The 72,089-nt window shown below is 37.5% G+C and overlaps 1 long non-coding RNA gene across 1 annotated transcript; it reads right to left on the bottom strand.

Annotated features, from left to right (window-relative positions):
* Positions 1-13,845: 13,845 nt before the first annotated feature.
* Positions 13,846-65,999, bottom strand: LOC130457078 (uncharacterized). Its single transcript, XR_008916074.1, has 4 exons — positions 65,912-65,999; positions 56,624-56,691; positions 14,664-14,804; positions 13,846-14,543 (listed from the first exon to the last, which is right to left on the bottom strand). It is a non-coding gene; the product is annotated as an uncharacterized LOC130457078 (long non-coding RNA).
* Positions 66,000-72,089: the final 6,090 nt, after the last annotated feature.

The raw sequence follows: 72,089 nt of genomic DNA, 5'->3' as shown, positions 1-72,089 counted from the left end.
AGGATTTTTAAAGCCGGTGTTTTTATTTCAAGCATCTATCATAATATGATGGTTTTCTTTTCTACCATTTTGAATGAGGCAAAGGAACAGTGCCTCACCATCTCGAGATGTAATGCAAGATAAAGCAAAGAAGATGAATCCAAATATCACAGAATTATTAAGGAAAGCTTTATCCATGATCATCTGACAATGTTTATCATCACACAAACTGGTAGAGTTTCCAGGTTGACTTCAGTGGACAGATCCAACAGCAGAGCTTGTACCAAGGTATGATAAATTGGGAAATCAGTGCTCTTCTCTCAACCTCCCCCATCCTAGGACTTCTGGCAATTGAGTAGTGAATTACAGACGGAAGAGCTTGCTCCACTATCAGAAGCCTAAAAAATTAATATAAAGAGAGTCAAAAAGCTCCCAAACCAGTGCAAAGACAAAAAATGTGATCTCCCCCTTTCCCTTTCCTCTCTCATTCTTCAAGCTATTTTTTTCTGGTTTCTTTCCCCCCTCCTCTTTTCCCAAATAGGGTCCTTGACCTTGTTTTGAACCTGATTTTTACCCACTATCGCCTAATCATAGCTTTTGGGAATGAATTATGGCTCTTGGACTCACACCCACACTGGGGAGGACCGTGGCTCTGAGACTACATTTTGGAAATATCATTACGATTACCTTCCTCATCATCATCAAAACCAACATTTATATGGCACTTACTTTGTGCTGGGCATTATGCTAAACATTTACAATCATCTCATTTGAGTTTCACAACAATGTTAGGGAGCAGGTGCTATTATTATCCCCATTTTACAGATGAGGAAACTGAGGTAAACAGAAGTTGAGACTTGCCCAAGTTCACACATTAAATTTAATCCATTTTAATACCAGCATCTCCTCCTAAAAAAATATTTTTTTGAATCAGGATCATTCTATTTCTATAAGACTAAGATACAAGATCTCAGAAGCTTTGGCTTACCAGCCACAGATGCGACCCACTAAGAGGATCTTTTCTATCTAATTGTGATTCTACACATAGGTGCTTCCTTGATACTATAATATCTAAGACTTATGTATCCAAAGACTCATACTTCAGAAAATGGGAATGTCAGCTAGAATGTTAAGGAATCAAATCTATGAGGCTGACCTTCACAAAAGATATTACAGCTGGGGTTGCTTTAAAAAAAAAAAAGCTGATTATTTTATCCAAAGCATATACTCATCACGGGTCAATTGATGATAAAGTCATCTGGACGGAGGATCTAACTATCCAGGCTCTACTTACAAGTGGGCATGAACATGTAATTCATTTGCATTTTGAATACAGACCACAGTCTCTTCCTGAGAAAATATCTGATTTAGGAATTGGGAATCTGGGCTGTATCTACACAATGCCAGCACAGCTAGTTGAAAAGAGAAAGGGAGAAAAATGTTTTCAAAATAAAACCACACAATAATTCATCTATCTTACTTTTCTTTCTTTTTTCAGTGACTCAGTCTGATTGATAACTAGACTGCTGAATTTGTCCATTCTGGGTCTTGCAAGCAAATTTTTTATTAACTGTCTAAGGAGTATTACTAAAAACACCCTTTAAACATCACATTTGTGTGTGCGTATGTGCCGTTGGAAAGACTTCTATATGGGTAGTCATTTTTAAATCTATGTAAAGCAAGAGAATCATCAGAGATTCATCCAGAATAAAGAGCTTTATTAGTCAACTTATTGGGGTACAAAGAGACCCAATCTTAGCCCCACAGATCTGGCCTTTCCTTTGTCAGAATGTAATCTCTCCAAAGTTGAGCTGTACAGTCCCCTTCACACTAATCTGTCCCTTCAATATTGCCTCTTTTTTCAGATGGTTCTTCTGGAGATCATGCTGGGGATTTTTTTTTTCAGAAAGAGGAAGTAAGCGTTTACAAATATTAATGATCCTTGGCTTGTACATGAAGGGGCTGATCATCCCTTTAGATACTGAGCATGCATCAAAGCTGAGGCAAACGGTTCCTAGTGCTGTTTAATTCCATCAAATGAGAACTTGAAGAAAATGGAATACTGCTTTTAAAAAGTTGTTAACTGGAAAAAATAAGTTTACTTCAGTTTTCCAGATCATTTACAGTCAAAATTCTCTCTCTCTCTCTCTCTCTCTCTCTCTCTCTCTCTCTCTCTCTCTCTCTCTCTCTCTCTCTCTCTCTCTCTCTCTTTCTTTCTCTCTCTCTCTCTCTCTCTCTTGCTCTCTCTCTCTCTCGCTCTCTCTCTCCCTCTTTCATTCTCTCTCTCATTCTCTTTCTCACTCATACACACAAAGAAACAAATAAAAATATTTCCAATTAGGAAAATTATTAACTTCCTACACAGGGAACCATATTTAATGGCTTATCCTTTGTACTTCAGATAGAGAAAGGAATAAAGGACTGATATTTATTTTAAATAAAATAAAGTTTGTTTACTTTCCAATGCAAAAACACTAGGGAGAAAATGATTTGGATATCATGCAGTTCAGATGCTAAGACTGCAATAAGCTTGCCTCCTGGGCCAATGCATCTAACATCCAAGAACTTCTCTGTTCATTTCAGTGTATAATGTATATGCTGATGTCCTAAGACTATGTAGTATATGGCCCCCATTTGCAAAGACTTCAAAAGCATTTTGTTTTTGTGCAAGGGAAAAGGGAGAACATAAGAAAGGATTATTTCTTTTGTCTTAACCTACAGGCTCCTTTGGGCCCTTGAATCTGGGGGTCCATGATTCATTCAATACTATTCAGAGACCAGTGTTAAAAGATGGATGTGAGCACAATTCCTTTACATCTTGAAACCTGGGGATCCCCAACTCAAGTTCTTCTTTCATTTCCCACCACGTTGCCCTTGAGGGCAGTCAACCATGCAGTGGCATGCAAGAGGAGAAAGGACTGAGGGTGAGGGGACAGCTTTTCTCTGTACCTCTCTCAGAGGACCAGCTGGAAATTTTTCTAGTCACCTATGTGAAGTCTATGCTTTTTTAACTTTTCTGGAGGTGGAGGAGGAAATAACATCAAGTTCTGCCATGGCAGGATGCTTTCTGCCCTGGTTCGCTTGTGGAGGGCTGCTCAAAGCCTTTTAGGTTGTGGTTGACCATCTTTGCAAGGAAAATCAAGAATTTGAAAGCAGAATATGATGGCTGACATATTGAATTTGGAGTCTGGAGGTCATGGGTTTAAATTCTAGCTATACCACTTCTTATCTGTGTGACCTTGGGGAAGTCACCTCACCTGACTGGTTCTTCATTTTTAAGGGGTGGATTAGATAATTGTGAGACGCTTCCAGCTCCAATTAGAAGACCTTAAAAGGTGCATAGCTTTATAGCCACATAGCAGTTCCATCCAAACCATTTTTTCTTGCCTTCTCTGCATGTTTATTTTCAAGTCAAAATTCCAAAGGATTCTTGCACCGGGGAAGATATGGTACCCCAGATCCAGCCCCCAAGGGATTGTCTTTGGCATAGCCTCCCAAGAGGAGTTTTGGGAGGAATACAAGACCTCTATCAGTGGTTGAATGGGAATTACATGAAATTCTAGCAAAATACCACCTACATCATGAGGAAGTGGAAACCCAATAGGTCCACCAGAAAACAGTACCCAGAGAAGAATAGGACCAGTGGGAGCAGGGTTATGTCACCACTAGAAGATAATGATATCCCTGCTTTTCTGGAAATAGTGCTTTGTGTACCCTAGTCACACATTTCCCTGTAGGGGTGCCCAGCCCATATGATCCTTGTGTATACTTCCCATTGACACAGGCTTTCAGTAGAAATGACCCTTTGTATTTTTCTTACTATTCTACTTCATTAAATGCTTTTATTTTGAAGTCACTGTGCCCTGGAGTCAAAACCACACCTTACCCTCCCTATAATAACTCCAATTTCCATAAGTCTTAAAGCTCTCCCAAGCATGTTCCTCATAAGTCACTTGACTTCATGGCATCATAGACTTGGAAATGGGAGGTACCTTAGAAATCATGTGCCAACCCTTTCCTTTTATAGATGAGGCAAATCTGTCCCAGAAGGTGCAAGTGATTATCCCAAGGTTACAGAAGTGATAAGGAGCAGAGTCAGGTCTTCCAACCAATATTCTCTTACTCTAGATGCAATCTTCTTTCCATACACCAGACTACATAAAATGAGAGCACTAGACAAGATGGTAGCTCTTACCCCCAGCTGTAGATCAATGAGCTATGTCTGCAATAATTTCTCTATAATGCTTTCTTTTAAAAACTAAAAGTAGTCCTAGAAAATCAGGGCAATTTACTCTTCCCCCTTTTAAATGTTCAGGGTATGTTCAAGCTATTATAAGACTATTCTATCCTTGATTTTAAGATCACAAAGAAGTGGAAATCTTAGCAGAATAAAACGTGCCCCCTAGATTCTGGTTGAAAAGACTCCAAAAGTTTCCGAGAAATGATAGGTAGTATCTCATGGTGTAAATTGCTTCAGGGGAAGTAAACCCAGTTGGGGTAGAGGATGCTCAGGAATGAAACTGTGAAGACACAAGGGGAAAAGATTGTAATGAGGAAGAAAAATGGAAGGTACTGATATGGCCAAACCAAGAACTCACTAACCAAATCAGATTTGGAATGGAAATTTATATACAAAAAGAAGAAAGACCAGGCAACAGAGGACAAATGTGACTAGGCTCAGGCATATAAAAAATAATGGCACAAATGTTAAAGCATGAAATCAATCAATATTTATTAAGCACCTACTATGTACCAGGCAGCATGCTAAGAGCTGGAGATAAAAAAGAGAGAAAGAGAAGATAGCTCCTGCCTTCAAGGAGCTCACAATTTAATGTGAGAGACAATAAATATATACAAATAGGCTTTATATAAGATAAGTAAGTAATAAATAACAGTAGAAGGTTCTAGAATTAAGAGGGGCAGGGAAGCCTTCTTGTAAAAGATGGGATTTTAGTTAGGACTTAAAGGAAGCCAGTAATCAGAGATGAGGAGGAAGAGCATTCTGGGTATAGGAGCCAGCCAGAGAAAGTGCCCAGAGTTGAGAGATGGAATGTCTTTTTCATGGAATAAAAAGTAGTTCAGTTTTACTGGATCAAAGAATATATGGTAAAGAATAAGATTTAAGAAAATTGGAAAGGTAAACGAGAGCTAGGCTATGAAGGGTTTAAAATGCCTAAGAGAAATTGTTTCTACATGTAATTGAAAAAATAATAAAAGGAATGAATTGGTCAATCAATAAATAAAATAAAATACCAAACAGAGGATTTTACATTTGATCCTGAAGGCAATAGGGAGCCACTGGAATTTATTGAGTGGGAGTGAAGTGCTGGTGGCTGGAGGGGAGAGGGGGGTAGCACAGTTGAACCTGTGCTTTAGGACAATCCTTTTGGTGACTGAATGGAAGAAGGATTGGAATGGGGAGAGACTTAAAATAGGTAGACCCATCAGCAGCTATTGCAACAGTCCAGTTGTGAAGTAATAAGGGTCTATACCAAGGTGGGGGCAACAACCCCAGGAAGTAGATGTGTAGACTCTCTTCATTTTACAGTTTAAAAATGAGATAAGGGAGAAGATAGGTGACTTAGTAGATTGAGAGCCAGAGCTAGAGATGGGAGGTCCTGGGATCAAATTTGAGCTCAGATACTTCCTAGCTGTGTGAACCTGGGCAAGTCATTTAATCCCCATTGCTTAGCCCTTATTGTCCTTAGAACTAATACATAGAAGTGACACTAAAAGAGAAGATAAGGATAAAAAAAAATAATTGAGACAAACGGAAATTAATGACTCATGTAGGGTTACACAGCTAGTAATTGTCAAAGGTCAAATTTGAACCCAAGTCTTCAATGACTCCAAGCTCAAAACTCCATCCACTGCACCATTCAGCTGCCTCCAAGTCTTGAAAGAATTGATATATACATATGAATATTGAGCCACTGTCAGTGATGTGTTTGTTTTTTAACTTAACCCTTACCTGTTGTCTTAGAATTGATACTAGGCATTGGTTCCAGGGCAGAAGAGTGATTAGGGCTAGGCAGCTGGAGTTAAGTGACTTGCCCAGGGTCACAATATTAGGAAGGGTCACATTTGAACCCAGGACTTCCTATTGCCAAGCTTGGCTCTAACCACTTAACTATCTAGCTGCCCTGGATAATCTTTTAAATGTTGAAGAAAGGTAAACTGTTTTGGCCTCTGGTAATATTACACACAAGAATTTCTCAGAAGAGGGAGTTGTATTCTTTAATTTTGAAAGAGTCTGCACTAATTTTTTGAAGCACAAAAACATCTTTAAAAGCTGTACCTTCACCAAATCCACAGTCATAACTTCATCATCATTAGCCTTATTGGTTAAGCTGGGCAATATATTAGCATATTGCTGAAAGAGGCAGGCAAGGAACTCAGCAAGGCAACAAAAGAATTTTAAATTTAAATTTAAATTTAAATTTTTCTATGAAAAGATTTGGGACTGCAATGTCAGTGCTTCTGCTTCTTGGAAAATACTATTCTGAGTAAAAACACCGATGAAAAGCAACTGCTTGACTACAGGGTTGGAGGGGATAAGACTGAGGAGAGACTCTAAATGAACACTCTAATGCAAATTCCAACAACAGGGAAATGGGTTTGAGTCAAGAACACATGTGATAACCAGTGGAATCGTGCGTCGGCTATGGGAGAGGGAAAGGTGGGGGGGAGGGGAGGAAAAGAAAATGATCTTTGTTTCCAGTGAATAATGTATGGAAACGACCAAATAAAATAATGTCTAAAAATTAAAAAAAAAAAGAAAGAAAAGAAAATACTATTCCATGCTCCTTCTAGTTCTCATAACTGTGCAATAATCTTGGATTGTTCTTTGCTTCATATTTTAAATATGTAAAGCACTTTGCAAACCTTAAAGTACTATAGAAATGCTAGCTGTTATCTAGTTAATTAAATCACTGACTAAATTCTATGATTCACAGGTAAATTAAAGCTTTATAGAAATAGCACAATGAAAAGATATTTGAATTGGAAAAAAAGCTTTGAGATTAGAGATATAAGAAAACCGGAAGTATTCCCTACTCGGTCTATAGGTAAACAGAAATTATAGTAATTTTTCTAATCACTCAACAAAACAGGAACTGTGGCAAACTGGATAAAAGCAACAGAGCATGCAGGTATGGGGATATTTGAATAAATCAAATAGGAACAAAAGGATCATTTTACCCTAGAGGATAGAACTCATTGAAGAACTGTCACATCAGACTGAGGGGAGGAAAGGAGAATTGGATAGCTAGTTGGGGATAAGGAATGTGGTTTGTAAAATGGCAACAGAGTAAGTTGTGTAGTAGGAAAAGTGAGGATGAGGCTACAGAAGTATGCTTGAATAGTTCTACTGTGGACAAACCCATTACTTCCCAAGACTTTGAAATAAAAATTATTAGGAAGTATTTCCTCATATCTAATTTGCTAGATTTGCTTCTTTGCCACTTTTATCCATTGCTCTTTTCATTCATCCACCTCCTCCTCCACCATTTCTACTCTCCAGAACCACCCAAGATGTCTCCTCCTTTTTCCAATTGATACCCTTTGAAATACTTGATTATGGCTTCTACATATCCCCTAAATTCCCCCATCCCAGGCTATACATCTCCAACTCATTTAACCAAATCCTGTATGGCATTGACTCTAGTATCCTCTCCTCATTATCCTCCTCTATACAATCTCCAAAATATCATTATCCTTCCTAAACAATAGTATACAGAAATGAATACAATGCTCTAATTATGATTCAACTATGGCAGGGTACAGTAGGATTATAATCCTTTCTTGCTTAGACACTCTGGCTCTCAGTGGAGCCTATGATTTCATTATACTAATCGCTCATGTTAAACTTAAAATTTGCTGAAAATTCCATATTATTTTAGGTGAGTTGCTATCTAGAAGTTTGTACTTGTTAAATTAATTTTAATCCAAATTTGACTTCATATTCATCTCTATAAAGACTTCATCTTAGATTCTAGCCTGGCAAGGTCTTTTGGAATTCTAAATCTATCAGCAATTATGTTAATTTATCCACCCAGCTTTCTGGACAAAATTTTTTTTTTCCAATTTGATAAAATTCCATCTATGGCTTTTATGAGGCAAAACCTCAATCTCTGGGATACTCCTTTGGAGACTTCCTTCAAAGTTAGAACTATTGATGATTGCTTATTGGGTATATGGTCATTAACCCATTCAAAACGCACTGAATTTTATAACAGTTGTAATAAAGAAGACAGGAATGATGACCATTAATCCATCTGAGTTTCAATCATCCTCAGAAAAAGATGAAGCCATTTTCCTCAGGTAATACAAGCAACCCACACTTTTTTATAAGAACAGCATGAAATTTGTCAAGTGCTTTTCTGAAGTCCAGGTAAAAATATATCAACCATATTACACTGATCCACCAAGTTAGTAACACTACCAAAAAAAGAAAGAAAGAGAAATGAGATCAGTCTGGCATGACTTGTTATTGACAAAGCCATACTATCTCTTTTGTAATTACTGCTTCCTTTTCTCAGTGTCCACTAACTATCTCTTTATAATATTTGCTAGAATTTTACCAGGAATTTAAGTCAAGTATACTGACCTAGAGTTGGCAAACTCCATTCTCTTCCATTTAAAAAATAATCAGGACCACATTTGTCTTCTTTCCACTCTTTAGCTATTCTTTCTGATCTCTCATTCTTCCATCTTGAATTGAATTGAATTGTACAGAAAGAAAATGCCTCATCAAAAATTACTAAACTGACAAATTTCAAAGTATATTTCTCCCAAAAGGCATTTCGTGCCTTTGAAACATTTACAGAACTACTTGAATCTAAGCAAAACTAACACATAATATACCAGTGATTTCAGAAAAATCTTCAAATGTGATTTTATCAGAAAAGAATATATGTAAGTATCATCTATAAAGGAGACACATACATAGCATTGTCCTATTTCCTCAAAGATTTCCATTATCAAGCACCTTTCTACATGTTACATCAAAAGAGTTACCAATAAAGAATCATAAATAATATTTGGAGAATAAAAGCTTTCCAGAAAGACTAAATGATGAATTCAAAGTTTATATCCCGTCTCTGCTTTTAAACCCTTTTCTCACAGATCTTTTTTTTTAATGGTAATTTGAAAGTTCTTGTTCGAAATAGAAAAAATAAACAAACAAATAAAAAAGCCTTTAAGACAACCCGATTTGAAATGGAGTGGAGATGAGTGTGTCACTGAAGAGTCAGTGCAAAGTGGAAAATGCTCAAAACAAAAACCTCCAAGCAAAACAAAAGTATTTGAAAAAGAATTTATTTCCACTTTTGAAAAGCAGCAGGTGGGTTATGGAATTCTGCTAGCTCAAGTAATTTCAGCCACTGTTCAGAAAAGAAATTGCTTAAATCTTAACCACTCCAGTGTTTACTGGCATTCCATGGATGAAATGGGAGAGTCCTGATCTCTTTGCTAAACTTCTTCCAAACTCTCCAGCTTGTCTTCGTTCCCAGCAACCCTTCTGTCCCCTCCCCAGGACTGCTCATTTTTACAAGTCCAAATGTACCCATTATAGCTTTTAAACAGATTTCATCTATTTAAGGCCATCCTCAAAATTTGTATCTGAAGCCAGGCAGGCAAGAAATCTAATACACTGTCAGTGAGCGAGTTTGTGGAAATAGAATGAAAAGGTCAAAAGGAATTTACTGAGTTGCAATCTTCTTTAAAGTAAAGTATATTGGTTGATTTCCACAGCAGCATATGTATTCATGAAAGAGGAGAAGAGATCTGATTCCCTACTATATGGGATTAACTCACTCAGGTTACTGATGCCTTTTATTCATTCCTTCCTTTACTCATTCATCCATTGAGCAAGTGTTTATTAAGTGTTATTATGTTCTAGGCACTGCATCACAAAAATAAAGAAAAAAAGTCTCTCCTCAAGGAGCTGACATTCCAGTGGGGGGAAATGACAATTCTTCAAAGGAAATTCAAAGGGTACCCAGCGTTTCAAAGAGTACCATAAGTCAAGACAGACGTAGAAACAAAGTGAATCTCACTAGACAGTAATGATTCTTGATCTTTTCTAATATCTATTTATATACTATCTAATGTAATCTATATTAGATATTTTATGTACATATAAAATATTTCTAATATAACTTTACACACTACAATACAATATAAGATTAAAGTAAGTTTGATTGGATGATCAGAATAGATCACTAGATTTATCAAACCATTCTATTTTACTGCTGAGGAAGTAGAGGTCAAAAGAGGAAGCAAGTAAGTGACAGAGCTAGGAATTGAACTCAGGTCCTCTCTAAACTGAACCACACTACATCCTGTAAAGTTAGAGTTTGTCTTGCAAATGACAAGTTCTCTAAGATTTCTGTGCCCAGGCTGCCTCAGACTCCCCAGATGCTTCCTCATTCCTAGTTCTTAGAGTGTTTGGCTTCCTTCAAGGCTCAGCTCATGTGTCAGCTCCTAAGGGAAGCCTTTCCTGATCTCTCACCTTGTGAATGCTCCTTCTTTCCTTCCTTCCTTCCTTCCTTCCTTCCTTCCTTCCTTCCTTCCTTCCTTCCTTCCTTCCTTCCTTCCTTCCTTCCTTCCTTCCTTCCTTCCTTCCTTTCTTTCTTTCTTTCTTTCTTTCTTTCTTTCTTTCTTTCTTTCTTTCTTTCAAATAATGCCATATAGCATCACCTATTTATCTAGTCTAACTTCTAGACAAACAGTTGACTCAATGGTCCCCAGGGCAGGGACTTTTATTTCTTTATATCTCTAGCATCTTGCCTATATACTTGTTAGAATGGGTAAGATTGGAACTTGAGATTCAGGAGATCACACTTAAGATCATAAGAGCTTATTTCTAAAACTAGAAGGGTCTGTTAGACACCTCCTAATAGAACTCATATTTTACAGTAGAGGAAACTAAGGGCACAAGTTAGAACCTTGCTCAAGTATCTATGGCAGGATTTGATTCCATGTCCTCCATTCCAGAGCCAATTCAGGAGAGAAGCAGGAATAAACAGAAGTAAGAAAGTGGGAATTGGTTCTTGGTGCTGCAAATCATCACCCAGGCCTATTTACCCTGACCTGACAATCTAATGCTGCCTCCTGCCACTCAGAGTTTATCAGTTCCATGCTCTCTCCAGCAAAATCAACATTTCTGGTATCAAGTTGCCTTAAAACCCTCAGGTCAATTGGCAAATCTGAAATCAGATAGGTTAATTATAGATAAGTGGGAGGGAAACTGAGGAGGAAAAGAATGCTTTTAGGGGGCCCAAGAAATATCGAAGTTTTGCTGTCTAAACTATTATTAGAAGCTCCAATTAGAAGTTCAGATTAATGGGTATTAATGGGATTCTGGGCAGTTTGACTTATTAACAGATAACTCTTCAGAGATTTTGTATCTGAGGATTTTTAAAAAGCTATACAAGTAGAGCGTAGCACCCACAAACACTAGTCCCCACAACTTTTGTAGTAAGACCTTACATAGTAACTCTTCTAGATAAGTCTACTAAGTTCAAGGTACTCTATGGATCTCCATCCACTCCAATCCACATGACCTCCCATCAATGCATTGATTTTTAGTTCATGCCGAGGGTACAACCAGTTGAAAACAAAAACATTGTTGTTATCATTGTTGCTCATCCTTCCTACTGGAAGAGGACCAATGACACCAATATGTTAGGGTCAAGATACAACGTAAATACCTGTGGTTCATCAGTCTATTATGAATGTAGAAGGTTCTACCACAGATTGGGAACAAATAGTTCAATTGAACATTTGGAATGGAAATCCTCACATGCCTTTGTACTACTGGGATGTTGCTTTGCTCATGGAGCACAGTGCAAGACAAATACAACACAATATTTCTCCTATAAACCTGGGACCAACTCTCTCAGAAAGATGCTCCCCATCGATGAGAAGAGTGAACGTAGATAGGGAACACACAGGAACAGTCACATATACAGGGAACACGGGTAGTCACGATGCATAGGTGAAAGGGCACACACCAAGGAGGTGTTGACATACACCTTTAGCAACAAGTATGAAAAAGACATATACATGGAAGAAAATAGACATGTGAAACCCAAGAACCCACTATGGGGGATAACTCAAACCTTCATTACTTCAGGAAGATAGAAGTCTTCTGCTGATGCCATTGTCCTCTTCCCACTAGACTTGATGCTTTCTTAACTTGCACTGCTGAGAGACACTATAGCTGACCTATGATCTGTGCTAAATGGGTAGGCAGGAGATGTACTTTCTGCTGGGTCCTACTTCCTGATTTTCTTAAATGGTCACTATCTGATGATACTGCATAGATCTTGCTATTGATACAATCACCCTATTAAATACAATCAACTCCATTAAACATGAGGCTCTTACTGCTTTGGGCTTCTGGCTTCTGCTAGAGTTTTCAGATGAGGTACCATCTCTTCTTTAGTGGAAAAAAATGAACAGGCTTTGCTATTTTTTTTAAACTTAAAGTACAGCTGTCTTAGATGACGATTAGGTGAGATTTCATGACCCAGCATTGGAACTAGAGAAGGAAAAGAACCCTTAGTGGAATTCTTCTCCTATCAGGAGGGATCTATTTGTTTCTTTGAGTCTTGAATTAGGAGTTACCTCTCCAGAAGATTTTTCTTACCATATACCAAACTCTGCAACCCAGAGCTGTCCTAGATAATTAATGCCTACGGGCTTAAATCAGTCCTTTCACCTCATATTTCTTCATCATAAAGGGCAGAACCCTTGTCAGAGGCCTCACTCTTTTTTAGGGTTAGAAATTCCTTGAGTTTCCTGCTTCATTTCTAATTTTTAGATCACTTTATTTGTGGATTAATTGTATTAATAACTTGTATTGCCTGTTAAATCCTACATCCTAGAAATATAGATATGTAGCATTTCTCAATCTCAATAAAATGTAAGAATTAGTGTTGTATCCATCCAGCCTTTGAGATGAACCACTACAGGCAGGGAAAAGTGTTCACAGCTTGGTCACATATATGTGTATATATAGATATTTCTATGTTTATATATATATATACATATCTATATATACACATTTCTAAAAAGAAATAAGGAAATATGCATTGATTAGGTGCCTGCTATGTGCTGGGCACTGTGTTAAGCAGTCTACTAATATCTCATGTGATCTTCACAACAAACCTAGAGGTAGATATTTTTATTATCTTTATTTTACAGATGGGGAAACTAAGGCATACAGAGGTTAAGTGACTTGTGTAGGTTTGTAATGTCTGAGGCTTGATCTGAACTCAGGTCTTCCTGACTCCAAGCCCAATGCTCTATCCACAGCACTCTTGGGGGCAATGCAAGTATGAAGTAAGACAGACAGAGAGAAGAGACAGGAAGAGAGAAAGTGATCTCTAAATATAGGTTACAGAATAAAGAGGACACACTTGTCTACCTATACATAGCAAAATCACACAGGACTCACACATAAACATGGACTTCTACAAAAACTGGCCAGCTAGCTGGTATGGTGGATAGAACGCTGAAGTCAAGAAGACCTGAGTCCAAATTACTAGCTCTGTGATGGTGGGCAAGTCATTTATCCTTTCTTAGTCTGAGTTTGTACAACTGTAAAGTGGAAATGATAATAGCACTCCTCCTTAGGATGATCAGGACAGTCAAATGAAATACCATATATAAAACAAAGCTCAATATAAAACTAAAAACTATTGCTATTATTCCTGTTATAATAGCAAACAGTATTATAATTCAGGCTTGGAGCACTGGAATATACTTATTGTAGGACTATGGTCAAGTTTATTATTAATATTATTACTATTAATAATAATAATTAAACATTCCAGAGTTGTTATAAGGACCAAATGATATAACATGGAAACTAAAGGTTTGCAAAGTGTTTTACGTGTTATCACATTTGATAATTCTTCAAGGTAGACATAGTAGTAGTAGTAGTAGTAGTAGTAGTCGTCGTCGTGGTAGTAGCAGTAGTAGTAGTCGTCGTGGTAGTAGCGGTAGTAGCAGTAGTAGTACTAGGCTTGCCCACTGTTCGACAACAAGCCAGAGCTATTTCACCTGCCGTGGTCTTCTCCCTCTAGGGCCCCAGCTCTCTCTGCCCTAGCCCACTCCCTCTCTAATTATAAAACCCAAATTTGTTAAGGAAGGAAGTTAAAAGGAACTTCGTTCCAGAGGAAATGAATAACCTCGTCATCAAGTAGAATTGAAAGATATGACAGTCAATGCTCAGGGAATCAAAATGGAAAACACGTTCACTCCTTCTTTTACGCCTCTGGTCGAGGGCGTCTACACTTGATGAGCCGTTTTTCTGACCACAGCTGAGCTTCCTATTCGGGTAATTAGCACAGCCCCACCGCTGCAAGGGCAGACCATTTCCTCCTCCATTCTTCCCATATCGGGTGTGCAGCATTCAGAATGCCAAGTGCTTCTTCCTTTTAGAGATTGGTCCAGAGAGCTCTCGAGCATCCACTTGGAGCTGAATTCCCACATCCGGGCTGCAGCTTCCCCGTGAGGTGCAGCAAATATCTCAGAGCAGCCTGTCGAGTTTCCTGAGTTGGGAAAAATCAAAGGAAAGATGAATGTGCTTTCTGGGTTGCCTAGTTAAAAGCTCTTTTTTAAACAGAGGAATATGGGGCATTGCCTCGTTGTTTCAAGCCCATCTCACTCACCATTTAGGAGAGACGGTTTTCTTTTTAAGCGAGTGGAGAAAAGAAATGAAAACAAGCCCTTTGTTGGAAAGTTCTGCGACATGTAGATGTTCATTTTCCTTTCTACCTCAGCACTGGCAGCGGGATCTCCTAAACTGGTACCTAAGCAGAGAAGGAAGATTTGGGGTGGCTCGGTGTTTTGTTCTTTGTTTGTTTGAGAGTTAGAGGGCGTGCCTGGTTTCATCTCACTAGAGAGTTACAGGCTAACAACACTGGGAAAGTCTTTCCCATCCTTAACCATTGCTGCTATTCAGGAAAGAGGAGCCCAGTGACATGATCCTGCCATCTCCATAAGGGTGGAACAGAACCTTCCAGCATCCATGTGACCTTAAAATCAATGAGCCAAGCCACACTGAGTGTGAGATGAATATGAAGAATGGAACACTGTAATCTCAGAGATCCCACCCCAAAATCTGAATCGCCACTGCTCTTGTCATTATTGCCGATGGAATGCAAGCTGCTTTAAGAGGAGGGGCTATTGTTTTTGTTTTTCTATCCCCAGCACAGTGGCTGGCACACAGTGGGTGCTTAATAAATGTTCCTTATTATTGTTGTTCATCTTTTCATTCTCATATTTATTTGATGGAGTTCAGATGAAAATGATCTTGGTACCAGTAACTTTCCTGCTATTATTCTTCTGTACTTAATATTCTACATTGATTAATTATTAATATCCCAGCTATTATTCCTCTATATTGAATATTCTGTGCCTAAGTAGATAATTACTTTCTTTAATTGAATAAGACTACTGGGATATAAGCTTATCTTATGTAGCCTCACAGAAAGTAGCTAAAAACAACTGTGGCAGCACACAAGACTGAAGAGTTTGATTTACATTTTTTATTCTTTTCTCACATGGTTTTTGCCCCTAGATGAAGAAGTAGATAGAGCCCTGGATCTGGAATCAGAAAAACTGAGTTCAAATTCGAACCCAGACATTTAATAGCTTTGATAAGTCCCTTAGCTTCTGACTGCCTTAGTTTCTTCAATTTTAAAATGAAAATAATAATAGCATCTACCTCCCAATGTCGTAAGGATAAAATGAGATATTTGTAAAGTGATTTTAAAATCATAACTTGCTATATAAAAACTAGCTATTATTATTATTCAATTGCCTATATTTTAAAGACTTTTATACCACATTATTTGGAAATTAACAGAATTTGACAAGGTTATAGTTAGTATTGTTGTTACATTAAAGTTCTTATCTTTTTCATGGAGTTCAGCTAGGAACAGTCCTGGGACAAGTCACTTTCTTGCTATTCTTTTATATTTAGCGTTTTGTAAACAATTGTAAAGCATGATAAAATAATTGCTTTTTAAAGGTGAATAAATAAAATTATTATTAAAATATAAGCCTATCTTCTGTAGACTCATCAAAAGCATCCTCAAGACAACTCCAGCAGTAGACAGGATGATGGGAATGATCAAAGCCACATGGGTTTTGCTTTCTTTTGCTCTATTTTATAAATTTCTCATTAATAAATAGTTTGGAACTTACAAGCATTTCAAATTATTGTGATGGAGGCGGAGTCAAGATGCTGGCATAGAGGCAACGAAAATTCAGACCTCTGAAAACTCTTCCTTACCAATTACAAACTAAATGCTCCTAGGGGACTGAGAATCAAACCTAACAACAAGACAGAGTGAAGGAACCCTCCTGCTGGACTTAATCCAAAAGATACACCCCCCAAAAGCCAGAATTGGAGAATACTCGGGTTTAAGGGGAAGGCAGAAGAAAGGTCCCAGAACACCCCCCCCCCACCTAGAGCACTAAGCCTCCAGCGGCAGGTGGAACCTCTGGGTGGGCAAAGGTACTAGTCTGGAGGGTACTCCCTTGCGGGCAGATCTATGCCAGGCTCAGAGAGTTGAACACAGGCTGTGGGGAAGGAGCTAGAGAGGGAGCACAGAGCGGGTAGCCTGGTTGCAGTAGTGGAGACCCTCTATATTGCTCCCCCCTTCCAGGAGGGTTTGGCCTCAGGGCACATCCAGCCCAATCCAGCAGGACTTAATCCCATCAACAGTCTTCAGAGGTCAGGGATGCTGAAGCTCCAACACCCCTCCCTCAGAATGCTTGACTTTAATCCAATCAAAGCCTCCAGAGCACAGGGAAGTTTTCAAAAGCTCCAATACCCAACCCCCCACAGACTGCACTGAGAGACTTGCTGACAAAACTCCAATAGGGAAAACTGACAGAAAAGCCCAAACTCACAGATCCAACACATAATGAGAGGAGCAAGAGTGCAGGCAACTACAGAGGGAAAAGAAGGGGCAAATATGAGAAAACAACAGAAAAAGAACAAAGAAATTACAATCAACAGCTTCTATACAGGCCATGAACAAAGAGCAAACAGAACAGAGCAGGAGTAAACACCAAACAATAAAATAGAAATCCCAGAGAATTGGACACAGGTTTTGGAAGAACTCAAAATACAATTCAAAACACAATTAAGGGAGGCTGAAGACAATTGGGAAAAGAGCTTAAAAACTAAGATAAGTCATCTGGAAACAGATGTACTTGAACTAAAACGAGAAAATAGTGTCATGAAAGCCAAAATCAACCACCTTGAAAATGAGGCAAAGGAGATGAAAGATGAGGTAAAGAGGATGAAAGATGATCTCCAAAGAAAATCAGACCAGAAGGAGAAGGATGACCAAAAATCCAGGGATGAAAACCAGTCTTTAAGAACCAGAATACAACAACTAGAATCAAGTGACTTCACAAGGCAGCAGGACACTATAAAACAAAACTTAATGAATGAAAAAATTGAGGAAAATATGAAGCATCTCATTCACAAAACAGAAGATTTAGAAAATTGTTTCAGCAGAGACAACTTAAGAATCATTGGCCTACCAGCAGACCATGACAAAAGGAAAAGCCTGGATATCATACTACAGGAAATCATCCAAGAAAATTGCCCTGATATTCTAGAACAAGAGGGGAAAGTGGAGATTGAAAGAATCCACAGATCAACTCCTGTACTTAATCCCCAACTGACAACACACAGAAATGTTATAGACAAATTCAAGAACTATCAGAACAAGGAAAAATATTACAAGCTGCTAAGAAGAAGTCATTCAGATACCATGGAACCACAGGTAGGATAACACAGGATCTGACTGCATCTATACTGAAGGACCGAAAGGCATGGAATATGATATTTTGGAAAGAAAGGGAACTAGGTCTACAACCAAGAATCAACTACCCAACAAAACTGACTATATTCTTTCAGTGGGTAGTATGGTCATTTAACAAAATAGAAGAATTCCAAGCATTTGTAAAGACCTGAACAGACCTGAACAGAAAATTTGATGTCGAAGCACAGAATTCAAGAGAATCATCAAAAGGTAATTAAAAAAGAAAACCAAAACAAAACAAACAAAAAAAAACTTTTTATGATACTTTATAAGTTAAAATGATATGTATCCCTATAAGAAAAGAGGTCATTGGTAACTCTTAAAAATTGTTATTACTATGTGGACAGCTAGAAGAAATACACTTAGAGGGAACAGTTACAAACTGTATAGGATGAAATGACAAGGCATAAATAGGTATATAGATATATGTATGCATAAATACATATATATGTGGGTATTTATATGTATATGTACATATATACAACTAGATCTTTAAAAAGAGGTTAATACTAAAAAGAAATGGGAAAAGAAACTGAGGAGGGTAAATTTATATGTCACAAAGAAGCACATGGCGGGAGGGGGAGAATATCAATACACTAGAGGGGTAAAGATGTTGGAGATAGGAAATACTCAACTCGTATGTGCATTGAAATTGACCCAAAGAGGGAAGAACAATCCAATCCATTAGGGCAGAGAATTGATTTGTGCACTATAGGGAAGTAGAAGGGTAACAAACAGACTGGTGGGGAGGGAAGCAGTACAAGGGAGGGAGAGGGTGGGGGTGGTTTAAAAGGACTGTGAAGAAAATGAGGAATAAGAAGGGAGGGGTAGAAAGGGAAGTAAAATAAGGGTGGGAATTAGGGGAACTGATTAAAAACAAAAAATTGATGTGGAAGGAAATAGTTAAAGAAGAAAAGTCAGGACTAGGAGTAGAAATCAAAATGCTAGGAAATACACAGCTGGTAATCATAACTCTGAATGTGAATGGAATGAACTCACCCATAAAATGCAAGTGAATAGCAGAGTGGATTAGAATCCAAAACCCTACCATATGCTGTCTACAAGAAATACACATGAGGATGATAGATACTCATACGGTCAAAGTAAGAGGATGGAACCATATCTATTGGGCATCAACTGATAAAAAGAAGGCAGGAGTTGCAATCATGATATCTGACAAAGCCAAAGTCAAAATAGATCTCATTAAAAGGGATACGGATGGTAATTACATCCTGATAAAAGGAAGTATAGACAATGAGGAAATATCAGTACTGAACATGTATGCACCAAATAACATAGCATCCAAATTTCTAAAGGAGAAGCTAGTGGAGCTCAAGGATGAAATAGATAGAAAAACTATACTAGTGGGAGACCTGAACCTTCCTCTATCCAAACTAGATTAATCAAAACAAAAAATAAATAAGAAAGAGTTAAGAGAAGTGAATGAAATCTTAGAAAAATTAGAGTTAGTAGATATGTGGAGAAAAATAAATGGGGACAAAAAGGAATACACCTTCTCTTCAGCAGCACATGGTACATTCAGAAAAATTGACCATGTATCAGGACATAAAAACATTGCAAACAAGTGCAATAGAGCAGAAATAACAAATGCAACCTTCTCATATCACAATGCAATGAAAATAATAATTAGTAAGGGAACATGGAGAGGCAAATCAAAAATTAACTGGAAATTAAACAATATGATTCCACAAAATCGATTAGTGAAAGAACAAATCATAGAAACAATTAATAGTTTCATTGAAGAAAATGACAATGATGAGACATCCTTTCAAAAACTATGGGATGCAGCCAAAGCAGTACTAAGGGAGAAATTTATATCCTTGAGTTCATATATTAACAAACTAGAGAGGGCAGAGGGCAATGAATTGGGCATGCAAATTAAAAAACTAGAAAGTGAACAAATTAAAAATCCTCAGATGAAGACTAAATTAGAGATCCTAAAAATCAAAGGAGAAATCAACAAAATTGAAAGTCAAAGAACTATTGATTTAATAAATAAGACTAGAAGCTGGTACTTTGAAAAAACAAATCAAATAGACAAAGTACTAGTCATTCTAATTTAAAAAAGGAAAGAAGAAAACAAAATTGACAGTATCCAAGATGAAAAGGGAGATCTCACCTTTAATGAAGAGGAAATAAGGCAATCATTAAAAACTATTATGCCCAATTATATGGCAACAAATATGGCAATATAAGTGATATGGATGAATATATACAAAAATATAAATGGCCTAAACTAACAAAGGAAGAAATAGATTACCTAAACAATCACATATCAGAAAAAGAAGTTGAACAAGCCATCAAAGAATTCCCTAGGAAAAAATCCCCAGGTCCAGATGAATTCACAAATTAATTCTATCAAACATTCAAAGAACAACTAATCCCAATATTGTACAAACTATTTGACAGAAGTAAAGAAGGAGTTCTACCAAATTCATTTTATGACACAAATATGGTTCTGATTCCAAAGCCAGGCAGGTCAAAAACAGAGAAAGAAAACTATAGACCGAACATCTTAATGAACATAGATGCAAAAATTTTAAATAGGATACTAGCAAAAAGACTCCAGCAAGTGATCATGAGGGTTATTCACTATAACCAGGTAGAATTCGTACCAGGAATGCAAGGATGGTTCAATATTAGGAAAACCATTCACATAATTGACCATATTAACAAACAAACCAACAAGAACCACATGATTATCTCAATAGATGCAGAAAAAGCCTTTGATAAAATCCAACATCCATTCCTATTGAAAACACTAGAAAGTATAGGAACATAAAGGCCTTTCCTAAAAATAATAAACAGTATATATCTAAAACAATCAGTAAACATCATCTGCAATGGGGATAAACTAGAAGCCTTCCCAATAAAATCAGGAGTGAAACAAGGGTGCCCATTATCACCTCTATTATTTAACATTGTACTAGAAACACTAGCTGTAGTGATTAGAGAAGAAAAAGAAATTGAAGTTATTAAAACAGGCAATGAGGAGACCAAGCTATCACTCTTTGCAGATGAGATGATGGTCCAGTTAAAGAATCCTAGAGAATCAACCAAAAAGCTAGTCTAAATAATAAACAACTTTAGCAAAGTTTCAGGATACAAAATAAACCCACATAAGTCATCAGCATTTCTATATATCTCTAACACATCTCAGCAGCAAGAATTAGAAAGAGAAATTCCATTTAAAATCACCCTAGACAATATAAAATTCTTAGGAATCTATCTGCCGAGATAAACACAGGAATTATATGAACACAACTACAAAACACTCTCCACACAATTAAAACTAGATCTAAACAATTGGGAAAACATTGATTGCTCATGGGTAGGATGAGCTAACATAATAAAAATGACAATCCTACCCAAATTAATTTGCCTATTTAGTGGCATACCCATTGAACTCCAAAAAACTTTTTTACTGAATTTGAAAAAAAAAAAACATAACAAAGTTCATTTGGAAGATCAAAAGATCAAGGATATCCAGGGAAATCATGAAAAAAAATGTGAAGGAAGGAGGACTTGCAGTCCCAGATCTCAAACTATACTATAAAGCAGAGGTCATCAAAACAAGGCTAAGAGACAGAAAGGAGGATCAGTGGAGTAGACTTGGGGCAAGTGATCTCAGCAAGACAGTCTATGAAAAGCCCAAAGATCCCAGTTTTGGGGACCAAAATCCACTATTTGATAAAAACGGCTGGGAAAATTGGAAAACAGTATGGGAGAGATTAGGTTTAGATCAACATCTCACACCCTACACCAAGATAAACTCAGAATGGGTGAATGACCTGAATATAAAGAAGGAAACTATAAGCAAATTAGGTGAACAAAGAATAGTATACATGTCAGATCTTTGGGAAAGGAAATATTTTAAAACCAAGCAAGAGCTAGAAAAAAAATCACAAAATATAAAATCAATAATTCTGATTACATCAAATTAAAAAAGGTTTTGTACAAACAAAACTAATGAATCCAAAATTAGAAGGGAAATAACAAAATGGGAAACAATCTTCATTACAGAAACTTCTAACAAAGGTCTAATTATCCAAATTTATAAAGAACTAAACCAATTGTACAAAAAAATCAAGCCATTCTCCAATTGATAAATGGGCAAGGGACATGAATAGGCAATTTTCAGTTAAAGAAATCAAAACTATTAATAAGTACATAAAAATGTTCTAAAAGCTCTTATAATCAGAGAAATGCAAATTAAAACACCTCTGAAGTATCACCTCACACCTAGCAGATTGGCTAACAAGACAGCAACAATGGAAAGTAATGAATGCTGGAAGGGATGTGGCAAAGTTGGGACATTATGCATTGCTGGTGTAGTTGTGAATTGATTCAACCATTCTGGAGAGCAATTTGGAACTATGTCCAAAAAGACTGTCTGCCCTTTGATCCAGCCATAGCACTGCTGGTTTGTACCCCAAAGAGATAAGGAAAAAGACTTGTACAAGAATATCCATAGCTGCGCTCTTTGTGGTGCCAAAAAATTGGAAAATGGGGGGATGCCCTTTGATTGAAGAATGGCTGAACAAATTGTGGTATCTGTTGGTGATGGAATACTATTGTGCTCAAAGGAATAATGAACTGGAGGAATTCCATGTGAACTGGAACAACCTTCAGGAAGTGATGCAGAGTGAAAGGAGCAGAGCCAGGAGAACATTATACATAGAGACTGATACACTGTGGTACAATTGAATGTAATGGACTCCTCCAATGGTGGTAATGCATTGGTCCTGCACAACTTGGAGAAATCTATGAGAAAAACCACTATTCACATTCAGAGAAAAAATTGTGGGAGCAGAAACACAGAAGAAAAATAAATGCTTGAAAACATGGGTCAAGGGAGGATGGCTTTGGATGTAGACTCTAAATGAACATGCTAATGCAAACACCAACAACATGGAAATAGGTTCTGATCAAGGATACAAGTAATACCCAATGAAATTTGATCTAGCTGTGGGAAGGGTGGCTGGAGGGGAGGGAGGGAAATAATGTGATTATTGTAACCAAGGAATAATGTTCTAAATTGACTAAATAAATTAATTTTAAAAATAAGTTACCAAGAAGAACACATAATTCTGTTTGAAGTCATTTGGTAGATACATAAACTTCTCATTTTTCTAATTCAAAGTCAAACTCATGTGATCCAAATGCGATGGAAAAGAAAAAACCTCCAACATTTCTAAGAATGGTCCTGGTACTTCTTGCATATTCTTCTAAAGTGAATTGTGCAGGGGGCAGCTAGGTGGCTCAGTGGATTGAGAGTCAGGCCCAGAGACAGGAAGTACTAGGTTCAAATCTGGCCTCAGATACTTCCTAGCTGTATGACCCTGGGCAAGTCACTTAACCCCCAATGCTTAGCCCTTACCATTCTTCAGCCTTGGAACCAATACCCAGTATTGATTTCAAGACGGAAGGTAAGAATTTATAAAAAATAATAATAAAATAAAAATAAATAAATAAAAAATTAAGTTAATTGTTCAGAGAAATAATCAAATAGCTTCTCTCTGAGCTGTGACTGAGGTGAGAAACCTAAGGCTTTAACAGAGCCTCCTGAATTTAAAGTATGGTGAGAAGTCTTAACAGTTGTTAGTAGTGTAGAAACTATAGAGGTTAACAGGCTCCTTCCTTTCCATTTCTTTCATGATGAAAAAAAGTACAGAAAGGGGACATTTGCAATAATAGTAGTACTTACCATTTACAATCAATCCTCAACTTTCAGGAGGTAATATTCCTAGAAAATTTGGAAAGCCAAAAAATACAAATGTTGCTACATTGAACCTATGGCAAATAGGGCATAAGACTCCTGGAACCACCAAAAACTTAATCTTTTGCTAGATATTGCTGAAAAAAATTCTTTTCTGCACATGACTCTTTCTAACAAAACATTAATTCCGATAATATGCACTTTTCCTAACACAGTCATCAGGAAATAATACATAAAATGCAGTACACAAAATAAAATCGGTAACATGCAAAACATTTTTCTCAGCAGTAATTCCTTAGTACTCAGACTTTTTGTGCTAACAGGTCAGTAAAAAACATTCATTTCTGATGATATTCACTTTTCCTAACACATAAAATGTACCATAACTACTTTTCTCCTTTTTTGCAAATATAACGAATTGTCAATTCATTAACACCAAACTCATTGCCAACAGTGGCTGCAGATATTCCAGCACAAAACTTTTCTGACACCTTTATTTTCTCACTAAGCTGAATCACTGACTTTGGCCGCTAGGCCTTAGAACCCAGAGGACTTGCTCTATGCATGGGGGCATGATCGAAAAACAAAACTTGAGTTTTAAAGTCAACTAATGAAAAGATTCAACAAATGCACAAAGAGCTCTTTATTCTACAATGATGGGCTGAACAAGAACAGCAAAGGACCTAGTAGGATACTGGCTGTTCCACGAAACGTATGCACATTATGCCTCTCTTCTTTTTCTTGACTGTGAATAGCCACAAAGGTGCTAAAAAAAAAAAAAAACCTATGTGAAAGTGAGATTACTAATAAAACTACTCAAATGCTTGAGGTTGGAAAGTTAAACGTGCAAATGTTGGAGATTCACTGTAGATAGTGATTTACATAAATTATCTCTTTTGATCCTCACAACAACTCCAGCATGTAAATGTTTCTATTACATTTATTACATTTAACATATGAGGAAATTGAGGCAGACATAGGGTAAGTTCAGCATGACATAGATAGTGTTTGACGCCAGATTTGAACTCAGATCTTGATTTTAGGTCCAGCACTCTATTATGCTACCTAGTTGCCCACAAGGCACTAGACAGATGTCTAATTACTATTCCTAATTCCCCATGGAGAGTATATTCTAACAGAGTAGTACCATTGCCAAGAGGAAGTATATAAAGGGAAATAGGTATATTTTGACCTAATAGGTAACCTCAGGAACCCCTCTCCCCATTAGAAGTCTTCAACCCAAAGTTGGAGAAAGACTGGCTAAGTATGTTTTGGAGGAAATTCATTCATGTGTAAATGAGACTAGGTGGTTCATTTGAGGATTCAGTGAACTTCCAACATGCATACAGATAGAAGAAAAGAAACTTGTGCAACATCCCTGGACCTCAGTTTCTCCAACTGTAAGTCAACCAGACACTCAACAAGCATTATTTGAGCACTTACTATATGCCAGACCCTGTCATAAGTACGGGGACACTGAGAATGAAGCAAAAAAATGGTACCCTCAAGGAGCTCACAATTTAATGGAAGAAATACCAAGCAAAAAAAAAAAATCATAGCTAGAAGACATATATGGTCTTAACTGGAGACACTTAGCACAACCCCTTATTAATTAATTGACTAATTAATTAATGAGAATTTAATTGATTAATAAGAATTTAATAAATTGATTTAACGATTGATGAATTTATTAGAAAATAATCTCAAAAGAAAGGCATTATAAGGGGAACCACAAAATGCATGGAGAAGATGGGATTTGAGTTAAATCTTGACAGTAGCCAGGAAACTTAGGAGGCAAAGGTGAGGAAAGAGAATATTCCAGGTTTAGGGGTATATAAAGACACAGAGTTAGGAGATTAAATTTCCTATGGAAGAACAGCAGGTAGGTAAGTGGTACTAATTGTAATGTTTGTGGAAGGGAATAAAGTATTAAAAAAAAAAACTAAAAGTGTAGGAAGAATCGATGTTGTAAAGCACTTTGAAAACCAAACAGAATTTTTTATTTGATCCTGGAGATAATAGGGAGCCATTGAAATTTATTGAGGTAGGAACACATGGTCAGACATGCTTTAGTGATCACGGTAGGGTGTAAGAGTTGAACTACAGGGGGCAGCTGGGTAGCTCAGTGGATTAAGAGCCAGTCCTAGAGATGGGAGGTCCTAGGTTCAAATCTGGCCTCAGCCACTTCCTAGCTGTGTGACCCTGGGCAAGTCACTTGACCCCCATTGCCTAGCCCTTACCACTCTTCTGCCTTGGAGCCAATACACAGTATTGACTCCAAGATGGAAGGTAAGGGTTTAAAAAAAAAAAAAGAGTTGAACTACAGAAATTTAGGAGTTGATTTCAAAACTATTTACTCAGTTCACAAAGGACTCCATTTGAATTAAGAATTAGTTTCCTTCTTTTCTTTTCGGAAGTTTCTTCCAACTCTGAGATTCTAGTAGGGGTCTATGAAGTCCCCTAACACCAACTCTAACATTCTATGATTCCATGATTTCATTTCATTCTCCAACCAAAAGCATCCCCTAGGACAGCTAAGTATTTACCAGAATTTGCATTCCAGTCTAAGAGATAGATTACAAATTGCTGTGACAGTGTCATAAAAGGAATTAAGAAAGAAAGATTAGAGTTAAAAGAGGGATTAAGTGATCACTTCTGGCTAGGGAGATCAGAGAAGGCCTCAGGAAAAAGACCATCAGAGCTAGCAGAGATAAGAGGGCAGGTTTCCCAGACATAAGGCATATCATGAATAAAGATGCAGAAACAACACTGTCCCAATAGCCATCCTTGGGAAAATAACCAATGTTCATTTACTTGGAGCATAGTCAGTCAACTAGAATTCATTAAGCATCTAATAGAGGCTTGTGTTGTACTATATAAAGTATTAGTGGATTCAAAGAAAAACAGAAATGTATCCCTATTTTAAGGAGCTCACAGCCTAATAAATGGATAAAGTATATACAGGGGAATCAAAGATTCTATGGAATGTAAATAAACATCTGATTTGGGAGGCCTTGAATGGCAGATTTAGGAGTTTGGACTTTAATTAGGAAATTGGGAGACATTTTAGCAGGTAGGTAATTTAATTAAGAGCTACACTTTTAGAAGATTCAAATGGGAATTAAAACAAGTTGGATTAAAATGGGGAGGTGAGTGATACTTGGAATCAAATAATCAGATAGTAGTCTGTTGCAATAGTCCAAAAGACAAGGAATGAGAGATTCGACAAGCTTGGTAACAATGATCTTCTTGGTTTTTCTGTCACTTTATGGTGGGATCTGGCACAAAAGCATAAAAAAATGACACTTTTCCTTCTCAGAGTCATTATAAGTTATAAATGAACCTATAAAATACCTTTCAGATCTTTGGAGATAATCCCTTTATAAATGTAAGTACAAGAAAAAGCAATGGCTTTGGAATCAAAGAATTAATATTCCAGTGATTTTATTAGTAACATCATTTCCATTTTCCCATGCATTATCAATAGTGCACATTTGAGGCTATGAGAAGTAGAAGAAAAAATGAAAGGTATGATGGGTCCAGGTTTGTGAAGTGGCTGGTATCCTCCTTAATGCTTCACTGGTCTTATTCACCTCACCATTGTAAAATGAAGTGCTCTGTGCATTCATTGCAAACTTTGATTATTTGCCTTTAAAAACCAAGTTTCTCATTGCAATTATACTCCCAAAGTTATTGCAAGTCCTTTAATATTTAAGGTGATGACAAGACCTCACCAGCCTCAGCATCTTTCAACAATAGCCACTAAAGTGACAGTAATATCTCCCTTTGTTTTAGAGTGTGTCCAAGGTAGAGAGGCTTATGGTGCATATAGTGTATACATACAGCATATATGTATTATATATATGTATATATAGTGCATAGTTCATAGTGTATACAGTGTAGTATGTACCAATGTCCTTACATCATCATCAGATACAGTAGAAGATAAGATTTACGGTTTAAAATGTTTTAGTTTTAAAATTTTAATTTGCTATTGTTTTTATCTATAGATTTCACCTGTTATGAAAAGTGAATATTATCTGAAATCAATTGTTTTTAATTGAGATGTTGCCACAAAACTACAGAATCTTAGGAAATTATTAGTGAAAAAATGTTTTGCATGTTACCAATTTTATTTTGTGTGCTGCATTTTATAAATTATTTCATGACTATGCTAGGAAAAGTACATATTATCATAATTAGTGTTTTGTTATAAAGGATTACATGCAAGAAAATGTATTTTCAGCAATCACTAGAAAAGATTATAGGTTTTGTGATTGCAAAAACCTAACCCCCTATTTAGCATAGGTTCAATGTGTCAACATTCACATTTTCTACTTCCAAGCCACTTTCTAGGAACTTTGCCATTGAGAAAGTAGAAGAGTGACTGTACATAGTGGAGCCAAGATGAAGGAGTAACTAGACTGGCAGCTCCATTTCACCATGAAAATCCTCTCTGATCAAGATTAAAATATCACCATAAAATGAATACAGGAGTGAAAGAACCAAGAAGGAGACAGAGTGAAACAACCTTCAAGAAAAGAAAAACGCAAAAAGTAGGCAGAGACTATCTGGGAAACTGGGGTGAGAGGAGAGCAGAACTAGCAGGAGGCTAAAGCAGGAAATGAAGAGCAAGCCAAGAGCAAGCCACAACCCCCACCCGCACCGCCACCCCACATCTGCTGTCACAGGTTCTGAACTTAAGTTCTAGCTAACAGTCAGACCCTGAGATCCTGCTTGGGAAAATAATGGTCCAAGCCAACTCAAACCCCTTGAAATTTCAAACCTGTGGAGAAGTCTAGAGTCCCATACCAGGACAATCTGGACTGAAGGGGGCTGATTTGTGTGGGCCCAAAACAAAGCCAGGAATCCCAATCTGGGTTTGGGATGAGGATATAATCCATGGTTTGGGGTGAGGACACAGTTCTCATGGGGAGCCCTGCCCCCCTCCCCAACATTTTTTATCTTTTTGCCCAAAACTAAGGATGGAGCTCTAGGACAGGGCAATCAAGGGTGTGCCTGATTGAATCAATAACACCTTGAGACCAAAAAACTTAAGCCCCTGACTTGATCAAGTTCATACTGAAATCAAAAGTTTGCATTCAAGCCTGAGGAAAGATTTTAAACTATCAGCATCTCAAGGGTCAATCAAATCAGCATAGGGAGGGGCTCTCAGAGCTCTTAGCTCTGAAACCATATGGTAAACTAGTAACAACCCAGAAAATAAGCTGAAAATAGCATTAAGGAAGGAATGAAATTTAAGAGGGTACTCCTACTTCCCAGAAAAGAGTACCTATAATTAGATATGAAAAATGAGCAAACAACAAAAAAAATCACCTAACTCTAAAAAAATTTTATGGAGACAAAGAGCAAGGTACAGTCACAGAAAGGGACAGTGAAAGCAAAGGAAACACACACAAAGTGCAAAAGAAAAGTATGTATTGGACACCGAGTCTGGAAGAGCTCAAAAGAAAAACTGCAAAAACCAATTAAGAGAGGAAGAGGAAAAGTTGGGAAGAGAAATGAAAGAGATGCAAGAAGAAATGAAAGTGATACAAGAAGAAATGAGCCAATTGAAAAAGGAGAACCAAAACTGACAAAGGAAAACCATGGCTTAGAAATCAGAATTGAGCATCTAGAAACTAATGATTTCATGAAACAATCAAGAAACAATAAAGCAGAATCAAAGGAATAAAAAAATCAAAGGAAAACAGGAAATATCCTATTGAAAAAACAACTGACCTAGAAAATATATCTAGGAGAGACCATTTAAGAATTACGACTATCTGAAACCCATTATAAAGAAGAAAACCTTGGACATCATATTACAAGAAATTATCAAAGATAACTGTCCAGAGATCCTTGGACAAGAAAATAAAATTGAAATTTAAAGAATTCACAGAATGCTTACAGAAAGAAATCCTCAATTGACAACTTCCATGAATGCAATAGCTAAATTCAAGAGCCACCAAGCCAAGGAAAAAATACTTCAAAGAGCCAGAAATAAACCATTCAAAAATCCATGAAGCTATATTCAGGATCACACAGGACTTAGTGACTTCTACATTAAAGGACCAAAAGGCATGGAATATGATAGAGTACAAGACCTAAAGACAAGATCTGAGTTCAAATCCAGCCTCAGATACTTGCTACCTATGTGATCCTGGGCAAGCAACTTAACATCTATTTGACTCAGTCCTCAGTAAAATGTGGATAATAATGGAACCTGCCACCCAGAACTGTTGTGAGGATCAAATAAATTAATATGTAAAGCCCTTTGCAAAACTTAAAGCCCTATATAAATGCTAGCTATTGTCAATACTGTCATTTTTATTATTATTTCTAGTTCTTTGTTAAAAACAAAAAGTTAATACATATACATAAATGTGTTTGTGCATGTGTGTGTATGTGTGTATATGTAAGAGAGAGACAGACAGACAGAGACAGAGAGAGAGGGAGGGAGGGAGAGAGAGAGAGAGAGACAGAGAGACAGAGAGACACAGAGAGAGACAGACAGAGAGAGAGAGACAGAGAGACAGAGAGACAGAGAGACAGAGAGAGAAAGAGAGATGTTGCAGGGATTTTAGTTGCTGCTAGTGGAAGATGCTGAGATCAGTGAGGTCTTGATATCACCTTAAAGGCCAAAAGACTTCAGGGGAAATAATTACAACACAAAACTTGAATTTTAAAAGAAAATAATGAACATATGCATTGAACACATGGGGAGTTCTCTATTTTACAGTGGTGGAGTGAACAAGACCAGTGAAGCATTTAGTAGGACACCAGCTGCTTCACAAACTTGGTCACATCACACCTTTCTGTATTTGTATCTGTATCACACCCATGTATATGTAGGGGATAAATTCTAAGGCCTATTGTGAATGGCTTAACCACAGATATAAGCAAATACCTATTGACCTCATATATAAGACCTTATTATATACAGTCATTTTTTCTATATATACATATATAATAAAGTTTAATTGATAAATACAAAGTAAGACATTACCAATATTAAATAACAAGCATATTGTACATTATTATACAATACTGTGTTCTAGTAATTGCTTTATCCATATGTTCCAAGGGATATGTTCCAAGACCCTAGTGGATGCCTAAAATCATAAACAGTTCTCATTTTAATTTTTAACACCTATGTTAACTTTACCAAAAGGACTGTGCTATCTCTTCCTGTTCTTAACCCTCAACTAGGTGGTCTGAGGCTTACCCCTCCTCTCCCCCCAAAATACCTCTAAGTAAAAGCAGAAATACTGAAGAATAGGTCTTGGCCTCTAAGTAGCCCTGTCTGTCATCTGCAGGTAGTCTCCTTCCTGCCTCCCTCCTTCCACTGGAATGGCCATGAGTAACTGAATCTCAAAACTGAAATCATAGATATAGGACCCTACTACATATGGTGCTATTTCCTCTTTTTTTAAATTATTTTTGGGTCAAAAGGACCATGATTTAGTGGCATACTTCCAAATTGCTTTCCAGAATAGCTACACCAATGATTTCATTCACCAATAGTACATTAATATGTTCCTCTTCCAACATCATTTCAACAACTATTATTTTCCTTCTTCATCTTTCTGGCCAATAAGATGGGTTTGAAGTAGAGCCTCAGAATTATTTAAATTTGCATCCATGATAGGGATTTGTATATTGGTTATGGGAATGTTTTTTTGTAGTTGTTAATAGTCTGTATTTTAGTCATTGAGAACTGCTTGCTCACATTCTTTGATCACTGTCTATTAAGAAATGACTTCCACTTTTATATTTGAGTTTCTCATAGATCTTGGATATCAAACCTTTATCAGAGAAACTTATTATAATGATTTTTCTTCAGTTAATTACATCTCTTCTAATTTTTACTATTTAAATTTTATTTAATAAAATTTTCTCTCATTTTCATTTTGTCTTATTGTTTCCTGATTTCTTATAATTTTATTAGTTTCTATTTGTCTAATTCTAATTTTAGGGAGTTATTTTATTCCTTGATATTTTTTTTGTGTTTCCCCTTCCATTTGACCAAAAATAGTCTTTAAATTACCATTTTCTTCAGTGTTGTTCATTTTTAGGGGGAAGGGAGTTTCTATTTTCATTTGGTCCATCCTGTCCTTTAGGAAGTTATTTTCTTCCATGTATTTTTGTGACTCTTTTTGTCTTGTTCTAGTTTTTAGGGAGCTGATTCCTTCTGTGAATTTTCCCCAGCTGTTGAGATTTTCTGTCAATTCTTTTATTATTTGGTTTTATAATTTCTTTTCAAATTCTTCCAGGGGTTCTTTTGGAAACTGAAATCCTTTCACCATTTCCTTTGAAGCTTCATATTTTTTTCCTTTTTGCTTCTTCTGAGTCTCTATCACTAAAGTAACTTTCTAAGGTCCAGTCGGTTGTGTTTTGTTTTGTTTTGTTTTGCTTTTTGGAGGGAGGGGGTTGCTCTTTTTTCTAGTTATTTTTTCCACATTACTTAATCTATCTGTTAAGGTTCTTCTCTGTTTCTGGGTAGAGGACACACTATTCCACATTTGTAGAATACTCCTCTAGTATCTAGGATAGACCCAGCTCCCTTTGTTTCCCATGGTGTATCTGTTGAGGGGGTGGCAGCTCCCTGTGTATTCATTTTGCTCTGGGGAGGCTTACAGCTGTTTTGTCCAGCTAGATTCATCACCTGATGTTAGCATGTCTCCTGTTATCTTGTATGCTGGGCTGGTTCCCTTTCTACTGCTTCCTTCACCTAGTCTGGTGACTTAGACTGTGAGAGAGCCAAGAGCAGGGCCTCAGGCACTCTACTACTATATGAAAGTGAGTGGGTTCCTGCACTTTAAAGGTACCCCACTCTGCTCCCTTACTGCCTGAGATGCTTGCCTTCTTTGCCTCCTATACCAGTATTAAGTGGCTTGAACTGGACTTGTTCCCAATCTGCAGCTTCACTACCTATGGTGGAGTTGTAGTATGTTGAATTGTTCTGAGTCCTGCTGGTTCTCACAATTGCTTTGCTTTCTGGGCTAGTCTCTCTTCTTACCCCAGAGAGCTGTGTTTCTCTTGCTTTCCTTTGTTTTGAGGCAATTTATTTTCTTGGTGTGTATGCATGGAGGGATCTGGGTAGCAAAGCATCCTTTACTCTACCAACTTAGCTGCCAGCATACAAACATCTTATATAATCAAAATGAACCATTTTATCTTCTGTGGCCCTGCCTGTTTTTTGGTCATAAACTCCCCTATCTAATTGTGATAAATATTGTCTAAATTATAAATAATATCTAATTGTGATAAATAGTTCCTTCCTTACTTTTCTAATTTGTTTATAATATGACATTTAGTATCTGAGCCATATATCCAAATGGAACTTGTAGCATGCAATGTGAAAGGTTAGTCTAAATCTAATTTTTACCAAAATGTTTTCTTTTTCCAGTTTCCTACAAGTTTCTGCCAAATAGTGAATCCTTGTCCCAGGAATAAAGGTCTTTGGGTTTATAGAACACCAGGCTACTGTATTTATTTGCTTCTATACATTGTTTACTTAATCTCTTTTACTGGCTGACTTTTCCATTTTTCATTCAGTACCAAATAATTTGCTGATCATTGATTTACTTTTGTATTGCTAGGTCCCATTCCTTTACTCTTTTTTCATTATTCTTTTTGAGATTCTTGACCTTTCATTCCTCAGATAAGTTTTGCTATTATTTTTCTGGTTCTCTAAAGCAATTCTTTGATAATTTGATTGACATGGCAGAAAACTGGTGAATTAATTTCAGTAATATTGTTTTCATAATGTTGGCTTGGCCCAACCATGACCAATTGAAATCTCTCTAATTATTCATTTTTAACTTAAATAAAGATGCTTTTTGTAGAAAGAAAGTATGTGTATACATATGTATATGTATGCTCTATGTCTATATCTATATCCATATCCATATCTATATATAAATACAGATATATGGCATTCCTTAATAGGTAGACTCACAAATACTTTATACAGGCTATGATTACTTTATTTGGAATTTTTCTTTTAACCTCTTCTTAAAGTTTTGCTGCAATATACAGAAGGGTTGATTATTTTGTGTGGGCTTATTTTTTATTCTGCTACTTTGCTAAAGTTATTCATTGTTTCAATTACTTTTAGTTAACTCCCTAGAGTTCTCTGAGTAGATTATCATATCATCTGCAAAAGTGCTTATTTTTTTCCTCTGGTGAGGACTTTTTTAAGGATGGAGGAGATTAAGAAAGCCGTCCTTTCAAGCTATTTGAAAATAATGAGAAGATGGCATTGTTATATGCACAAAAGCTACATGAATTCCACAATATTGGGTCTCTGTCAACAAAGAAAACAATGTATCACTGACTTAATAAATCAGTCCTACAACAAAGGTTCTAAATTGATGGGGGGGGGGGGGGGAGAGGGGAATGGATCTCTCTCGTGGAAAACAGTAGGGAGAGGGAGAGGAAGGAAGCATTTATATAGTGCCTATTATGTTTCGGGCACTGTACTAAGTGGGGTTTTTTTTATTTAATTTTATTGATTAAGAAAATTTTTCCATGGTTATGTGATTCATGTTCTTTCCCTCCCTTCCTCCCACCCCCATCCTGTAGCCAACACACAATTCCACTGGGTTTTACATGTGCCATTGGTCAAGAACTATTTCCATATTACTGATATTTGCACTAGGGTCATCATTTAGAGTCTACATCCCCAATAATATCCCCATCAACCCATGTGATCAAGCAATTGTTTTTCTTCTGTGTTTCTGCTCCCACAGTTCTTTCTCTGGATTTGGAGAGCATTCTTTCTCATATGTGTGTGGTTTTTTTTTTAATTAAAACCCTTACCTTCCATCTTGGAGTCAATACTGTGTATTGGCTCCAAGGCAGAAGAGTGGTAAGGGCTAGGCAATGAGGGTCAAGTGACTTGCCCAGGGTCACACATCTGGGAAGTGTCTGAGGCTAGATTTGAACCTAGGACTTCCCATCTCTAGGCCTAGCTCTCAATCCACTGAGCTACCCAGCTGCCCCTGTGTGTGTTTTTTTTAAAATAAATATTATCTCATTTATTCCTCCTTGAGGTAGGCCTGTTGATTTCCTTCCCTGAATAAAGGTTTAAATGGAATACATAAAATGACAAAGGAAGCAAAGGAAGTAAATTATATTGAAATAATTGTCAAAGTACTTTTTAAAATAAACTCATGACTCCTGGTTAAGAAACTCCAACCTAAGACATGTAGAATCAGAGCCTGCCACATCATGGCACCTCCCACAGAGGCATATTTCGAGGACATAGTAAATACCATATAAATGTTTATTCCTTCCCTTCCCCTTCATAGCTTCATAAGAAATACTTGATGACTGACTGAAGTCCATAAGGGATTTTGCAAAGGAGACTCAGCTAGCACCAAAGTCAAGATTTGAATCCAAGTCTTTGGTTCTAGATCCAGCTCTCTCTATTCTTCTTTGCTGCCTTCTGTGAACTTCCTCTCTACATTTGAAGAATTTAACAAAAAAAATTCACTATCTAGCAATCACTTTGGACAGGAAGTCAGAACAAGCAAGCGGAATCCCTATCCTAAGACTAACTCTTGATCTCTGTTTCCTCACTGACTTGGTCAAGATAGTCTCTGTATCTTAACTCTAGTGGTCTGGCAAATGTGTTTTCCACTTGAATCCACCTCATGTCAGCCTTAATTTCAGTAACTGTTGAATTTGTCTTCCACTCTGACTTCAAGTAAATCATTTTCTCTCTCGGAGGAGTCAGTTCCTTCTTCTGTAAACATCCCTCATGGTTCTAACCTCCTAATTAAAAGTTCCCTCCCTAATCCCATCCCCTAGATGAGGGAAAGATTGGCTGAAGGTTTCTTTCAGGCACCTTCTCAAAAGCATACAGTATTTGCTCTAAAGGTCACTACTCCAGTTCTACCCCTCCCTTTCCCCCTAGTAATCAAGTTGGCTTTTCTCATGCCAAATGTGAAGAACCAATTCATTAGGTGCTAAAAGAGTTGGGTTTTTTGTTTTTGTTTTTTAAAGAAAGCCACATAGTACTTAAATATATAACTTGAGGGAGGTGGTAGCCACGACTTTGAATTGTCTGTAGCTCTAGAGTCTTTGCCTTTCCCACATATAAATACCTAAGGGAAGTATTTGCCTATCCTGCCCCCACATTGGCTGCTTTCCATGCCTCTTGTCCTGACTCTTATTTTCAACAATTCCTAGTTAATTCCTAGTTAAGGCTCTTAGAAAACTGAATAAAAACTTCCGCCCTGATGTCATCTCAAGTAAATAAGGCTATTTCTACCCATTTTTCCCATAGCACAGAAAAACTTCTCTTGGCAGTGCCAAGGAACTCCAGAGTTGGAAAACGATTTCCAAGTCTCTCAAAGCAACCCCAGAAATAAGCATAATACAACTTTTCCTTTCAATAACTATTCAGTCACTGAGGATGAGAAAAGTTCTCTTTCCCCCTTTTAGCAAGACAGGTCAAATTGTTACTCGGAATGTCTGAGGCATTAGCTTTGTTTTTAAAAAGTATCATCTCTTCGATTCCGTAACACCGGCATTTGCCGTAATTTCTTTTTTCCTTTTTTGATTGAGGAATCTGGCTAAAATTGCTCTATCTGACCTTTGCATTAATAGACCTGCCTTTTGCCTGTCATACTAATAGAGAGTTTAGGGAATAGTGAGGACTCATCTGGAAGCGATAGAATTTCTGCCTTTGTCTTTCTTCTCTGGACACTAATGGCTTTTTGTCAGTACTCCTCACTCAGTGTATGACACATAGAGTCATTCCATTATCCTTGTCCATTAGCGTCATGCATTATGACAAGAACAAAGTGGGTTCTGAAAGAAGCGAGGTTCTACTCCGCAGATTAAATTTCTCCAACTCCTCTGCTTGTAAGGTGCTGTTTTCAATTGTCAATAACGTTCATCAGAGCGAGCCCCATATCCATTACTAATTAAAACAAGCTGTTTAAACAAATAGGAAAGGTCACCAAGCCCGTAGATCAACGAACTCATGTTATTGTTTAGTTTCCTTGTGTATTACCATCCTATGACTTGTTTTTATCTTGCCATCATCTTTTTTTTTCTAAGTAACAAATGTTGAGAATAAACACGCAGAAAGCCACCTCACCCAATAGGCGGCATGGGGCCCAATACGCCAATACACCGGTGGATATTGTTTCCTTCAGATCAGTAATGCACATCATCTCACTGCAGATGGAAGTGAGGAAAAAATTTCATTTATTTTTCCTGAGTTTGTGGGGATCAAAGGCATAAACTACAGGGAAAATGCAGTTTTTATTGGGAAAAGTGACACCTATAGTTTTCTGCCATGTTTTTAAACAACCTTTCATCTATATAGATTTGCTATTAAGGCTCAAATAAAATGTAATGCCTTGTCTGCTATGCCACACAATGACTTGTTTTTACCTCCCCCCTCCTGTTTTGTATTTCACTTCCTACCTACATGGCATTTCTCCCAGTTTTGCAATTTGAAAACCCTTTCTCCCAACGGTCTCTCCTTTAAACCTGAACATTTAAAACAGACATTTCCATCAAAACTGGATCCACTGACCAGTACATGGATGCTGCAGGGGGATGTTATGGCCCAAGTAGCAATCACCCCGATGAGGTAAGGAGCTAAGATTCACTTTTAAGGTGAAGTGATATGTTGAATTTTGTAGTCAGCATCCAATTATGTATGATAACAGCAGTCATGAGAGGCAGCCAGGATGTATCAGAAAGATTAAGTTCAAGGTCTATCTATGATATACAATGCCTCTGATCATGGGCAAGCCATTTAGTAGTGATAAAAAGAGTAATAGTAGCATTTACATAGCACCATAATGTTTGAGAAACCTTTCTCATGTATTTTCCCACATAATCCTTACAACCACTCTGGGAGGTAGGTGCTATTATTATTTTTTTCTTCCCTCCACAGATGAGGAGACTGAGGCAAATTGCAGTTAGGTGACTTGTCCAAGGTCAAATAAGCTAAGAAGTGTCTGAGGCAGGATTTGAACCTAATTCTAAGTTAGCACTCTAACCATCTAGCTGCCCTCTCGGAATACCCAAACAACTTTCTCCACTCTGAGTTGCAGAAGAATTGCTGGTTGACACCAATAAACAAGTTTCTGGATTAAGAGCTTTCTGCAGCAATAAAATCATAAATCTAGCCAAAAAAATAGAGGTCCTAGATTAATAAGTTCCCTGAATAACCTGATCTATAGGCCAAATGGTTTTAATCATCAACTTCAATTTTTTCCTCTACTAACTCATGAAAGAGTTTTGTTATTATTCAGTTGTAGCCCTCATGTCTGTTCACAATCCCATTTGGAGTTTTCTTCACAGAGATCCTAGAGTAGTTTACCATTTCCTTCTCCAGACCATTTTACAGATAAGGAAATTAAGGCAAATGGGATTAAGTGACTCACCCAGGGTCACACAACTAGTAAATGTCTGAGGCCAGATTTGAACTCAGGAAGATGACTTCCAGGCCAGTACTCTCTCCACTATGGCACCACCTATCTGCCTTAATTGGCAAATTGTAATTTTGGTTCCTTTCATTTTGTAAATTGGAAATATGAATGATAAGCAAGGAAGGGGAGGGAGAGAGACCTCTCCCAATTCTGGAGCTACAAACCTCTTCCTATGAAGGTAAACTAACCAATCAGACCTAGGGAAAGGTCTTACCTTGATGAACGATGAAGGATGAGAACTCAGGTCTCTGCTCTGTCAGAAGGACATTAAGGTGTCAAGGAAAGACAAGAGGAGGATAGCTTCAAATTCTGCCTGTGGCACTTAACTCGAGTCATCTTTACTAAGTTAAGCTTTGCCAGATTCTCCTCAGTTGTTAGGGTTCTTTCATTCTCTGCTCCAATCCCTGCGGTATTACGTTCTGCTTTGGTTCTATGCCCTTTGACTCAACCCTTCTCCAACTGGATTTTACTTTGTAAATGTGTTCTCTTTCGTTATTGGCGTGTGCTTTGTTCTCTCTCCAACACCCACTAAAATGTAAGCTCTTTGAAGGCAGGAACAATTTTGGAGCTTCTGTATCCTCCAGCGCTGTGCCTGGATCATAGTCTGACAGCTAAATAAATACTTCATACAGCCATGACCACTAGTTCAGAGACTCAGGACCCATCCCGACCTCACTGAGCCTCAGTTTCCTCATCTGTAAAATGTAATCAATAATATCACTTTCTTCAGGGGATCTTTGTGAGGCTCAGATGAGCTAATTACTCTAAAAGGCCACATGACTGTTAGCAGTTATTATCTATGTTCCATGGCGGTGCTCTTTCTCCCTCCTTGGTACCACTCCCTGGTAGTTCTAAAGCAAGCACAGGGTTGATTCCTAATTCAATAAGGTTATCAAAACGTCAGAAAATCGCAAGGTTGCAAATGTCCCGTGTTGGTCATCCTCAAGACATCACAAAGCACTTTAGTCCATTCTGCCCCAGCGATCACACCAACTCTAAGCATGGCATCATGGCTGCTCAGGACATGGATGGGCTTCATTAGTTACCATAGAGCGACAACAATACAGCTGTGTGGTAATGGCAGCTTTGCCCTTCAATGCAGAATCGTTGGCGGCTTCCCCCCCCCCCCATGTGTGTCTCTCCAACGTTCAGCCATCTGAAGACTGCAATTGTTTGTCACAATCGGAGAATCTGCAAACTTATAACAGTCACTTAAACTCCATTCAATCCCTTTCCCGTCTTCCCCGCCAGCAGAATTGGAAAACAGGCACATTTATTCTGTCTGTCTGCCCCCATGCTGGGTAAAGCGAGCCTTCTCCAAGACAGATGGGTTCTACGGGACCCTGAGTTCAAGGTTGAGTCCCAAACATCTTCTGAATGTCAGAATAACTAATAGTTTAAAGAAGTGCTATTTCAATCAGAAGAGAAACTAAGGCAACATCAGCTTGTTTTATTGACCATCGAGCTCATTTATGGCTTATAGGCTTAATGTTAGAAAGGACTCTGGAATCACAAAATCAAAGATTGAGAAATAGAAAGGAACCCAGGAGTATCTAAGTCACCCCTTTCAATTTACACAGAAAGGGAGACCAAGAGAGGTTATGATTCATCCAAGATCACACAGTAAGAAGTAGAGCAGAACTGACCCTTTGTTGTGAGCACACAGTAGGTACCTGATCGGTCTCCAGTGAATAGGGCTTTGTTTTCTTTTTTTAAGATATTATACATGTAATAACGATTTTCCACATAAATTTTCTGAAGTTATAAGATCCAAATTGTCTCCCTCCCTCCCTCCCTCACCAGAAATGGTAAGCAATTTAGTGTGGGTTACACATGAATTATCGTGCAAAACCCATTTCCATATTGTTCATCTTTATAAGAGAATTCTTATATAGAATCAAAACCTCAAAATAAAACCCAAATACACTAAAGTAGAAAATAGAAAAAAAAAACATAGGGCAGAATCAGGATTCGAACAAAGATCCTCTTCCTCTATCGATGTCTCATTCTTACTCCCAATAGAATCATATTACATGGTACAATGCAAAGAATGTTAGAATTTTGGATTTGAATACCACCTCTATAACTTGGAAACTGTGTGACCTTAGGCAAGTCATGCAACTTTATTGGTCTTCACTTTTCTCATCTGTAAGAAGATGGAATTGTATTATATGCTTCCTGAATGTCTTCTAGCCCTTAATCTATGATCCTTCATCTTAACTTGTTTTTCTATAATTTTATTCTTTTTGCTGGGGTGGGGACAGGAAAGAATTTTGCTTCATTGGTATGCAATGGCTTTTCAATAAATCATTCAGGTACTTTAAGTGTAAATGGACCCAAAATGTGGATTACATTTCCTTAAAGCCAATGTTGGTTTTTATGTATGATGCAAAAATTTATTCAGAAAAGTAAATGTTTAAATTCCAAAACACAAAACAATGAAAAATTATTTTGAGACCAACGAGCATTTTTTAAATGTCTTTTATGTTCCAGACTTTGTGCCTGAATTTTTCCAAAACACAAAACAATGAAAAATTATTTTGAGGCCAACAAGCATTTATTAAAATGCTTTTTTATGTTCCGGGCCCTGTGCCTAGAATATAAGGTACTAGGGACACAAAGACAAAGGTGAAATAGCCCCAAGGGAACTTCTGATCTAGGAGGAAGAGACAACAGATACATCCTTTGAAATTTAAACATAGCTACTCGGTGATTGGGAGCCATTAAGTGGTGCAGTGGTTAGAGCACTGGGCTTAGACTCAAGAAGACATCTTCCTGAGTTCAAATTTGGCCTCAGACACTTGCTATCTGTGTGATCCTGGACAAGTCACTTAACCCTCATGCCTTGGATTGGGGGTGGAGGGAAGAGCTGCTGGAGGGATCAGAGAAGACCTCATGTAGAAGGTGGTGTTTGAACTGAGTCCACATTCTTCTTAAGTCCAAGCTTAGGCATCGATCCACAATACCGAGAGGAAAACAGACAAAATTCCAAGTTATCGATTCACACTACTTTTCATTTGTTCTTTTTAAAAACTGTGATGAGGACATGTTTCAGCTCAACACTCATTTGTAGAGATGGTTAAATGTCTATGATAAAGGGTCTCATTTCCAATACAAGTAGGAAACAGCTAGGTGGAACAGTGGATAGAACACTGGGTTTGGACTCAGGAAGACTCACCTTCATGAGTTCAAATCCAGCCTCAGATAAATACTACCCAGGTGACCCAGAGCAAGATACTTAACCCTGTTTACCTCAGTTTCCTCATTTGTAAAATGAACTAGAGAAGGAAATGGCCAACTGCTCCAGGATCTTTGCCAAAAAAAAAACCCTAAATGAGGTGATGAAGAGTCAGAAACAACTGAAACATGACTGAAAAGCGAAAGTTTCTGAGGGTGTCCTCTCTAATATAAAAAGAAACTATAACTATAGCCTAATGACATGGATCCTCATGTTCCATTAAGAGCCCTTGCCAATCATGCTCGCATCCAGAATAGCTTATTTTGCCCAGTGGAAGTAAAAGGACTTAAAAGACAAAGGAAAAAGTTGTGCTTCAAGGTCATTAAGAGAAGTGATAAGATCAGAGGATCAACTAGATGGAGAACTCAGAGGCATCCACCTTACCATTGAGGGAATGGATATCCAGAGATGGAAGATGACTTCCTACATTCACTCAAGGCGTAAATGGTCAAGGGTTCAAATCTAGCTCTTCTGATTCCAAATCTACCATTCTTTTCACCCCATCACAATTCCTCAAATCATTTTAATTCCCAAGTCAAAACAACTCATCAGCTTTAACTGAGTACATACTATGTTCAAGGCATAGTTGTAGGGCTTGGGGAGGAAGGATAGATACAAAGACAAATCATGTGTAGTTATTATCCTCAGATAATTTTCCATCTGCTTTGGGAGGAATATGGCATGAGTATAGACAAATGTCTCGCAGAATTGAGTTTGAACATGCTTAAGTCTATTCAATTTTACAAATGTTTATTTACTAACTACCACATTCAAGGTATATAGATCAGGAAAACCTGGATTCAAATTCCACCACATATATACAGGATAGCTGAATCCTGGGCAAATTTCTAAGGCTATAGGTTTCAAAGAAGATGACAATATACATGGGAAGAAGTAGTTTCCTCATTGGGAGTTCCCTACGCCAATGAAATCATAGGTCTAGTCTTATCCTGTTCATGCCAATCAACAAGCATTTAGGTACCAAACACTTGGAATCAAAATAGAATCAAATAATCCCTACCCTCAAGGAGCAACCAAGGCAGCTACATGGTGCCATAGTGCATAGGGCACTGGACCTGGAGTCAGAAAGACTCATTTAGCCTCAGGCGTTTACTAGTGATGTGACCCTGGATAAGTCACTTAAGCCTATTTGCCTCAGTTTCCTTGTCTGCAAAATAGCTGAAGAAGAAAATGGTAAAGGTCTACAGTCATTTCTCAGCAGCCCTAACCTCACCCTCCTCAGGGGACCTCCTTACCTTTCTGTTTATCTCTTTCTCAGGCAAAAGGTAATCTGAGGCTCAGCTCAATCTTACTTCTACCCAGAATTTAACAATTGAATCTGTCCCAAGGCCAGGCCACATTGCAGAATATGCTAGAACCAGGAAATTGATGATAACATTTGGTGTGGAACAATTCTTATTCTGTTCAGTTATCTATTTTGATCAGACACAAATAATACCAGAAGACCAGGGAAGGGGAAGAAAAGACAGAAGGAGAGAGAGAGACAAGTAAAAATAAAAAAATAAAAAAGAGAACAAAGAGGTAAATGACTACACACTGCCCGAATGAGTCTTTGGGAAAAATCAGATAAGCTGCTTTATCTGGCAGAATATCAGTGTATGACAAGCCTGTGGGGCAAAGAGGAGTCTTCTGTGGAGAGAGAGAGAGAGAGAGAGAGAGAGAGAGAGAGAGAGAGAGAGAGAGAGAGAGAGAGAGAGAGAGAGAGAGAGAGAACAGTGATAGGAAGACCCACAGAAGTCTTTGGAGAGCAGAAAGAGAAATGAGAATTAATTTTTACCATGAAAAGAGGGAAGTGATCCTTGTGTCAGGGAGAGAAAAATGCAAACCTACAAAAGGTATATATTTAATAATATATCTAATCCTAGATACGAAATATACTATATTCCTAAGTTTTTAATGAATGCTTGTTGATTGTATGTCACAATCCTATATATAATTTAGTGAGGCAGGGAAGGACTAGATCTGAAATTTCATCTGTGTAAGGAACTCCCAGTAAGGGAACTCCTTCCACCGATGCAGATCCCTTCCTGAATTCTAAGCCTTCCCTGGCTGCAAGGGTCACTGAGAGATTCCAGTGCCAAAGTGCAAGTATATGCAATGAGCAGAATTTGAACCTAGGTCTCCCAGACTTTCATCCCAATTCTTGATCCATTACCTTCCCCCTCTCTCCAAGATAACTCTCCCATATATAACTGTGATTATGTATCTAGAGAATATATATTAACGACAAGGGAAAATGAAGGGAGAAAAGGAAAGAAAACATGACAAGAAGGAAAATTAAGTGTCATGGGAAGAAAGTGAAATATGGGGAGGTTTTAAGTATATCATTCCATTTTGGCAGCGAATTGCAATATGAGAAATTAACAAGAGCCCATATTTGTCATCGTGTAAAAGGGACATGTGACAATAACTGAATCCCAGACTCACTATTACTGTAGAATTTCATAATAAGATCTTGGAAGAATTACAATACCTAAATGCATACTGTTGAAGTGCTCACAGTAGGCACCCTAAAACACCATTGTTCCACATACTTGGGAGCATACGATCTCCGTTTAGGCTACAGGCAAAAGTTATGATTACTTATAATTATAACAGGAACTTAAAATGCTGTTCGAGCTAACATGCACATGTTTTAAGTTAACTGGTATTTATAACAAAACATGGCACCAAAAGTTTGTTTACTCCTATTTTGCTTGCAACAGGCAGCCTGTATTAACCTATCCAACTTTATATATAAACTGATTATAATTATTACAATCCATATAATTTAGCAGATTTTTTAAAAAAATTACACCCAAGCAACACCTTTCCATATGGCCAATTAGTGGAGCCATAAAAAGCCGCAGATATATGATGCTACATTGAACATCTGTGTTGGTTATCCTATGGGAATTTTTAATAAAGGACCAAGCAGCATATTGATGTTAATTCTACGTTACCAGGACTTTAAATAAAAAACTAAAATAAATAGCATCCATTAAACTGATCATACTGTTGTAACTCAAATTGTGTTTATTATGCTAATGGAACATGAAATTAAGAAAAAGACCTTTATGCCAGTGGAATTAATTAATGAGCTTTATGAAGGCATTGGGATGTAATTTATTTCTAGATAAGTAAGTCTAATTTGCAGTTCCATGGGTCTCTGCAATGCTGATTGTAATAGTTATTCCTGCAGATGTGCTGCTCACAGCATGTCTTTCCATTAGAAGTGAACACCTCATTATATAAACTGTACCTAATTAAACATAATACAGTGGTGACTTGTTAAACTGGCCTTTTTAAGTCAGCAGCTGCCTAAGCTAATAATACTGTACACAAGATTTATATCATCTTTCCTATAATACTGATATTAAAATATACTGCCCAGGGGATTGATAACTAATTTACCAGTATGGAACAGGTACATTTCTGATTCTGTGATAAGAGATTAAAGACTAGCCGCCCATAAAAATCAAATGAACTCAGGTCCATTTGGAACTCGGAGTACTTGGGAAACTTTATTGAAACTACATCCTTTAAAAAATAAATCATGGGAAATAATCATAAAAGGAAGCGAACACTGGAAGGAGGGAGAAACTCAAAAGATCTAGAAGTCCTCAGGGTGTTTTTCCCCCCAAATACATACAAATTTGTTTCGGACTCCGAAAACATTCTTTATGCTTGCCATATGAGATTTGCATCTGAATGTAGACCGTGGCAATGCCATGGAGAGCAGGAGTGTGTTTATTACAGCAGACCCTGTGGAGTACATTTCTTTATTCTGGTTTCTTTTCGTCTAAAGAACAGGACACATACACACAACATAGTTTGACCAGCCTTCTCCCCTTCCTCCCTTCCTAGCCTAACTTCCTTCTTCTTTACCTTATCCCTTCCATTCTAAATGCCTGTAGAATGATATCTTTTCGTTGCTTCCATCCCAATTTCTTTCCTTTTGATCCTTCATCCTTCCTTCACTTCTTTCTTCTTCCTAACATTTTAAATTTCCTTTTCCCCCCTTTTTTTCATCCTTCCCTCCTTTCATCCTAATTTTCTTCCTTTTTTCTATCTTTCTTTCCTTCTATCCTAACCCCCTTCTTTCTTTTGATCCTTCCAATGGCAGAATGCTACCACAGCCTCCAGAGGCAGCCCATTCTGCTTTTGGACAATCCGAAATATTAGGAATTTTTTTTTCCTCTAAGCAAGTTTAAATCTGCTTTTTTGCAGTTTTTCCCATTGCTCTCAGTTCTGCCCCATGGGGCCAATCACAAGAATAAGTGATCTGTATACAGCCAACTATTGTTTTTACTCTTCATCGGACAATAATAATTTAACTGCAATCTGCCCGAAGGCCTTCGGCTCTGGTATTGGCCTCTGTCAACATCTCATTTGCTATTTCCACTGCAAAGGGTAATGTTTCAGAGCCTCTCAGCAGATGCTCTAGAAGTCATTCCTTACTCTTGGAAGTGTACAATTATCCTAAGCAGCCACAGTTTTTTAACATGCTAATAACTTATATAGGTAGGCTTGATTTCCAAGTAACATAAGAAGTTTTATATCGTTTAAGAAAGTCCTTGACATCAATCCAAAACTCTCTAACAAGCGAGACCAGCTAAAACCAAGAGAACAAACATATTATGTTATTGGCAGGGTTCCAACATCCCACTTTTACCTTTGTGAAAATGTATCTTTGACTAGCTGATCCTCTGAGGCCCACAATGGCGCACTGCTTAGTTCCATGTGATTTTTCCTGGGTACCACAACTTCCAATCCCCGAAGGGCCATATTGTAGGTGACATCATCCACCACTACCACCATACTGTGAGTTAGTTTGTTTACAAACAATCCAAACTTTCAGATAATAGGGTTAGCAATACATATCTAAAAAAGCCTTATGGTCTCATAAAATATCACCCCATGGCCTATAGCTCCATAAAGTTGCTTTACAGGCTCCATAGTCCAACAAAGCATCATCATGGGACGGACCATTCCATTATAAAACAGGCTGAAAGATGAATGCAAAGGCCAAGAAAAATCATTAGTTCCAGACTCCCTCATTGTGTACAACCGGATGGGAGTTCTTTGGTTCAATATGTACATCTTTACCCTAATGATTTTGCCAGGCTTGAGAAGAATAGCTTTGCTCTAACAAGCCAATGAATATCAACAGCCATTCCAAAAGAAAAAATGAAGCTGATATATCATGGGAAAATTCCATTTGCCCACTACTAATGGTAATCTGAAAAAAAAAATAAACAGAGATGGGGTCTACACAGGAAAACTGCCTTAGGTGGCCAGGAGGTCTTGACTGAACACAACTGACCTCAAGAGGAAATGAGTTCTCTGCTTCAAGACAGAGGAGAAATACTTACAATTTCATTTTCCACAGTCTAACCCAATGTTTATTTTCTCCATTTAATCAATCCAATCATCCAATCAATAGATCATTGTTCACCTATCTTAAAAAGGATAGCAGGTTTATGTTTTTTTTAATGTTTAAAATAAAATTTTATTGATAGATATTAATAATAATGATAATAGCAGTTAATATTAAATACCATTTTAAGCTTTGCAAAGTGCTTTAGAAACTTTTGATCCTCACAACCTCTTTGGGAAATAGGTGCTATTATTATCTCCACTTTACAGAGAAGGAAACTGGGATAGAACGAGGTTAAATGACTTTACCGGGGTCACATAGTTAGACTCAACCTCAGGTCTTCTTGACTTTAGCCCCAGCACCCTTTATACTGCACCAACTGCTTGTCTCTAAAACCTGTTGTTTTTACTTCATCCATATTTCCCCTTTACCTTCCACAAGAGCCATCCCCTATAATAAAATGATAGAGCATTTATTAAATGCAGCATGCCAGGCATTGCACTAAACACCCAGGATACAAAGAATAATAGGGGGGGATGTTGGACATAGGGGGAAAAGATAGACAAAATTAACCAATAGAGGAAGACATTTTGACATTATATACAAGGTTCCACGCTCATAGTCCCCCCACCTCTACACAGAAAGAAGCAGGTGATTTCTCGTGTCTCTTCTTTAGGGACAAGCATGGTCATTATAATTTCATAGCATTCAATTTCCATTGTTTTGTTGTCATCAGTTCCATTTTCATCACCGACGTCATTGCGTATATTGTTTTCCTGATTTTGTTTACTTCATAGCAAAACAGTTCACCAAAGTCTTTCCATATTTCTCTGTATTCATCATATTCATTATTTCTTTCCATTATATCTATGTGCCACAACTCAATTAGTCATTCTCCAAAGGGCATCTACTTTGTTTACAATTCTTTGCTACTACAAAAAGTGCTAGTATGAATATTTTGGAGTCTGCAGCTCTTTCCTTTTATTACAGACTTCTTGGGTAGGCTTGAATTTATTTTCCAGAGTCTTGGGCAGTTTTATAGGATTACAGATTTGAGGGTAGGTGATCAAATCCCTTCCCTACATTTTACAAATGAAAAAACAGTCCCAGAGAGAGAAAAGGATTTCCCCAGGATCACTCAGAAAAATAACCAGATGGTGTAATGGATAGAGCACTAGATCAGGAATCAGGAAGACCCGAGTTCAAATTCTATCTCAGCCACTATCTATTGAGGTGACCCTAGGCAAATCATTTAACTTCCACCTCCAGTTTAGTTATCTGGAAAATGAGGATGATAATAATATCTACCTCTGACGCTATTGTGTGAGTAAAAATGAGATATTATTTCTAGAGTGCTTTGCAAACCAAAAAGTGCTACTTATTGGTATTGTTAATTTTTATTGTTATTATTATTATCACTAGCAATATGAGGACTAGAACCCAGATCTCCTGAGTCCCAGCCCACATGTACCTGTCACTCCCTCTAGAGTTAAGGATTACAGATACATCCTCGAACTCAAGCTTAGATAACTCACATCACAAGCTTGTTCATACTTGCCACACTCTCTTCTTTCCCATCCTACATAGATCTGTCTTTTTTGCCTCAAAGATATGATAGGAAGTTAAAAAATGCTTATTTAGATAACTCATGTAAGTGTGAGTCTTATTAATAGATACTCCTCTTCTCTTCTCTCAGAATTGGTAGACATGCCAAGGAGACACTTGAATCCAAAACACAGCCTAAATCGCGTTAACCAGACACCTTGTGTCCTTTCTTGAGCCATGTACTCACCAAGCTTTCATAGACAACAGTTCAGCCACCACACACAGTGCTCTTAGCCTAATTGCCAGGGGTCCAAGTTCTCAGGCATCGTCATACTCTCTTTCCTTATGGGCATACTCAGCTGTCTTGAACCACCATCAGCCAACTCACACAACATGAAATTTCTCTCCTTATTTGTTTTCACCATAACTAGGATCCATTTCCACCAAGACACACTCGCTAAAACCAGCATCAGCACCTTGATGCCTTCTAACCAAGTAGGGAATAACTAGCTTCTCTAAGTAGCTGCATTCCTCTGAACACCAGGCACTCAACTCATCTTCATACTGGCATCCTCAGAGTCTAACAAAAGAGATTCATCTTATGTTACCACAAGTTTAGTTGTACAATGATATGCTGTGCTATACTAATAGAGGAAGTGCTTCCTGTCCTCAACTACAAGCACTTGTGAAATATATAATAAATAGAGAGAACCGTGCTAGGTAGAGACGAAAATAGACTATTTTAATAAAATGAAACACCTGTCCTCATGAAAATCACAGTCTATATATTTCAATTCAGGATTACTTTTTATTGATTCTCTTATTTCATATCTACTAAGAAGTAAGTGTAGTTTGTGGAAGGGATATCCAGAAGAAGGACGAAACATTGATATTTTTCAATGGGCAGAATATAGAGAGGGAAATTGACTTTTGATATCACGTGTTTACATAGTAGAATCGGTAGAATCCCCTGATCTTGAACCAAGAGGAAGCAGAGGGTTGGAGACAAAAAGTGAGTCCTAAAGTCAAGAAGAACAAAAGGTCTGCCTTTGATAATGCACCAGATGTGTGATCCTAAATAAGTCATTCAGTCTCTCAGTGCTCCCAGGGAGCTAAGATTTATTGTTATTCAATCATTTTCCAGTCAGGGTTGACTCTTCATGACTCCATTTGGAATTTTCTTGGCAAAGGTACTAGAAAAAGAGGGATGGTGAGTAGCTAAGATGGTGAAGTAAGCAAAGATACTGGAGTAATGTGCCATTTCCATCTCCAGTTCATTTTACAGATAAGGAAACTGAGGCAAATAGGGTTAAGTGACTTGCCTAGGGTCATTTAGCTGGGAAGTTATTGGGAGCCATCAAATTCTCACTGACTGACAAAGTCAGAGTTTGGGAAATGGGGGCTGCCTTGCAGCCCCCCAAAATTAGGCCCCCAGTGATCCCCTTCTGTGACTTCTCTCTCTTTAACTTTTCTCTCACTAATGGATGATTATTGCTCTCTCTCCAATACAAAAGAAATGATGTAAGAGCAAAGACTTACAGAATAAACATATATCCCACCTTAATCCCGCCAGACTATTACCTTAAAAGATTACATTCAGAGAATTAAAACCTAAAGATCATTACCCATTATTCCCCCTCCTTTCCATTTCCACAGAGTTACATTCACTCCCATTACAAGCCAGGCAAGCCAAGAACATCAATCACCTTCAAGACACACTCCACTGAAGACAGAAACTAGGCAACATTACCAGGTGCTTTAAAGTAACACAAGAAAATTAGAACTTGTAAATTGAGGAAAACCCCAAATCTTGTCTGTCTCAAATTACCTTCTAACCCTGTACTTAGATACAAAATGTTTTGTTATCCATCTCCTAAGTAATTGTGATTGATTGTGAAAACTGACCAAAAGTAACAATGATTCTCCTTAGGTCAGGGAGAACTAACCTCCAGATCACCCTGTTTATTTCATTCATCTATAGCAACAATGTTTCATTCACATTTCCTTAAGCTACACAGTTGTTGTTAAGTTCTATGGAAACATGTATGTAGAAAATTGCTTGTGTGCCAGAAAAGCATATACTCACTGAACCTATAAAATAAACCAACCTCATGCCATGGCAGAGTGGCTATGTGATGCCTATTCATGTGGGACTGAACACGTAGTACTTCTCACTCCATTATTTGACTGAAATTATCACACCTGAACAGAGTGGACCACATACCCTCAGAGAGACCTCTAGATGGATCTCTAAAGGAAGTATCTGAAGCCAGATTTGAACTAAGAAGATAAAATCTTCCTCACTTCAAGCCCCAAAACTCAATCCACTTAATCACCTAGCTGACCCTCTCTAATATTATTAGTTGCAAAGAAGACCCTGATTTGTTTATCTAGAGGCAGCTAGGTAGTATAGTGGATAGCATGCCAATCTCAGAATCAGGATAGAATTGAGTTCAAATTCAGCATCATATACCTATTTGCTGTATAACCCTGGGCAACTGATGTAATCTCTTCCAGTTTCTTCATCTATAAAATGGGAATAATAGCACTTATACCACAGGGTGATTATGAGGATCAAATGAGATAATGTTTGTAAAGTGTCTGGTATATAGTAGGTGCTATATAAATGTTAGCTATTAAATACTTTTAATCAATTAATTAGTTTGTTATATTAAAATTCCCAGCAATCTCCCACCCTTTCTCCCCTCCCTATACCACTTAACAAAAAATATATATGTATATAAAATCACCTATCAATTATTAAAAGTTTCCTTACCTAGAAGTATCTTTTATCAAGGAAATCACTAGTCAAGTCCTTATTCCTAACTTAGTTTAGTTATTACAAAATGTCCAGCATGAATAATGTAGATGATGTTGTGACTAATGAAATACGAATTCCTTTGGTAGCATTAAGGAAGTTAACCTATATGGCTCTCTATATAGTAATTATTTGTCATCAGGCAATTGGAAAAGCCATTCTATAGGTCATCTGGTCTAAACCCACCATTTTAAAGATGAGGAAGCTGGGATCAGAGAATAGAAGTGATTTATCCAAGGCACACAATTGGTTGGTAACAAGGCCAAGATCTGAAACAAATCTTGGATTTCAATTCCAGGGTTCATTCCAGGACAATATATCATAATGGAGCATCTTAATCAATGCTTGCACATAATACAACTCCTCTCATTTAAGAGTCTGAACACTCTTCTGACTCTGAAAGGGTTCTTCATGATTTAAAAAAAGGGACTGAGAATCACTTTGGAGACAACTGGGGGTCATCAAAGATTTTTGAACAGGGTAGTAAAGCTGGTCTATAAGTCTACAAATGTCAACAACTGGAAAGAGCAAAAAGCAGAGTGAACATGAAGAAAAGGTCTTTGGGCAGAAGCATATCTACAAAAAAAAACTTTTCATATATGCATACATAAATGTTTATATGGACATATTTATATCCGTACATGTGTACATGGTTTTCCTTTCTGTCCAGCTCTCACGGCTTTCAATGGATCAAATGAAGGAGGCAATGTGGAGGAGCAGATAGAGCATTAGTTTAGAGTCAGGACAACTTGGATTCAAATCACACATCAGACACTTAGTAGCTGTGAATGTTCTATTGGGATATAAGGGTATTTTCTGACAGTGAATATGAGTTCTAGGAAACCATTGCCCTAGAGAAGAGAAGAAATCATTGCAGAAATATCTTGAGAGAAAGGAAGCATGTATAACCAGCAGCTATGTCAAGGAGTGGCACCAAGTATTAATTAACTACATCTCAGGAGCATAAAGCCAGGAAAGTTCAGTAGAGAGAACCATCAGATCAAGAAATTGACCAGTGTCAGCCTCAGGTGATACCTGCCCCAAAAGCAATGTGGGAAATACAGGCTTAAAGAGGAAGACTAGGGAAATGTAGCTTTAGCATCCTAGGGCCATATGCTGTCTGGAAAGGAGATGGGACCAGATGTCAATGCAATAGGGTGGAGAAGGTAACTTTATCATACAGGGAAGAGCCAAATACAGATCTCTGGATAAGGAATCTCTGCCAAAAGAAGCCTCTAACCCCATGATAGTCAGCAACAGACTGGATAAAGATGTAGCACCCTTCTGACCTGTGTGGATATGATCTAAAGTAAAAGGACATGTAGCCATTGTTAGCCCATAACATATAGGTAAAAGGAGGATATTTTCCCTTTTCTTGCTTACGGATGCTATATTCTACAAGAAAAAATGACTTGAAAAGAGCACCTGGGTAGACACCACCCAGGACAAAAAGATGAGTAGAAGGCAAGAGAGAGCATTAAGCATCTGAGTCCCAAGATCTGCAGGAAGGAGTAGGATCATGAGATTCAGAACCAGAAAAAACCTAAGAGATTATTTTGTCCAACCTCCACTTTTAAAAAAATAACCCTTACTGTCTGTCTTAGTAGCAACTCTAAGGCAAGGGCTAAACAATTAGAGTTAAGTTACTTACCCAGAGTCACATAGTTAGGAAGTATCTGAGGTCAGATTTGAACCCAGGTCTTCCTGACTCCTGAAACTCTATCCATTATGCTACCTAGCTGCTCCATCTGACCTACTCTTTATATTAGGAAACAACATTACCTGTCCACATTCTCATTGGTGGCAAGTAATAGAGTCAGGATTTGAAATGAGCATCACTGAATTTAAAAATGACCAGAAGAGAGATTGGCACCCCAGGGTAAGAAGGGTTGTTCTGCTTCAGGGAGATGAGGGCAAATACTAGGTCTTTAACCAGATAACATGATAGTATGATGTGATGGAAAGACTGTTGAATCTGGAGTAAGAAAAATCTGGATTCAAATCCCACCTCAGAATTTACTAGCTATATGATCCTGTTCAAGACATTTAATCTATATGTGCCTTGATTTGCTTATGTGTAATGAGGATGGTTTAACTTAATGATCCCTAAGTCCACTTTTAGCTCTAATTTTTTACTCCCATGACCTTTTGAATTTGGCAGTGGAGAGCATTAAGTTCCATTCAGTCTAGAAGCCCCAGAGAAAGGGCTCTTCTAAAAAAAAGGAGCTATAGGAGAAAAGTATTTGTCACATATTTCAACCACTCATACCAAGAACTAACAGATGGGGAAACAAAACCTAGAAAGGTGGAGTCAGACAACAACTTGATTTTAATAGAATGTAGCCCAGATTAATAATACCCCATATTGATTTAATGTCTTAAGATTTGTAAATTGTTCAATATAAATTATGTCATTTGATCCTCACCTATGAGACAATCCAGCCCTAAGAGAAAAATACTATTATTATTCCCATTTTACCGATGAGGATGTTGGGATTCTGAGAAGCTAAGTTGACTTGCCAAGAATGACCTAAGTTTCTGAGACAAGATTCAAATCCAAGACTTAATGACTCTAAGTGTAACTCTGTATCCACTGCCTCACTGCTTTTATAGCATCCAGTTAGTCTAGGCAGAGTAGACCAATTGACTGTAGACCTGATCTAGAAAATTTGTCCTTTATGTTGGTGTTAGGATTAGGATCTCTGCAGAAACTAGTTCCTAAAAGTGATGAGAAATAATATGGACAATCCTGAAAAAAAGAGAGAGCTCAAGAAAAAAAAATGCTTATAATTTTCAGGTAGGATAAGGATTAAATAAGACCTTGGTATGCTATTTTCTCTGGCTTTGGTGAAGGTTGGGGACAGGAGAAAAAGCAGCCAAAGGTTATTGTCAAAATTCTACCAAGGAATCAATTAAGATTTTGCAGGGCAGAATACCTGAAGAGCAAGGTGTGTCTAAATAAGTCTGGGATTCATGAGGTAGAAATAAAAGGCTGGTCAATTAGAACAGGCTATCAATTACTTGAGTCTTTAGGATGAAATTCAAAGCAAATAGGGGACCAATGAAGGGGGATTACCCATTGACTCAAAGAATTGGTAGGAATCAAGGTTTCAGTAAGTTCCAATAGCAAAAATATAGCCTGAGATAAGTCTCAAGTCCATGGAACCCCACCATGTCCTGAGCTTGAGCAAAGGGGAGCCAAGCCCAATGTGTCAGGTTCAGTGATATAAGGTACTTTTAAACTTGAACATGAGGAACTAACTCTGACCTCCTTGTTCCTCCAAATACGCTTCAGCTGTGGACAGCTCCCAGTTGTTGCTAACATTTCTGCATTGGAAACAGGTGTAGTCAAATGGCCAACACTTGTGTACCTTGTCATTTTCTGGGGTCAATTTGCTTGTAATTCCCCTTTTTTCCCCTGTAACACTAAACCTTCATATAAACTATGGGATTGTAGACTGGTCTCTGGATATCAGCCAAGAGAGAAAAGGAAAATGATTTGCATTAAAGCTAAGCTATATGGTGGAGAATATTATCTGGAGAAGAGAGGGGAGGAGAAGGAGAGAGGAGAATGCAAGTACGAGATGCTAGAGAAGGAAGTTCCAGAACTTGCTGATGGAAGGAAGACAAGAAGCATGGGAGTTGGGAGTGGGGCAGGTGCAAAGAAGCCTGCTGGTGTTGCCCGTGCTTTTCCTCAGAGTGCTTACAGTCTAGTTGGAGGTGGGGAGAAACGCAGATAGAACTGTGGTATAATGAGGTGTTGGCCTAGGATTTCTGAGTTTGGTCCCTATTCTGACACAAACTGCCAGTGTAACCTTACAATAAATCATTAAACCCTTTACATGTCTTTAGGTTTTGCTTAGGCTTCAGTTTTCTTCTCTAAAATGAAGAGATTAGGACTGCTGGTCTCCAAGGTCCTTTTCCACTCACTGAATTCGATGCAGCAACATAAAACAATGAATCGGGAAGTACTGAGGAAATTCAAGGAAATGGAGAGGTCAAGGGGGTTTCATGATTCTTCAAGAATAATGTACTTGCTAGAGGAGGCAAATTTTGAACACAGAACAAAATGTTTCTTACTGGAATTCTTTGTTCCTGTTTTACAAAGCACAGCCACAAATAAATAAGTGAAGGGTGAAGTTAATGTAAAATTCATCTCAATTATTAGCTCCTTAAGCACAGAGGCTGGGAATACTTATTTAAACCCCCTACAGAGCTTACCACGGTGCCTGGCACTCAGTGGGAGATCAATAAGCATTTGCTGATTGATTAACTGATTGACAATGTCACAAACTGCTAAACTTCTCCTGCTGATGGAAATGCTAGCATTTGAAATCTGTGGCACCAGAGTACCTTTCTCATATTGTTTAGTATTCCTAAATTCCACATAGATGTAAAAGGGAAAGCCAAATGTCCCTTCCACTAAGACTAACACAATGTTATTTTAGCAGTCATCATCATCCATTTACACAGCACCTACCATGCATGTGTTAGGCACTATGCTAAGCACTTCTCAAATATTAAGTCTTTTGATTCTCACAAAATAAAAAACCCTGGAAGGTAGATGCTATTATTATCTCCATTTTACAGCTGAGGAAAGAGAGGAAAATACAGGTTAAATGACTTACCCAGTCAGTGTCTAAGTCTAGATTTGAACTCTGGTCTTCCTGACAACAGGTTCAGTGCTCTACAAAATAATCATACAGTTGACCTTTTGCCAAGTGACTTTACCACATTGAATTAGTTGAGATAAATACAAGGAGGGCGAGGTTGATCTAAACCAAATATCCAAGATTTGTATGGTCATATATGCTGAATTATGCCCCCTTTCTCTTCTCTGACCTTACCATCTCTCTGGTACAATAAGCCCTCATCACCTCACATTTGGACTTTTTCAATAGCCCACCAGTCCGTCTACCTGCCTGTATGTAGTCTCATCCCACTCCAATCCATCTTGCCTTCCACTCCCAAAGCACAGGTTTAATCATTGCCACTCCCTACTCAATAAACTCCAGTGGTTCTCTATTACTTCCAAGAGCAAATCCAAATCCTGTTTAGCACTTATAGCCCTACATAGCCTAGTTCCCACCTACCTTTCCAGCCTTCTTATACCTCTTTGATCCTGTGAAACTAGCATCCTTGCTGTTCAATAAACAAGACATTTCATCTCCCAATGAAAGTCTTTCTCTCTGGTTGTCCCCCTGCCTGGAATGCTCTCCCTCCTCATCTTCACCTATTGGCTTCCCTGACTTCCTTTAAGTCCCAGTTAAAATCTCATCTTCCATGGGTACCTTTTTCTGAGTATCCCTTAATTTTAAAACCTTTTCTTATTCTGTATATAGCTTTTTTGTACATATTGGTCTGTTTGTTTTCTTCCCCATTAGATTTTAAGGTCCTTGAATGCAAAAGATTCTTAATCCGGGATCTATGAACTTAAAAAAAATTAAAACTATTTCAATATTTTTTGTTTCCTCTATAATCCTATGTATTTTATTTTATATATTTAAAAATAACATTATGAGAAGGAGGTCTATAGGCTTCATGAGACTGACAAAGAGGTACGTGACACAAAAATGTAAAGAGCTCATAATACAGACCTTTTCCTCCATCTCTCTGTCTGTCTTTTTCTGTCTTTCTCTCTCTTACTTGGTGCCTTTTCTGCTGCCTGTTTGAAATGACATGAACAGAAAGGTAGTTTTCAAACGAAGAAGACTGACTATTAAACCCTTCTGAGTTTTAAGGACAATCCATAGGAGTTATATTTTCTAAAGCTGTGTCTCACTCCCCTGTATAGATCAACTGGTTGTATTTCCCCAATATCAATGAGTTTTTATTAAAGGCTATTTATTGAGAAGGTTTAGCAAAAAACAAAGTACAAAACATATCACCCCAACACTTTCCCTTTTTTATACACACTTGGTCTTTGGAAAGAATAGACTCAAACTTAAAATGAGGGGTATAAGGCATTCATTCCCCTCAATGAAAGGAACCCTCTTTCTCTTGAGCATGAATGGTCTCTGTAGAGAGTGGACTCAAACTTATAGCAAGAATTGAAACATACACATAGGGAAATGTGTTGCCAAGGAGTCCCTCCTGGCTATGGAAGTCTTCTTCTTCCCTTCAGGGAGTTTCTACCCAGTTCATTTCAAAGTGTGCTTTCACTGATGAATAGATACATCACTCCTTGCTTATAGGACATATTGAGTTGGCCAGGTCAATTTATTTTTTAAACCCTTACCTTCCAGCTTAGAATCAATACTGTGTATTGGTCCCGAGACAGAAGAGTGGGAAGGGTTGGCAATGGGGGGTTAAGGGACTTGTCTAAAGTGTCTGAGGTCAAATTTGAACCCAGGACCTCCTGTGTCTGGGCCTGGCTCTCCATCCACTGAACCACCCAGCTGCACCCCCTGCCTTTTATATTCTTTTAAGATTCAATTGAAGTACCATAAATTCTGTGAAGTCTTCACTGATATCTTCACTCCACTTGGAACAGTTGCCTCTTTTCTCAAATACTCATCTACTTATATAGCTCTGGGCATGTTATATGCACTCTGTGAATCTCTGAACCCCACTCCTCAGTATAATGGAAGCATTCTGAGTATGAGGACTAATTTACTTTTTGTATCCCCAGGACCTAGCACAGATCCCTGCATACAGTAAGTACTTAATAAATGTTCACTGGATTATATTTATTCTCAGAGCCATTTAGACCATGGCTTCATATCAAGCAAGATATAGGAAGTCAAATTTGGGGACATTTATTCTAGCCAGAGCGGGTGCCCTGCACTGTTGTTGTCTATCTTTGTCTCTGTCTCTATTTTTGTCTCTAGCTCCCCCTATTTCTGTTTCTATGTCTATCTTTGTCTCTGTATCTATTTTTGTCTCTAGCTCCCCCCTATTTCTGTTTCTATGTCTCTGTCTCTATCTTCGTCTCTCCCTCTCTCTCCCTCTCACTTATCTTTGTCTCTCTCTTCCTCCCCCAGCATTTTCTCCATCCCTCCCTCAATATACAACACAATACAATTGATTCCCCTCAACATGCAAAATTTACTCCCTTTTCTCTTAATCTCGAAGATGAACAAATTAATTGTTTCAAAATGTGATATTTGTGCCATTCCTAAATATCAAGGTCTGAATGCAATTGTAGTAGGTTGTGTTCTTTTTCCTTTACTTACTTCAAATTAGGGCTCTGGGAATTTGGTATGCAAATATATGCTAAATAAGAACATTAGTATGTTAGTATTTCACTTCAGAGACAAGAGCTCTGTTGCTTCTTTAAAAAAAAAAGTCTAGTACTGCACCACTGATGCTAATGTTGATAACAACATTTCTGGGTTCTATACAGACATGGTGTTTCTGATTAAGTATGCTTCTACATACTATGTATTTTCCAGGAAGCCTAATGGAACAATACACCTATCAATTAAAGAAAAAAAACATCTCCATAATTTTAGAATGCAAATATCCAATGGTACACCTTAGAGGAGACAGCCAAAGTACAAGGTACGTTTTGATAGCTTGCCTAATGTGCATATACCAGTTAACTGTCACAGATACACATGCATTTTTTATATCTATCTAACTTGACCTGGTTTCTATGATTGTTTAAGTCTGAAGCCCCAGACATTTTTAGCTACACGCATTTCTATAACATTTCTCATGCCACCATAAATTAGAGATGTGTTCAGCAGCTCAACCCAGCCCCAGAACTTTTGTCTGATACCTTCCGAGCAGCAATCTTGAAATCGAATTCCTCAATTATGTCTTTCGCTATATATGCATACATCATCACAACAGCTCTCAGGTAGGAAAGTTTTAAGGAGGAAAAATAGACTCTAATTGCATCCCACCTCTGCATCCTCCCCGACTACTTGAGTGGCATACGATATTTTACCTATAGCAAATGCCTAATGCTTAAACATTTCCTTTGCATTTGTTTTCAGGGCCAGAAATTTATTGAAACAAGATCAAAAACATTCTTTTCAGCTTTAGTAAATACAGTATTTCATTTGGTAAAGCAAAATACTCCAACCCAGTGCCAGTTTTCCTGTGGTTTGTAAAATCTGTTGTACAGTATGTTTGATGAGTGAAGCCAGATTATTGCAAAAGAAAATAGAGACTGATGCTAATACACCATTTTGTCAACTATCATTTATCAAACATGGGGAATCAAGTAGCAAAACAAGCCTAAACATGCCTCCCATTTTAAGAGAGTAAATATGTATTGTAGAATCATCATTTCTTATTAAATTATCTACACCTGATCTTCTTAGTGTTTAGATTTGTTTAAATGCAGCAAAGAAAAATTAGGTGAGTTGTCCAAAGGTACAAACTGACTAGGGCAGAGATGGATTTTCAAATACCCAATACGATGTCCGCAGTGACTCGATGGCTCTCACTTTGCTCATTTCTAAAATGAGGAGGTTGATTTAGAGGACCTCTAAGTTTGCTCTCAGCTTTTAAATTCTGATCCTCTGCTTTCCATAAGGAACTTCTATTACCAGAAGGGAATGTCTTGCTGACAGAGAGGTTTGTAGTTTGTGTCCTTAGGGCCATAGCTTTAGAGATGGAAGGAACCACATTGACTAGCCAATTCAATTTCCTTATTTTATAGAGGAGGAAACAGTCCCAGGAAGGTGGAGTTCATACAGGTGGCCTCGCCAGGATACAAACCTAGATTCTCAGATACTAAAATCAACACGCCTTCCGCTGTGCCATTTTTTTCCTTCTTATTAATTTTAGTCTCTGAATCACAGCACCAAACAGAGTGCTTTACCTAGAATAAGCACTGAATATATGATTGTCGATTCCATATAGCACATTAACCTCTTCAATGGTAGAACATTTTCATAATATCAGGAATCTGCTTCCAAGAAACACATCAATTCTTGCAAGAAAAAGTTAGGAAATTCATTGAAGGTGATACTCAAATAAGCTCCAAGATAAGTTTTACCTGACCAAAAAAATCTTTCCTAATTTTATAGGCATGCAGAATGCATTCAGACCAATCCCACCCAGGATTTGACAACTGCCATTTTACTCTATACCTTTTAAAAGGGGTCAGTAAATCTTTTTTTTATTTATTATATCATTTATTTATTATCTTTATTTAGGCATTTAAAGAAATCTAGAAACTACAATTGAATTCGCTAGTTGTTGATGCCTGCATATTGAAGGCACTACTTATAATTGAGGGAGAAAATCAGCCTACTGAATAGATTCTACACTGAAAGGAAGACTTGCGTTCAAATCCTGATTTGGGCATTTCCTAACTGTGTGACCCTGGGTAAATTATTTGACCCCTCTCAGCTTTGGTTTTCTCCTCTAGAAAATGGAAATAATAAAAAAAAGCACCTACCTCCCAGGGTTGTTGTGAAGATCAAATATGATCATTGTAAAAGTGTAATGTTGTAATTTGTAAAATTATAAAAGCTTTGCAAACCTTAAAGTGTTATAGAAACGCTAGCTATTATCACTGTTTAGCTATCATAAATATCAATGGCATTTAGCTGTAGTATGCACAGCAGCTACACCCTAGCAAACCAGCTTGGCAGATTGGCTAAACCAGGTTGAGGATCATTTACAAGCCTCAAATCCATTGGTGAGTTAGGGGGACGTCTATTCTGGTCATGCAAAGACTTCCCCAATGGAAGGGGTGAATGAGAAGCAGTTTCAGCAGAGTGCTGAGAGCTTAGTCAAACATCAAAGATGCCAAGGTAATCCATTGCATCCCAGGCCATCACCAGTCATCCTGACTTTTGTCTTGCCACTGAACTTCAATGACTTTGGAAGAAAGAGTGAAGTGGATGACTTTGTGCAACTCTTCTTCACTGAAATCCAATCCATGCACAAGTCAAGACATCCCCCTCTGTTGTCATTGGTCCTCTTAAAAAAACAAAAGGGATGAACAACAACTAGTGGTATTTAACAGCTTGTTTTTTATAATAATTCAGAAAACCCAGGTCCCTAAGGTCAAAGTATCCATTTAACTGCATTGTATTAGTTCTACCAGTGTGATCCATTCTGATTGCCTCTAGAGAAAGAACCTGTAGTTCTGGGAGGAGTCCTTTGTTTGGTATCAAAGTTCCTGGATTCAAATTCTGAGCCTGATTCTTATTCCTCATGTGACCAAGAGTGACTCACTTAACCTCTGTTGGTCTCAATTTCTCCATTTGTAAAATTAAAGGGCTAGATCAGAACACTAAGCATTTATCACGTGCCCATCATATACTAGATTCTGTGATAGATTCCAGGAACACAATATCCAAAATACAATAATCTCTGCTCTCAAGAAGATAATGTTTTCACCTATAAACATGCACAAAATCTATATGAAATTATTGACATAAGGTCTTTGGAGAGAATGAAAGGAACGAGGGTATTAGGAAAGATTTCAGGCTCTCAAAGGTCCCTTTCAGCTCTGTCTCAATAATCACAATGATTTTTCCTACAAACTCTTCTATCAGCAGAATATTGAAATAAATCCTTCATGTTATCCAATCAAGAAAAAATTATTATACACCTTTTATGTATGAGGTTCATGCTAGATGACTGATACAAAGACAAAAGGGAAACGGTCCCTGACCTCAAGAAGCTTATATTCTCCTGAAATGAGACAAATCTTGTACAAGACCATAATATGATTAATGTCAAGATATTTGAGATTGTCAGAGAAGATTTTCCTCCATGTCAGCCAAATATACAATCATTGACCACTGTATTGGCATGGCCCATCCTAATGCTTGGAGATTAGTAAATGACTCCAATTAATGTTAGTCAATGACATCTGGGAGCATGTAGATGGTATCAAGAAATTGTTGTGGTTGTTTGGAAAGCTTCTCTCTTTATACGTTTTCCCCTAGCACAAAATACATTTCATTGCTCTTTGCACTGTTAGATTTGGTGAACAATGACATGTGGAGAGACACTTGGAAATTACACTGAGGGCTGCTCTCAGGGCAGTCCAACACTATATTTTTGAGCATACTGCTCATATGTTTGAAATGAGATTTTTTTTTAATCTTTCTCAAACATTTCATAACTGGCCGGCTTTCATGACAATTTAAATTTTTCCATATGGACAACAGCTGACAGTATGATGCCAGATTTAATGTTCTTCTCCTTTTTTCCCATATATATATAAATACATACTTGCATAAAAACAAATGAAAAATATTGAGGTTGAAAGAGGACCATGAATATTTAGGAGAATTTAGGCCAGTTGTAGGTCATGTTTCCAGCAAATCATGGTAAGGTTATATAGGTGGCAGAGAGAATAAAGTACTGAACTTGGAGTCAGGAAGACAGGAGTTTAAATCTTGCCAAAAATCCTTATTAACTGGGTGACCTTGGGCAAGTCACTTAATCTGAGAGACTACATTTTCTCATCTATAAAATGAAAGAGTCAGACTTGATAGCCCCTAAGGTCCCTTCTTAAGGCAGCAAGGTGATATAATGAATAGAACAATGGGCATGGAATCATGAAGACTCCTCCCTGAGTTCAAATCTAGCCTCAGACACTTCCTGGTTGTGTGACCCTGGGCAAGTCACTTAACCCTGTTTGCCTTAGTTCCTCACTTGTAAAATGAGCTAGAGAAGGAAAAGGAAATCCACTCCAGAATCTTTGACAAAAATCCCAAATGGAGTCATGAAGAATCAGACATCAACTGAAATAACTGAGCAAAAACAAGGTCTCTTCTAGTCCCAAATCCATGATCATAGGACTTCTGACTTTCTTTTAGGACAAAGAAGGAATTTTCAGAGTATCTATTTTCACACTTGATCTCAGTCAATAGACCAAGCAACAATTGGAAATAAATATTTTCAAGATACAAATTACAGGTTTCTCAATACTCTTTCTCCTTTTTAAAATTAATTACTTTATTAAAAATTCAACCTTGAACATCAATAAAACTAAACTTATTCCATAACTATTAATTCTTAAATTCATTCATTTCAGTGCATAAAATACCATACCAACTTTCCAGTCATTAAAAATCTCCACTGGGATCTTCCTTGGTCCTGTCATTCTCCAGCGTTGAACACAGAGCCTAGCACATAGTAGGTTCCTAACAAATGTTTATTGATTGAGTCTAATTCCATTTTTTCTCATGGGGGGAAATTTAAATGAATTCCATTCTCCTGGTTCTATTTTTTATAAATTTTGTATTATTTCTTAAAGGACTTTCCAGATTTCTCAGAATTCCCCATTTTTGTCAGTATTAGGAGCATTTTTAACATCCTTTAATATACTTCCATCAATAACTCTTATATGAATAAACTACATCAAAACCAGCAATGAAATAAGGGAAATGAAATTATTTCCTATACTGGCTTTAGCTTTTAGTCAGTTAGACACCAATGTGTTTGTGGGGTTCTCAGACCAGGAAAACAATTGCACATGTAACGGTCCCTGGTCCAAAGATAACAGATCCCTCAAAGACTGATAGTTGGGCATTCTGATTTCCCATTGGCAAGCTGACTCAAAGATGGGCATACCAAATGTTTCTTCCTCCTCTACACTGTAATAATACAGATCATTACTTTACTAGTATGATCTTCATGCATTTGGGGCTAGAAAATAGAGGGAGATTTATTCATCTGGGTATATTTTGCAACTATGTGATACAGTGGATAGAGCATTCATCCTGGAGTGAGAAAGACCTGAGTTCAAATCCTACCTCATATTTTTACTAGCTGTGTATCCCTGAGCAAGTGACTTACTACTTTGGTACCCTCAACTATAAAATGATGCTAATAATAGTATTATATACCAAGGTTGTCGTGAGAATCAAATAAATGGGTACTTAATAAATGTTTGTTACCTCCCCTAACCTTTCATTGAAAGGAAATTCCAATAGAACAGAGATGATTTTTTTGCCCTTGTATCCTCAAACCCTAGCACATTTTGAGAGAATCGGGACTTGTGATTTTTTAAATTAGAGATCTCTGGGTGAGAAAATGCCCTCTCCCAGGGCAGGGTTAGCAAGTCTCTTAAAGCAATAATTCTCAAAGGGGATGCCATAGCTCATTAGGTGTGCCATGAAATTCAGAAATGTTTTTAATACAGGTAAAAGAAAACTGATAAATAATTGTGCTTAACATAAATTTTGTTTACCCACTTTATATAATATGAAAAGGATAGTAATTGCAAAGAAATAAAATTCTCTCATTATTACATGTAAACAGTAACTTCAAAAACATGTCAGACTTCAAATTCACACAACACTCCAAAAAATAGCTGTTCTTATTGAAGGGAAACTACACACATTCAAGCTTTTCAATTCTTCCATAATATTGCCCATGTAGTACCTTGGGGTGTGTCGGGGTATACGCAGCCAAAATTTCAAACAAATTCATGGAAGCTTGTAGTCTATTTGCATATACAACAAAGGGGCCCTCCCTCCTTCATTGTATATATAAAATATTTGATGTCTGGCTTCAATCCGTCCAATGGACCATCAGTGAAGAACTTCGAACTTTCCTTATTGGTGGTAGTGAGTCATTTTTCAATCATGCCAAACCCTTTGTGACCCTATTTGGGGTTTTCACAGCAAAGATACTGGAATGGTTTAGCATTTCCTTCTCTAGATTATTTTCCAGATGGGGAAACTAAGGTAAACAGGGTTTAAGTGGCTTGCCCAGAGTAAAACAGCTAGTAAGTGTCTGAGGCAAGATTTGAACTCAGGAAGATGAGTCTTCCAGACTCCAAGACTGGCACTCTATCCACTATGGTACCACCTAGCTGCTGCAAAGGACTTGAAATACAGAGACAAAAAGTCTTCTTATCAGCTACGGAGCTGCAAAGACTGGCAATGCAGGGCAGACAGATCCAGAATAGAGTGTGAATTAGTTTGAATAGACTCTTGATTTCTTTCCTGGATGTTTTCCAGTGAGGAAGACTTCTGTAAGCCACCAGGTAGGAGGAACAACAATGACTGCCTTATCTTCCCATCTGGCTGCCATTTATCCATGAACACAGAGAACTCTGGTTTGTTTGTTTTTCTCTTTTGTGTTTATTCTTCTCTGAGTTTAGATGAAAAAGTTTCTGAAGATGGAATTGACCAACTTATGATCTTTTGATTTTCAGAAGTTCAAAAAGAACCATCACTGGTCCCATCTGCAACCAGAGTTGGTAGCAGCAAGAGCTATGTCTAGTGAGGAACTAGCCCAGATAAGCAAGGTAGTGATTCATCATCACTAAAGCTACTCCCAGAAGTCAATGTGGTGGGAAATCTGTGAAAAGAAAAAGAGGACTCCATGTGCTCCCTATATGTAAGTCTCACTACCTATGTATTTCAAATTTGAACCGTCTCTCCTCAGAGACTGTCCAGTTAGGAAAATTGTCTTCTAATTCCTATTCTGCTATAAGTTGTTAAGAAATACTCTTTTCAGGGGGCAGCTGGGTAGCTCAGTGGATTGAGAGTCAGGCCTAGAGATGGGAGGTCCTAGGTTCAAATCTGGCCTCAGATACTTCCCAGCTGTGTGACCCTGGGCAAGTCACTTGACTTCCATTGCCTAGCCCTTACCACTCCAATACACAGTATTGACTCCAAGACGGAAGGTGAGGGTTTAAAAAAAAAATACTCTTTTCTAAAAACTAAGTTTATATCAGCAGGTTCATTGATATTAAATGGAACACACTGGATAGGGGCTCACGAGCAATAGAATTAGAAGTCATAATCCATTAGGACTTTTTCTGGAATACAGTGACTTCTGGAAATACAACCTGCTGGTTTGCTATACTAACGTAAAGGTTCACCGTGCTATGATAACTCATCGCAAAGAATAGTGTACCATGAGCAAAAAAAAAAGAAAGAAAGAAAAAACAAAAATTACTTACTGTCTTAAAGGGAAGCTGAAATGAAATAGTTAAAGTTACTCACAAGAATGTGCTGAAGAGGAGACTTGGGCGCAGGTCCAACCAACTCCACAGCCATGTATAAAGGCAGCTTCAGTAACCCTAGAAAAATAGTTTAAATTAATTAATTAAATAAAAATTAAAATTAAAAATAAATGAAGTCAGCTTCTTATACTGATATAAATCATATGTTATATAGAGCAGGTCCTTTTTGTCACAATGAATAAGGCCAGACTTGAAATAGGGATATTATCCTCCCACCACTTCACCTCCGACCTCACTTCCAATCCATTCAGCCTTCTACTCCCATTGCAGGGTCTCCTAAGTAAAACAGTGACAAATGGTATTTGCCACATAGAATTTGTATCTCCAATGCTTAACACAATGCCTAAATATATGCGTATGTATATGTATGTATATATATATATATATATATATATATATATGATACTTAATACTTTTTGATTGGTTAATATTGGAAAGGTTGCTTAGTTGGTTGGTTGGTTAGTTCTGCAAGAACACACACAGAAGTAATGTTCAGCTGAAACAACTGAAGCATTCAGTAGGCATTCAATCAGTACAAATTCACCCGACTTCATTGTTTTGAAAGCCCCCTCCAGGTTCTAATCGTTTCCTTTCCTTTCAGATTCTGTGACCTGTTGCCTCTGTGATTTCCTTTAATGGGCTGGAATTGAGGGCAAAAAAAGGGAGATATAATTAGAAATATTTTTCTTAACTACTCATTTCCTTGCATATTTCATTGTGGATTTTTATTTCACTCTAGGCATCCTCTTACCTGCCATGTACATTCTCCTGCTGTTTCCTCTTTGTCTCAATTCTCTACTCCATTTGCCAGAAGACATAACATTGACAAGACCTACCCATAATGAAAGTCTAAACCCCACACTGTAAGATGACTTAGCACAGTCCTTATTGGAGATGTTCCCCATCACATCTTCTGCATCCTCCTTCCACGTGCACACAAACGGAGCCTGATTATTCTCTTAATTTCAGTCTCACCTGAACAGATGTTTCTAGCTGATTTTTTCCCACTTGTGCACCGAAGGTCTCATTTATTCTGATTATCATTTTGTGTTTTTATTGAGCACGATGATCTCCTATTTGCTCATTTCCATTCCCCATTCCTGTTTGAGCACCTCCATCATCTTTCACACCGTTTGCATTTGATGTCGAGGAAAGTCAATAATATCTACAAATCTGCTGCAGTTCAGATGCTCCCTGTTGAAACCTCTCTGTTTTCAGTCCATCTCCTAAAAGATTTTTCCCTTGGCAAGCAATAAAACAACTTTGGGGAAATCATGTCTCATTTATACTCCGCGCCCTCATTTGCCTTTCTCTTTTTCCCGACCTGCTAGAGTTAGCTGCATAGGAACGAAGAACCTGTCTCCTAAACTACACTCAACCTTGATTCACACCCCAAACCTACAAGGCTCAAAATGGAAAAGTCTGATTAAACATATATCAATCTGTTTGCCGTTGCATGTCTTGAAAGAGGCAGCAGAGTTTGTCATAGCAAGTACTGTCCTGCCACTGAAATCAGGAAGACCTGAGGTCTACCCCTTAGCTAAATCAGAGCTTTATATTCTAGTTCTCTAGCTTTATGACCTAAATAAGTTACTGCTGCTGTAAAATGAGAGATGGTGTTACTTAGAAAAATCAAAGAATCGCAGATCTTGAAATTGCAAGGGACCTAAGAAGCCATTGAGTCCACCTCTAACACACACACACCATTTTATACATGAGACAAAGTTAAGTGGCTTGCTTGCCCAAGGTCAGGTAGGACTTGAACCTAATACTACTGTCTCTGACTTTTCCCAATGTGCTGTGCTGAAGCTCTGGATTTGTGCTATTTAGTCTGAGAAGACAGAAAAAACAATAAAGACAAAAGAATCAATAGCACTTGCCAATATTTAAATGTGTCTTTAAGGTCTGATCCTTATAATGACCCTGAGAGGTAGATGCTGTCATTATCATCCCCATTTCACAGATGAGAAAAATCAAGAACAATAGATGGAAGTCCCAAAGAGATAAACTTCCTCTTGACATAAGGAAAAATCTCCTATGATTAGAGCTATCCCAGAGTGAAAATGGCATTTTTGCATAACTGGAAAAATTCAGGCAAAGGCTCAATGGCAAAGTAGATGAAGAGATATCTTGTAACGTACTGTAATTCTGACTGTTAGAGGAGTAGCTTGTTGGCCCGGATGGTCACTGAGGTTCCTTCCAGTCTTGGTCCAAAGTCCAGAGATTCAGGGCTTAAGTTTGTAGACCTCTAAGGTCCTGTTCCCTCTCAACTCTAACATCAGTTTCTTTTTCATCCACACTATTACAACATAAAGAAAGGCATAAAATAGGCAAGGTTTTGTATTTGTCTTGTCATTTAGGTACCTAATAACAAAAATAGCAGGGAACTTATTGGTGTGTATAGTATGAGAGAATGCATATGCACAGAAACATACATATATATACATATATTATATATAATATATAAATACACAATTCATGTGGGGACTGTAAATCACCTACATCCATCTTCCAAACTGTTTTATTGCATCCCAATGCGAAGATCAGTCATAGGATCTCAGAGCTAAGAGGGAACTTAAAAAGTATCTTTTTAGCCCAAATCCTCATTTTTAACAGACAAGAAAACTGAGACACAAAGATGTAAGGCAGTAACTTGCTCAATCATTGAGCCAGTCAACAGCAAAACCAAGACCAGAACTCATTTCCCATCTTCTCATTCAATGCTTTTTCCTCTATAACATCCCACCTCCATTTAACATGCTAGGAATAGGAGTTCCACAAGGGAAATGCCAACACTTTTTCCCCTACAGAGTAATAAATGTGAAAAATATATCAAAATATTTATTATGTGCAGAATTTTGCCTGAAAAATGAGCTTAATTTCCTTGATTTTTGCTTCTAATATTCTCAGTTCCCTTTATCCTAGGAGGTATTCTATACCTCCCAGATGCCACAGAATGATATTTATGGTTTTTGTCAGCATTTTTCAAATGCAGAAGTGTTCTTTGGTCCAAATTTGTTTGGCAAACACTGATCTGGATTATCTAAGAATTCCCATCCACCTCCAATTTCCCCCCTCCACCTTTCTCTGCTTCCACAGTCCAAGGAAGGCCAACAAATTAGAGTAAAGAATCACAACAGCAGTAGCCTTGCTATGTTTTTCTCTTCTTGGCATGAATAGAATTGCCACTGTAATCCTTCTGGCTCATACGATATCACTATAGTAATGCCCTCTCTCAAATGCTTCCCATTTGTCTTCCTCACTGCCTGCTTTATAGTTGAAACAATTCTTTTCAAAATAATTTATAAATGGTTTTGTATGACACTGTTGACATTTATTACAGGCTTCCACATTCTACAAAAGATGTCCAATGATGTCTATTTAATTCTTACATCAAATGCTAAGGACCTTAGCTGGGGCAAGAATTTAGAGGTCACGTCACTTAAGACTCTTATAGTGAGGGGAACAGTTTTACCCCCAGCCAGAAGAGGAGACTTGGCAGGCACCAGTCAATGGGAAGTCTGCCAGAAGAGAAGGAATGGTAGGTTTCAACTTAGAGACTAGAGATGGAGGCCAAAGGTTAGTCCAAGAATAAAAGGGTGAGTTTGTTTACTGTCTGATTTTTAAGTTTCTAAGAGATGTTTTCCAGTATGATATTTTTCTTTTAAAAATTACTCAGTTACAGAAATAAGGCAAATACTTTCGGTTAATTTGATTGTTCAATATCAATCATTATATTTTTGTTATATAATTTGTCATATGATTAGGTTATATTTTAAAGTTGAGGTAGGAATCATATCTGGTTTGCCATTCTATATAATACCATGTCACAGGCATTTAACACCATGCAAATGCTAATAAAAATTATATCTGAAAAACTAATCATAACTTCTTTGGGTAGGAGTGGGGTGGACAGGGATAGTCCTTCATTTCTGTCTGCATATCAATATAGCCCCATCTTTGATCATCCAAAGTTCATAGCATTCATAGTCACCTAAACTGGAATTCTGTTTTAATTGATTCAATTCAATGAAATGAATGGGGGAAAACCAGTCTACTATCATGAAAGCCAAAATTCCTCCAGAGATTGACAGCAAAGTAATCTTTTGATTAAAAATATTAGTAGTAAGGTAGACAGAAAAAAACTATCTACAATACTACACATAGGAGTTGACTCAAGAAGCACTATTTAATATTTTTCCTAGTTTATTATTTCATAATATTAATAAACACTAACTCCTATATGTGTGTACAATATTTCTTGAAAGATTTAATAACTGAGACAAGCTAATTCAATAACACTATAATTATTAGTATTAGACGAGAGAGAGAGAGAGAGAGAGAGAGAGAGAGAGAGAGAGAGAGAAAGAGAGAGAGAGAGATGGTATACTCTAAACCCAAAGACATTTATACTACAATGTAGAAAATCCATTGCAAAGTTCAAATTGAAAAGAGATTCTCTACTAGGTAAAGTACTCAAGTACTCTTAATGCTCCTGTTTTTATATGATATGGTGTTGTTCATAGCACACCCCATACTAGTGCATTTTCATTGATGAGATATGAGATGTATAATCATTCAAAAGAGTTTGGTTTAACCATCTAAACAAGGAAAAGCAAGTGGATGATAATATCTATTATTCAGGTTATGGCATGCAGCTAGATAAATAACCTATCCATCAATACATACATATGTGTGTGTGTGTGTGTGTGTGTGTGTGTGTGTGTATGGAGAGAGAGAGAGAGAAAAACAGAGACTAGAGAGACAGAGACAAAGAGACAGAGATAGAGAGAGAGAGAAAGAGAGGTGTATATATTTAAAACCCTTTCATTCTGTCTTAGAATCAATACTAAGTATTGTTTATAAGACAGAAGAGTGGTAAGGGCTAGGCAAAATGGAGTTAAGTGACTTGTCCTGTTATATAACTAGGAAATGTCTGAGGCCAGATTTGAACCCAAATTCTTTCATTTCCAGACCTGGATCTCTATTCATTGTACTATCTAGCTATTCCTATATGTATTATTTCTGGAAATAATGATAATTCCAAAATATTCTATACATGATATAGTAGAAAGAATATTCTCTATAGAGTCAGGACCTCCATTCTAATCTTCCATTTAGAATCTTCATGAAATTGAACTTTTTTCTTACTCTTTCTGGGTCTCAATTTCCTTATCAGTAAAATTAGTCAATAGAAATAGAGTACCTCTGAGTTCCCTTCTAGATCTATATTTATGATCCATGTGACTATATTGTGATGTCACTAAAGGTTTTATGCCCATGGTTGGTGGTAGCACATAGTAACATGTGATTATCAGTTATAAGAGACATAATTTGGGACTTTCAGGTTAAGATGGCCCCAGAGTAGAAGCAAGGCTCTTCCTCTCCTCTCCACTGACTGATATAAAGTGCCTCAAAAGAACTATAACCAAGATCATATTAGTGAATAGGCCCCACTGTAGGGCACATCATTGAAGGTAGGCAGAATTTGGACATTTCTACACTAGAAGGGGGCAAAATTACTCCTACATAAGCACAAGCTCATCACCCCTCCACAACTCCACCTACTGTACCAGAGTCATAATGAGCATGGGGCAACCTCTAGGTTCTTGGAGGACCTGACTAAGGATATCACAGACTTACCTCTGAGATCATAAAGACTTGGGACCCCAGGAGGCTGAGAAAACATGGAGATTAGGCACAGAGATTGGTCACAGAGGGATAGCACACAGCAGACACCATGAAGACTCGAAAAATAGCCTTAGGGTAAAGGTAAAAGGCTGGAGCAAAATCTATTGGGCATCAACTGAGAAAAAGAAGGCAAGAGTCACAATTATGATAACTGACAAAGCCAAAGTAAAAATAGATCTAATTAAAAGAGATAGGGAAGGTAATTACATCCTGATAAAAGGCAGTATGGACAATGAGGAAATATCAGTACTCAACATGTATGCACCAAATGGTATAGCATTCAAATTTTTAAAGGAGTAACTATTGGAGCTTTAGGAGGAAATAGATAATAAAACTATATTAGTGGGAGACCTGAACATACCTCTATCAGATCTAGATAAATCAAACCAAAAAATTAACAAGAAAGAGGTAAGAAATGTGAATGAAATCTTAGAAAAATTGGAGTTAACAGATATATAGAGGAAAAT

The sequence above is a fragment of the Monodelphis domestica genome, chromosome 2 (assembly GCF_027887165.1).
Source record: "Monodelphis domestica isolate mMonDom1 chromosome 2, mMonDom1.pri, whole genome shotgun sequence".
NCBI lineage: Eukaryota > Metazoa > Chordata > Mammalia > Didelphimorphia > Didelphidae > Monodelphis > Monodelphis domestica.
This window is presented reverse-complemented; position numbering and strand designations above follow the sequence as displayed.